At 35.5% G+C, this 58,052-nt stretch overlaps 1 protein-coding gene across 1 annotated transcript; it reads right to left on the minus strand.

Moving 5' to 3' along the window:
- Window positions 1-27,299: 27,299 nt before the first annotated feature.
- Window positions 27,300-56,359, minus strand: AFM (afamin; the record flags this gene model as incomplete). The annotated part of the gene is given in 16 exon segments (XM_074275764.1): window positions 27,300-27,561; window positions 27,928-27,982; window positions 29,699-29,828; window positions 31,468-31,685; window positions 34,163-34,301; window positions 36,765-36,862; window positions 38,181-38,237; window positions 38,239-38,314; window positions 39,514-39,731; window positions 41,925-42,054; window positions 47,202-47,299; window positions 48,087-48,219; window positions 48,997-49,208; window positions 50,656-50,788; window positions 53,062-53,107; window positions 56,227-56,359. Coding segments are annotated over 15 exon segments (1,866 nt in total), but the record flags the coding sequence as incomplete, so codon positions are not given.
- Window positions 56,360-58,052: the final 1,693 nt, after the last annotated feature.

Genomic DNA, 58,052 nt, shown 5'->3' on the forward strand with positions numbered 1-58,052 from the left:
AACGTCCTCACTCCCTCACAACCAATTAGATAAATTAAGCCTCAGAAAAAGCCCTGGACTGATAGATACCACAAGGACTGGAAGCACGACTTACCAGCTGAAGAGAATCTGGAGTTTCAACAGAAAAGGTCAGTTCCCAGGGGAGGAAGAAGAGAGGCCAGCACAGACGGCTGGGTGCTCGCATACTGCGCCGATTGCGCTGGGAAGGGCTCTGGGATCAGAGAAGCCACTGAGATAAAAGAATCTGGCACAGGCTGTTAGCTCTTCTCTGCTTATTATATAGCAGTTCAGAAGAGAAAGCTAAAATACCTTAAAAATTCAGATAGATTAGATTTTCCAGGACCCTGGGGGTGACTCAGCAGATCTCGGCACCAGGGAGCGTGGCCTCAGCTACCTCCTGAGAATAGTTAAGAGATTGACAAGTGGGTGGATACGGCCCAAGGCAACACACACTGCCTAGTTTAGCTGGAGGGAGTGGAACTCAGCTCCAGGAAGTCCCAGAGAAGCGGAACCTTTGAACTAGGGACCGCGGTTTCTGGCAGACACTTCCAGTTTGAGAGCAGGGGCTTTTCACGTCACCTGCTGCAGACATCCACGCCCCACCGGGACTCATAGGCTGGGCTTTGTGCTGACTTTACTGTTCAGTCTCAACCTCAGGGAAGCCGCTAGAACACAGCGCCCTCGGGCACAGCAGTGCTAGTCACCTCTGAGGCACTTCCAGGGAGGGGGTGGGGAACTCTCTCCCAGAGCTCTATCTTAGCTCAGGCGCTAGAACGGCTGCATCCATCCAGTCTGGGAGGAAGCTGGTAAAGAAGTAAATAAATAATTTCCTACCCAAGGGACAGACCCCAAAAGATTTTAAAAATATGAACAAAAAAGCCAGAAAAACCATAGATTCCTTCTATACAGAGAAAGAGCGGGTATCCAACCCTGAGGAAGTTAACAGCAGAGAGTCAGCAGATAACAACCCAAAGGGGAACGATTCCTGCCCCCCATCACATAACTCTCTCCTAGAAGAGACTATTAAAAAATTAAGGGAGTTTGAAGAAAAATGGGGAAAGGAAAGGGAAGCTAGGATAGAGAATAACAACGTCCTGAAATTGGAGTTGGAAAAAATAAAGAATTCACAGGAGATGCAGGGAAACAAAATTTGTGAATTAGAAAAGGTTAAAAAATCACAGGAAAGTAGGATTTCTGAATTGGAAAAGATAAAAAAGTCTCAAGAAAATAAGAATTTCTGAATTGGAAAAAGAAAATAATTCTCAAAAAAAAATTAGGGAAATGGAAAAAAATTCAATAGAGCAAAATAATTCATTTAAAAACGAAATTGGGCATTTACAAAAAGAACTAAAAACTGTGAAAGAAGAAAATAACTCCTTAAAAGTCAGGATGGAACAAATAGAAATGAATGATTCACAGAGAACCCAAGAATCAGTCAAACAAAACAAAAAAAAATGAGAAGCTGGAGAACAACGTCAAATACTTACTGGGAAAAACTATAGACCTGGAAAATAGATCTAGGAGAGATAATCTGCGGATCATTGGACTTCCAGAACACTATGACCAAAAAAAGAGCCTAGATTCTATTTTACAGGAAATTATCAAAGAGAACTGTCCAGAGATAATAGAAACAGAAGGGAAAGTAGATGTGGAAAGAATTCATCGAACTCCTTCTGAAATAGACCCTAAAAAAAGAACACCACGGAATATTGTGGCTAAGCTGCAGAATTACCACACAAAGGAGAAAATCCTGCAAGCAGCTAGAAAAAAACAATTTAAATACCAAGGTGCCACAATAAGGGTCACTCAAGATCTGGCTGCCTCCACATTAAAAGATAGAAGGGCCTGGAACCTGATATTCAGAAAGGCAAAAGATCAAGGACTGCAACCAAGAATGAACTACCCAGCTAAGTTTAGCATCTTTTTCCATGGAAGAAGATGGTCATTCAATGAAATAGAGGAATTCTATATGTTTCTAAGAAAAAAACCAGACTTAAACAAAAAATTTGATCTACATCCACAAGACTGAAGAGAAACAGAAAAAGGTACACAGAACCCTTGAGAACTGTAACTCTGTTGTGGGTATATAAAAAGTACTCAAGGATAATTTGATTTTACTGATATAAAAGAAAAAAAGGGGGGTGTAGTAAAGGGAAGGAGGTCGGTTCAGAAAAAGGGGAAGGAGTGATAAAAAGAGGGAAACTACATCCCAGGAAGAGGCATAGAAAATACACCATATCTGAGGGAACTTAGTGAGGGGGAGAATCATTGTGTGAATCTTACTCTCATCAGAAGAGGCTCAAAGAGTAAATAATTAACATATTTGTTTTTCAGAGAATTTTCTCTCACCTCATTAAAAGGGGGGAGAGGAAAAGGGAAAAGGAAAAGGAGAATAAGGGAAGGGACTTGGAGGGAGGGGGGAGGGATACTAAAAAAAAAAAAAAGGGAGGGTTGCGCGTCACAAGGGGGGGTCTGTAAATTAAATATCGGGGAGGGGGATCAGGGGGGTCAAGGGAAAAAGCATAATCTGGGGATAATATGATGACAGGAAATACAGAATTAGTAATTTTAACTGTAAATGTAAATGGGATGAACGCTCCCATCAAACGGAGATGGGTAGCTGATTGGATCAAAAATCAGAACCCTACAATATGTTGTCTACAGGAAACACACTTAAAGCAGGGAGATACATACAGAGTAAAGGTAAAAGGTTGGAACAGAGCCTATTATGCTTCAGGTAAAGCCAAAAAAGCAGGGGTAGCTATCCTTATCTCAGATCAAGCAAAAGCAGAAGTAGATCTCATTAAAAAAGATAAGGAAGGAAACTATATCCTGCTGAAAGGTAGCATAAATAATGAAGCCATATCAATACTAAACATATATGCACCAAGTGGTATAGCATCTAACTTTCTAAAGGAAAAGTTAAGAGAATTGCAAGAAGAAATAGACAGTAAAACTATAATAGTGGGAGATCTCAACTTTGCACTCTCAGATTTAGACAAATCAAACCACAAAACAAACAAGAAAGAAATTTTTTTTTTAAATTTTTTATTTTATTTTATAATTATGACATTTTTTGACAGTACATATGCATGGGTAATTTTTTACAACATTATCCCTTGCACTTACTTCTATTCAGATTTTTTCCCTTCCTCTCCCAACCCCCTCCCCCAGATGGCAAGCAGTCTTATATATGTTAAATATATTACAGTATAATTTAGATACAATATATGTGTGTAGAACCGAATTTTTTGTTGCACAGGAAGAATTGGATTCAGAAGGTAAAAATAACAGTTTACATTCATTTCCCAGTGTTCCTTTTCTGGATGTAGCTGGTTCTGTCCATCATTAATCAATTGGAATTGGATTAGTTCTTCTCTATGTTGAAGAAATCCACTTCCATCAGCATACATCCTCATACAGTATCATTGTTGAAGTGTATAATGATCTTCTGGTTCTGCTCATTTCACTCAGCATCAGTTGATGTAAGTCTCTCCAAGCCTCTCTGTATTTCTCCTGTTGGTCATTTCTTATAGAACAATAATATTCCATAACATTCATATACCATAGTTTACCCAACCATTCTCCAATTGATGGACATCCATTCATCTTCCAGCTTCTAGCCACTATGAAAAGGGCTGCCACAAACATTTTGGCACATACAGGACCCTTTCCCTTCTCTAGTAGTTCCTTGGGGTATAAGCCCAGTAGTAGTATGGCTGGGTCAAAGGGTATGCACATTTTGATAACTTTTTGGGCATAATTCCAGATTGCTCTCCAGAATGGTTGGATTCTTTCACAACTCCACCAACAATGCATCAGTGTCCCAGTTTTCCCACAGCCCCTCCAACATTCATCGTTATTTGTTCCTGTCATCTTAGCCAATCTGACAGGTGTGTAATGATACCTCAGAGTTGTCTTAATTTGCATTTCTCTGATCAATAGTGATTTGGAACACTCTTTCATATGAGTGGAAATAGTTTTAATTTCATCATCTGAAAATTGTCTGTTCATATCCTTTGACCATTTATCAATTGGAGAATGGCTTGATTTCTTATAAATTAAAGTCAATTCTCTGTATATTTTGGAGATGAGGCCTTTATCAGAACCTTTAACTGTAAAAATGTTTTCCCAATTTGTTACTTCCCTTCTAATCTTGTTTGCATTAGTTTTGTTTGTGCAGAAACTTTTTAATTTGGTGTAATCAAAATGAACAAGAAAGAAATTAAAAAAGTAAATAGAACATTAGAAAAACTAGGTATGATAGACCTATGGAGAAAACTGAATGGCAATAGAAAGGAATATACTTTCTTCTCAGCAGTTCATGGATCCTATACAAAAATAGACCATATATTAGGACATAAAGATCTCAAAATTAAATGTAGGAAGGCAGAAATAATAAATGCCTTCTTCTCAAATCACAATGCAATAAAAGCTACATTCAGTAAAAAGTTAGGGGTAAATAGACCAAAAAGTAATTGGAAACTGAATAATCTCATCTTAAAGAATGACTGGGTGAAAGAGCAAATTATAGAAACAATTAATAATTTCACCCAAGATAATGACAATGATGAGACATCATACCAAAATCTTTGGGATGCAGCTAAAGCAGTAATAAGGGGAAATTTTATATCTTTAGAGGCTTATTTGAAGAAAATAGAGAAAGAGAAGATTAACGAATTGGGCTTACAACTTAAAAGGCTAGAAAAAGACCAAATTATAAACCCCCAACCAAAAATTAAACTTGAAATACAAAAATTAAAAGGAGAAATCAATAATATTGAAAGTAAAAAAACTATTGAATTAATAAATAAAACCAAGAGTTGGTTTTATGAAAAAGCCAATAAAATAGATAAACCTTTGGTAAATTTGATCAGAAAAAAGAAAGAGGAAAATCAAATTGATAGTCTTACAAATGAAAAGGGGGATCTTTCCACCAATGAAGAGGAAATTAGAGAAATAATAAGGAGTTACTTTGCCCAACTTTATGCCAATAAATTTGATAACTTAAGTGAAATGGATGACTTCCTCCAAAAATATAGGCTCCCTAGATTAACAGAGGAGGAGATAAATTGCTTAAATAGTCCCATTTCAGAAAAAGAAATAGAACAAGCTATTAATCAACTCCCCAGGAAAAAATCCCCAGGGCCAGATGGATTCACATGTGAATTCTACCAAACATTTAAAGAACAACTAACTCCAATGCTATATAAACTATTTGAAAAAATAGGGGATGAAGGAGTCCTACCAAACTCCTTTTATGACACAGACATGGTACTGATACCTAAACCAGGTAGATCAAAAACTGAGAAAGAAAATTATAGACCAATCTCCTTAATGAATATTGATGCTAAAATCTTAAATAAGATATTAGCAAAAAGACTTCAGAAAATCATCTCCAGGATAATACACTATGATCAAGTAGGATTTATTCCAGGAATGCAGGGCTGGTTTAATATTAGGAAAACTATTAATATAATTGACCATATTAATAATCAAATTAATAAGAACCATATGATCATCTCAATAGATGCAGAAAAAGCATTTGACAAAATCCAACATCCATTCCTACTAAAAACTCTTGAGAGTATAGGAATAAATGGACTATTCCTTAGAATAATCAGGAGCATATATTTAAGACCTTCAGTAAGCATAATATGCAATAGAAATAAACTGCAACCTTTTCCAGTAAGATCAGGAGTGAAACAAGGTTGCCCACTATCACCATTACTATTCAATATAGTACTAGCAACTCTAGCCTCGGTAATAAGAGCTGAGAAAGAGATTAAAGGTATAAGTGTAGGAAATGAGGAATTCAAATTATTACTCTTTGCAGATAATATGATGGTATACTTAGAGAACCCCAAAGACTCTGCTAAAAAGCTACTAGAAATAATTCAAAATTTCAGCAAAGTGGCAGGATACAAAATAAATCCACATAAATCCTCGGCATTTTTATATATCACTAACAAAATGCAACAGCAAGAGATACAAAGAGAAATTCCATTCCAAACAAATGTTGAGAGTAGAAAGTATTTGGGAATCCATCTACCAAAGAAAAGTCAGGAATTATATGAGAAAAATTACAAAACACTTGCCACAAAAATAAAGTCAGATTTAAATAATTGGAAAGACATTCAGTGCTCTTGGATAGGCCGAGCGAATATAATAAAGATGACACTACTCCCCAAACTAATCTATTTATTTAGTGCTATACCAATCAGACTCCCAAGAAACTATTTCAATGACCTAGAAAAAATAACAACAAAATTCATATGGAAGAATAAAAGGTCGAGAATTGCAAGGAAACTAATGAAAAAAAACTCAGAGGAAGGTGGTCTAAGTGTACCTGATCTAAAGCTATATTATATAGCAGCAGTCACCAAAACCATTTGGTATTGGCTAAGAAATAGACCGGTAGATCAGTGGAACAGATTAGATACAAAGGACAAAAAAGGGTACATCTATAGCAATCTAATCTTTGACAAACCCAAAGATACCAACATTAGGGATAAAAAATTCATTATTCGGAAAAAACTGTTGGGAAAACTGGAAATTAATATGGCAGAAATTAGATATGGATCCACACTTAACACCATATACCAAGATAAGATCAAAATGGGTCCATGATTTAGGCATAAAGAATGAGATCATAAATAGATTAGAGGAACAGGGAATAGTCTACCTCTCAGACCTGTGGAGGAGGAAGGAATTTATTACCAGAGGAGAATTAGAGATCATTATTGATCACAAAATAGAAGATTTTGATTACATCAAACTAAAAAGTTTCTGTACAAACAATACTAATGCAAACAAGATTAGAAGGGAAGTAACAAATTGGGAAAATATTTTTAAAAGGAAAGGTTCTGACAAAGGTCTCATTTCCAAAATATATAGAGAACTGACCCTAATTTATAAGAAACCAAACCATTCTCCAATTGATAAATGGTCAAAGGATATGAACAGACAATTCTCAGATGAAGAAATTGAAACTATATCCACTCACATGAAAGAGTGTTCCAAATCACTACTGATCAGAGAAATGCAAATTAAGACAACTCTGAGATACCACCACACACCTGTAAGATTGGCTAAGATGACAGGAACAAATAATGATGAATGTTGGAGGGGATGTGGGGAAACTGGGACACTAATACATTGCTGGTGGAGTTACGAAAGAATCCAGCCATTCTGGAGAGCAATCTGGAATTATGCCCAAAAAGTTATCAAACTGTGCATACCCTTTGATTCAGCAGCGCTACTACTGGGCTTATATCCCAAAGAAATACTAAAGAGCGGAAAGAGACATATATGTGCCAAAATGTTTGTGGCAGCTCTTTTTGTTGTAGCTAGAAACTGGAAGATGAATGGATGTCCATCAATTGGAGAATGGTTGGGTAAATTATGGTATATGAAGGTTATGGAATATTATTGCTCTGTAAGAAATGACCAGCAGGAGGAATACAGAGAGGCCTGGAGAGACTTAGGTCAACTGATGCTGAGTGAAATGAGCAGAACCAGAAGATCACTGTACACTTCAACAACAATACTGTATGAGGATGTATTCTGATGGAAGTGGAAATCTTCAACATAAAGAAGATCCAACTCACTTCCAGTTGATCAATGATGGACAGAAATAACTATACCCAGAGAAGGAACACTGGGAAGCGAATGTAAATTGTTAGCACTAATATCTGTCTGCCCAGGTTGCATGTACCTTCGGATTCTAATGTTTATTGTGCAACAAGAAAATGATATTCACACACATGTATTGTACCTAGACTATATTGTAACACATGTAAAATGTATGGGATTGCCTGTCATCGGGGGGAGGGAATAGAGGGAGGGAGGGATAATTTGGAAAAATGAATACAAGGGATAATATTATAAAAAATATATATATAAATTCCAGCAGGAAAAAAAAAAAGATGATTGTTAATGACCCAGAATTTAGCAAATGCTCTTGGCATCTTTCTGACCAAGATCTAAGTACTCCACAGAGCCTGCTTCAGCCCAGTGGACTTCATGGCAAATGAAACAAATTATTCTCATCTGCACAGTCCACCAGGGGGAAGTCTTCACATGGTTGGAGTAGACATCCCCTTAACACACTGATAGATTTGAGACCTGTCAACATCAACCTGGGTTATCCCATCTGCCAAGTAAGTAGTCTCTGTGCATGCTGGAGCTTCTTGGAATCATGGATACAAGTTGCATGAAAATGGATAAGCAGCTCTAAAAAGGGCTCAGCAAGTCCTCACACCAGAGGAGTTACCATATACCTCACTTTGTACATATTGCTCTAATAATTATTTTTACCTTGGTAACAAGCAATCCATAATATCCTGGCCATTCCAGAATCTTTTTAGCTCCATACTGCTTATATTCTTTGCAAAAATTCCTCAAATTAGTTACCTAATTTTATTTACTAAAATTGTTTAATTATGTCAACAGCATAATTTTAGATTTCCAAATACAGTTTCCCTTTTTTTTATTTAATTCCCTCTAAGTATTTGGATATTATAATTACAGCCCTAACATTTTATTTCATTTTGCATTTAACCAAATCATTTACTCAGATGGGCTTATATGGGCAAGCGAGATTTTCTTTACCAACATGAAGTGCTGATTTTGAGAGTTATAGACAGTAAAGGCAAGAGCTGAAAAAAGGGAAGAATCCAGCCATTTATCTCTTGGGATGAGAAGGCAGATTCTCTCTTTCCTACCAGATTGGTCATAGTACATGCCAATGATCCAAAAGAAAACACCCAACAGCATAATCTTTTTTTGTATTGAAACCCCGTTCTTTAAAAACTGTCATTGAGAACTAGAGACAGACAGACAGAAGTAGAGACAAAAAAAGAGATTTTAGTCTCACAGTTAAATATAAGGCTATGTATCCACATGATCCTCTCTGCCCATATTTATAGCAAACTTACATGTAATGCAATGGAATCCAGTTTATATTTCTCTGGAAGAAAACTCATTATAAAAATTACAGAAAGCAAATAAACAAAGATAGAGATAGACATATAGAAACAGGGACAGAGAGACAAAAAGAATGTAGGACTTAAGTCTACAATTAAGTCTAGGACTTAGGATTTAAAGGTAAATGATGACAGCTTTGCAGACAGCCCTGAAGAGGGGAGAAAGGAAGAATTGTAAAAGGGGGATAAATTTTACTGACTGTGACAACAGATTCTGTTCAGATAAGCAGATCAGTGAACCACTCCTTTTTCCAACTAATTATATTCAGGTCTGGGTAGTGGCCCACTTTCAAGCTTCAAGTCCCTCCTGAGGGACTCCAAAATTCCCAAATTAGCCCATTCCACTAAGCTTCTGTCTGACTTTTCCCATCCCTTAGCTTTCATCTCAGGTGTGAAAAATTATACTTCTCATTAGTCCCCTTGCTGATAAGAGGCTACACTATGACATAAATAAAAACACAAAGAAACATATGAAAAAGGGAAAAAAGATCAAATTCATGAGGAGTCCTCGTTGGCCCTTGAAAGGAGTTCTATCTGCCTTCAGATAAACACAACAGAGATGAACACTTGGCTTTCCTATCAGTGCTAAAAAAAAAAAAAAAAAAAAAAAAATTTCAGAGTTATTACTTGAATCTGATTTTATATTGTCCAAGGTCACTCTGGATCAGACCTTTCCCTGGGCCAGCCTCCAGAATGCCAAATTGTATCTCAAGCAGAGGATGGAAGCTTTGTAAGATTACTAGCCCTCACAGATGTATTATTAACCTCATGCTGCAGACCTTTCCTGTCCATGACAAATTTGCCCATAGTCATCAGTTCTTTAATTTTTCAGGTAAAAGAACAGAGTAGTCCTGCTCTTCCCAGTGGTCTGAGTTCTTGGATTATTTGGAAACCTATTTTAATCCTATTCAAAACAAGATGAAGATGGCAACTGCTAGTCTGAAAATGAATTGATTTCCCTAAATCTTTTTTAATTTGACAGGATGAAAAGCAGCAAACTCGTGAGAACATTAGGAATGTCAGAATTTTACAACTTAACCTAATCAATACTAACTAGTTTTTATCTCATACACAATGTAAGGGCATTCCTACTATGAAATTTGTATAGGAAATAGTAATTCTTTATGTGCATGTGATTCTTACCAAACCCCTTTATGAATTCTTCTTCCTGAAAGGAAAGGGCAGTGTTATTTATTTGTTATTTATTAAATCCCACCTGTTATGGCCTAAACTAAGTTCACAGTTTTTCATTACAAAAATATAATTGGGGCATGATTGTGAAACCATGTGAATCAACAGATATATCAGATACAAAGTTTATTTATTTTGTAACTGCTGAGTTAAAAGAAAAAAAGGCTACAAGCAACACATGGTCAGGAGTCAGAATGGATGAGCAGATATAGAAGTGTTGTGATCCTTAGAGGGAAAACTTTATCCAATTCCCAATGATACCATTGGTTCTCTCCAAAAATGAAAGACGAACAATAACATTTTTGTTTCTAACATCAGTGAAATCTTGGATCTCAAAAGCTGCAAAACTCTTTTTTAATCAAATAAAAATAGGCATTCTCTTTGAAAAAAATAAATAAAACTGTTAAATATGAAATACACATATTTTATTGGTGACAATGGGGTGGGATGACATACCTCCACTGGTTGATTATCTCCAATTTATCCTGCATATATCTTTGCTGTTACATAGTTATTTATATGTTGTCTCTTCATTAAAATGTAAGCCCCTTGAAAGCAGAAACTTTTTGCCTCTCTTTGCCAGCACATAGAAAGCACTTAATAATGTATACTTACTTTAATAAAGTAATTATTTAATTACTTGATTTATTTATTTACTTAATTATTTTATTACTTAATAATTAAAAATAAAAATAACGAAGGAAGGAAACAAAGAAATTGTTTCTGCTCTATATACATGAGGCTATTATTGTTTTTTAAGTGGGAAGAATACTTAAAATCCAGAATTTCAACTGGAAGAAATTAAACTACCTTTGTCTTCTGCTAACTTCCTTCAGATTAGAAACAAAGACACACAGAAACTTCAATTCCATTCAAAAAGTATTTATTAAGCACTTTTTCTTTGTGTGATAAAAATCTTAAAGCTTAATAGGAAAGTGAGCAAAATTAGAATCCAAGCCTTTTACTTCCTATATCAGTATTTTTTTTTCTATCACACTACTTTAAAAAAAAATAAAAGCCTAGCATTTGTTTGAACCCTTCCAATTCTGCATAGGTAGGTTCCCATGATATGGTCCCTATATCAGCAATAATAATGATAATACTTCATTCTGCAATTTAGAAATCTTTTCCCTAAATAATTACAAATGAGAAAACATTCTGGAAAATGAAATTATTTGTTCACATTATATAGGACTTAAATCTAAATCTTCTAGCTACAAAACCATCATGACCTCAACTAAAAATCACTGGAAGTAAGCACTAGATTTTTGCTTAAGTAAAATCCATGTTATATCTTATGATAGAGATCTTTATTGGAGATAAACCAAAATGACTTCACTCACCAACAGTTCTTTGAGAATTGTCACAAAAAAAGCTCTGGTTCACTCACATTTCCCTGAGTGGAAATCCCCTTGTATTTCTGTTAGAATTTTTTTCTAAATAACAAAAGTGTAAGTATTTTGGTCTCATAATGAGAAGACAGGATTCACTGAAAAGGACCCTGTGATATTGGGTAGGATTAAAGCCAAAAGGAGAAAGGGATAGGAGAGGATGAGATGCCATCGAAGCAATGAACATGAACTTAACAGATTTTGGGAGAGAATGGAGGATACAAAGACCTGACATCCATGAGAACATGAAGAGTTGCACATGACTGAATGACAAAACAACAACCACAAAAGTTTGCTTTCATCTATAGCTGAGTCCAGGAAAATATATGTGGTACCTAGCTCATGGTTGTGTCATGACTATTTCAAAGCATTTTTCTAATAACTTCTGATACATATTACCCACACTTCAGATCCCTAGACTATTTTCTGGAATATTTGTAAAGAAATCCTTGATATGTCAAACAAACTAGCAAATTAATGTTTTCTCAACAAAAGATAGTGTATTTCTTTTGGAAGTTAATTAAATTAATATTAAATGATTTTATCTACATTATTGTATCATTTAATCCTCACAATTTACTAAAGTGAATGAGGGACATATTATTATCCCATTATAAAGAAACAGAAAAAAAAATGTAGCAAAGTTAAATGGTGATCCCATGGCCATATTCATAGAGATTTGTGGCAGAGTAATAAGTAGGACCCAAACTATCCAGAACTAGCACTTCATTGCTACCTTTTAGATTTCATCAAAATACATATCAAGAGCTTGAGGGGCAAGAAGTTTTTCTTTTTTAAAAAATTTTTTTTAATAATAGTATTTTTATTTTCAAAATACAAGCAAAGATAGTTTTCAACAATCACGCTTGCAAAACCTTGTGTTCTAAATTTTTCTCCCTCCCTTTTGCCCACCCCTCCCCTAGACAGAGTAATCCAATATAGGTTAAACATGTGCAATTCTTCTAAACATATAGGAAGAGGTTTTTCTCAACAACTAACCACTAGAGTTTCTTACTAGCCATGATGGAGCTATTATCAATTTCTAAAGAATAAGAACTAGCTCTGGTTTTAATTCCCTTATCCTGAGCAGACCCTCATGCTGGTGTGGAAAGGAAATCTACTCATAAAGCTATATCCAGAAGAAAGTGGAATTTGGAGAAAAGTTCACTGCTTGTCAAATGTAATTTCAGAAGTTTGAAAAGAGCTAAATTTGCTTTTAATCAGTTTTCTACTTCTGGTAATTGTCAATCTACTTTTGAAAGGATGGGACAAATTCTCTGAAAAATAAATTCAAGCAGTCTTTCCTTAGAAGTTTTGGGGAATTATAGATATAATTAAGTCCTATTACCAATGCAGAATGACATCTGTATTATGATTCAGAATTTTAGAGATTAGTGTAAAATACTGGAAAGTTAAATGACTTACCCAGAGTCACACATCAGAGGAATCTAGGAATTCAGGTCTTTCTGACTCTGCAACATATCTCTTCCTACTCTGCTGCCTCTCTTGTTTTTAGAAGTTAGCTATAGAAAATAGCAGGTAGGTGACACACTGAGGACCTGAGTTCAAATCCAGCATCAGAAAATATAGCAATATCAAATTAACCTAGGGATTAACCTGGGTTCCATGGACAAGTTTCAAGGGTTCTATGAATGTAGAGGCGAAAACAATAATATCTTCTCCAACTTCCAGATGAAATTTAACATTTCCTTTAATCATTAAATTTATTTAATTAAATTAACCATTTCCCTTAATTAATTAAATGATTTTTTAAAAATTGTGTTTAGAAAAAGTCCACAGTTTTTCCAGAGTACCGAAAGGGGTGGAAATGTACACATGAAAAAGGTTAAGAACTTTGCTCTAGGTAAAAATCTAAAAAATCTGAGCTCTCTCTCAATCTTTCTTCCAGTATGTCTTTAATCAAAGTCAGAGAATGTGACAAATAAAACTTGTGACTGTTTAACTTTACAAGGTGTAACTCTGGAAATCATTCTTTACAGATTAGAAGTTACTGCATAACTAGCATGTATTTTATATATTTTATTAATAATTGAATGAATCTGTAAATTATCCTTAAAAGAACAACAACAACATCAAATTCTTGTGAATCTGGGTCCTTAGGTCTGGACTTAAGGAAGGCATTTTGTTTGTTTGTTTGTTTCTAACTATGCTGAATTTGGGATACAGATGCCTGGGGCTAGGTGAGACATGTCCCCCTAGTCTCCAGATTGAGACAAAGTGAGGAGAGAATAGAGGCTGGTATGGAAAGGCCAGCTCTATCAGGTGAAGAAAGGCAGTTTGGGATCATCCTGATCTTGTATCTTTCTAGGAAGGAGCAGGAACAAGAAGTGAGCTGCTAGTTGCTAACTTCACTTCCCACAGTGACAACGGATCATTACAAATGTATAAAACAAGCTCATCTCTATAGCTAAAAGACACATAAAAAATTGTATGGAGACTTAGATTCTGGTACAAGATCTACCACTAATTATCTGTGTGATCTGAGGCCTGAGAGAAATTATTTTCTTTTCTATTAATAATTTATTATTAATTAGAATACAGGCTTTTTATTTCCTCATTCAGGGACCACCCCTTTCTGTCAGCAACTCTCTGAAGGAAAAGACTGATAGAAAAGATTGCCCTCCTTTACAATCTAGAGGAGACACTGCCTGACTAGGAGACTTTACTTCTCTTTTTTATTATTAAAGATTTTTTTAATTTTCAAAAGATATGCATGAATAATTTTTCCACATTAACCCTTGCAAAATTTTGTGTTCCAATTCCCTCCTCTCCTCTCCACCGATTCCATAGCAAGTAATACAATATATGTTAAATATGGTAAAAAAAAAAAAAATATATATATATATATATATATATATATATGTTAAATCCAATATATGCATACATATTTATACAATTATCTTGCTGCACAAAACAAATCAAATCAAAAAGAAAAAATGAAAAAGAAAATAAAATGCAAGCAAACAACAAAAAGAGTGAGAATGTTATGTTGTGATCCACATTCAGTTCCCACAGTCCTCTCTCCATCATAAGATCATTGGGACTGGTCTGAATAGAGACTTTACTTCTGTTTAGAGAGTAAATAGAATTTAATCTAGGTGAATTCCAGACCTAAGTGCCGAGTCTGTGCCCTTGCAACCCTTCCAATAGAGTTTAACATTACCCAGTTTGTAAAGGAGAAAACTAACTAGAAAAGTCAGAGTAGAAATGGATTTCTTTTTCCAGATTGCTGGAGGTGGCTGATTCTCATGATCAAGCCACTTAGAAATCAAAAATTTTAGTTCACTTCTTCATTTAAATGATCATATAATTGCTCACCAATCAGGTTTGATTTCTTCTGTCAGGGACATTGCCTTTCAAAAACAAAATTATTTAAGACATTCCTTATCTCCATTAGGTGTCTTTGGTTACTGAGAAAAACCACTCAGCATCAATTTGTTGATTACTAACTAGCCTAATCAATTGATTGATTGACTATTATTAACCAGAAATTCTGTCTCTTGGGGATTTGTTTCTCTTAGGCCAGTCTTTCTCTCTCTGAGTAGCTGTTTTCTTATCTGTAATATAGATTAGATGGCATTGAAGTTCACTTCCAGCTCTAACATCCTAGCATTCTTATGAAATTTTAATTGTGAGATTTCATCCCTTCAGTGATTTCATGTCGTTTCATGAGTGAGCATGGAGAGATAGGGTCAAGAGAGGAGAGGAACTGTTTAGGTAAAAATGATGGAGACTTCTATCTAAAAAATCTAGGATCAAAAATGAAGTACCTCATTATTCGTCATCAAAAATAAATAAGCTTTTCATTTAAAACAGTCAACTCACTTGTAAATTCTACTCCTACTTCAATAATTTTACTGGACATTTCAAATTATATGTCTCAGAGACTATCTAATTCATCATCACCAGAACAGAACTTAGCAGTTTATAGCATTTACCCAATTATCCACCCCTACTCCAAAGTTTATTAATAAAAATCATGTCTATGAGAATCTCTCATACACAGCTTTGGAGTGCTAGGGATCAAGAAACCCTCAGGCTTTAGAGAATATATTTCTGAGCCAGTTAAATTATATATCTTTCCAGATAGCCATTGCACTTTGCCCTTCCCTGGAATAGAATAAACATGTGAATATGTAGAACAAAGTAGTCATGCAATCATGATAAAGCTTGGATTTTGAGTCACTGGAAAGCATTTTCAAAAACATGAATTAAAATAAAAGTTATAGAACAAGAGGAAAAATGACATCAGTAAAATGCTTGTCATTTTCAGGTAAAGACAGAAACAGGAGGAGGGAGATTTGCATCATTTCACTGGTTCCAGCATTAACTCAGGGAAAATATTTCAGTCATATCTTAGTCAGGGGAGATTTGGGAGTGAGATTTGTCTTCCCATTTAAGTCACCTTGACATCATAGTCTTAATTCTTCCCCCTTTATTCTCTATCTATCTGGATAGTTTGCTTTCTCTATCCGAATTCACCTCTGTTCACATCTGCCTGTCAAAACAAGACTATTTGTGCTCTTTCTCCCGGGCAAATTAATTCATATAATTTTGTCTCAATGAAACTTTAAACTTCTTCCTCATAAGGTTCAAAATGTGTAATAATTCAATTTCTCTCAAGGCTGAGAAGGAACACTGTACCTCTGAAACTCCAACTCCCAAGAAACCCAGTGAGGATGCTATAAAATGATTTCTTTTACTCATGGGAAAATTAGTCCAAAATCTGTCTAAATACATAATTATACTTAGAAATGTATGTGTTGACTTTCCTGATGACTGCAAGTTCCTTGAGGACAACTTTTTTTTTCATTTTTAAATTTATTTATGTTGAAATGCTAGGTAGAAATTCCCCAATGATTGTGCATTGGGAAATCAAGAGAAAGGAAAGGATCTGATGCCTGATTATTAATGATCACAATCTTCTGCCTAGTTTCAGATTCAATCTATTCCTGCTCCTATCTTCTCCCCTCTCATTCTATGGTCCTCACACTAATAAATTCACATCTCACTCTTGTTCCTCTGCCTTCCTTATCCCTTGCTTTCAATCTTATACAAAAATGCGAGCGATATAAACCAGAAGAAGATGGAGAAAATATGGAATTAGAGAGAACAAGATTTGGTCATGTCAAAAGCTCAAACAAAATGAAAGACACACAGAGATAGACGGATGGAGACAGAAAGAGAAAAAGAGTGAGTGAGCATTCTCCTGAATACTTATGAGCAATCTTGTCCAAGCTTTCTCTTTCAACATAGTCTTACAGCTTCTTGTGAAATGCACAACCTGTGAAAATGCCAGAAATCAGACCTGCTGTTCTGGCTCTCACAGAGATCATGAAAAGTGAGAGAAAGAAAGACAAAAAGACACTGGTGTTCTTCCAAAGTGAAGTAGCAAAGAAAAGATCTTTATTATTATTAACTCTACTCTTAAGAGCTTTCTAACCACCATGCTGCTAAGGAAACACAAATGAAAACAAAAAGTAGATAAATCAGTGTATGAAGGGACTATATGAAAGTTGGGTTCAAGGAGAAGCTTTAACATTCTCAGACTAACTGTCTTTCCTCCTATCTAGGCAGGTGGCTTATCGCTCCTGCAGATCCGTTCCCATAAGGCTTAATATCTCTGCTCCCAAAGCTTCCTAGCTTCCGCCAGCCAATGAGCAGACTGAAATGGGGACTTATGCCAGGTCAGAATGACATGAACTATTGAAAACTGAGTGCAGATTGAGCAGGCCAGAATGTCTAGGAAAGTATAGCTTGGAAATGTAGCAAGGTATACATAGGCTAGGCAGGTATGATTGCATCACCAAAAGGTGTGATTACCTGAGAGGTCATAGAATCTGATTCCAGGAAAGTCTTGTTGAACTTTTCTTAGATTTCAACAAAGAGGAGCTATAATAAGGATAGAAAAGTTTAACGGCAAAATTCAGATATCTCTCATGAATTTTCTTCAGATAATGTTGAGCAATATGGTGTGTGAGAGTTGAAAAATTAAATGTTTCATGTTATAGGAATACTGAAATATTTTCCAGCATGATTTTCTAAAATTTTTAACTCTTAAATTTTCATTTTGTTTCTTTTTGAAGTTTTTATTAATATATTTTGTTTTTACAGAACTTCAGTTCTGAATATATCTTTTTCTCTTTGTGTCATCCCCTGAAATAAGGGATCAAAAAGATAAAAACAACTTTGTACAACTGATTAATATATCCACTGAGTCTAACAATATAATATGCATAATATTCCACATCTCTAGTCTCTAACTCTACAAACAAATGAGATGCGTGTTTTTATCTCTTTTTTAGGGTCAAATTTATCAGTCATTATAATTACATAGAGGCTTTCTTTTTATTTTGTGTCCTTTCCATTTACATTGTTATAGTCTTTCCCCATCTTCTTGGTATTCATATCTAACAGATTCAAAGAGAAAGCATATTTCTGGCATAAATGTGGCCAGTTCAAGGAATTTCTTTGGTTTTAAAAAAGATTGGATTCCTGGGAATTGCAGCCCTTCACCTTTACATATATACATATAAACCAGAAGAAGATGGAGAAAATATGGAATTAGAGAGTTCAAGATTTGGTCATGTCAAAAGCTCAAACAAAAGAGGGACTCAGGCTAAGAGAAAGTGGCTAGGAGGGAAGAAAGGGCCACAACCAAGGAGATGAGGAAGTAATTTATCAACTACTCAATAATACCCAACATTATCCTTCATGGTAATCAATGGAGACTGCAACAACCCAATGGAAGGAAGGGCTTGAGTAGTTATGGACTTCCTCCACCATAGTTGTAAAGTCAAGTGACCAGAGGATCCTGCCTTTGCCTCTCCACTCTCATTTCTCTATTCATTTGGGTAGAGTAAAAAACAAAAACAAAAACAAAAATAAAATCACAACCTTTCCTATTCTCCTGTTCCACATTGCTGAAGGCAGTTTGTATACCTGATTCTTTTTTTCTTCCCATGAATGAGTATTCCCTGTTTCCAGTGTTGTCATTATTTGAGATCAAAGTGTGTTGAGTGAAGTGGGAGGGCAGGGACAACTCTGAGAAACATTATATTTCACGAAAAATCTTCACTAGGATCCTATAATACTGGTACGGAAGATTAAAAAACCTTTTTGGAAGCTATGAAGTCCCTTCTTAGTTTATGTTTAAGCTAATAACTCTCCCAAGTGTATTATTCAAACTTGAATTGTGGGTTTACTTAGATTTCTACTCCAAGAATGGGTCTTTTAAAGCCATAATGTCATTAAGAGGTAAGAATTCAGAGGCTAAATTTTAAAGAGAAGGGGGAGGTAGGAGAAATTAGAGCAGAATGTCCTGTCTCAGAGTTTGCCCTGGAGTTGTAATCTTTGAAGATTTTAGAGATTAGAAAGTGAGGAAAAGGAAAAGTAAAGATCCCCTGTGCTCCAAGGAGCCACCTAGTTCTATAGCACTATTCTATGTCTAATGACTGGATCGATTTCCTAGCTCCATCAAGATGTATTAATGCTCCTATTTTCCCACAATTTCTACAACATTAATTATTTTTCACCTACTGTTATTTTTGCCACTCTGCTGGATGTGAAGGTGAAATCTTAGACTATTTTGTTTCCTGCATACATCTCATCTAACCTTCTAGACTAAAACAATAGACATAAATTTAAATGCATCCTAAAAGTATATATATATATATATATATATATATATATATATATATATATATATATATATATATATATATATATATATATATATATATATATAGTGTTATTTAAATGATTATTTTCTGTGTATAAGTTTATCCTAGTGATAGGTCTTCATTGTAGCTAATGTCCATACAAAATAAGAAGATTTAGCCTGTGTTGAAATTTCTATACTTGGTCTAATTGTTTGTTGATTTAACTGTACTTGTTAGCATCAAAGAAGAGTTAAAAACATTTTTTAATTATTTGAGGAAAATGAGTTAGCGGATCCACTGGCAAAAGGAACAAAATAGATATAGTATCTGATATTTCCTCCCCTCTGTTATTTAGTGCAGTACCAAGAACACAGGGAGCAACTCAATCACTTCTTATTTTAGATAAAACATAATAGACCATACTCTAACTTCCTATTTTACTTCTATAGCTATCCATTTCAAGTGTGTTTCTTATAAATAACATATTATTAGATTCTTGTATCTAAAATATTCCATTCTCTATAATTTTATGGGTGAATTCATCCTATTAACATTCACAGTTATGAGTTAACTCTGTATTTTCCCCTATTTTATTCTCTTATTCTTATCCTCTTCTTTCTTTTGTTCTGATCCCTCTTTAATAGTTAATTTTGCCTCTAACCATTGCCTCTTTTATTCTATCCTTTGACTCATTTCCTCTTTCTCTTAACCTTTTTTCTCCTAGTTCCCTATTGGGTAAGTTAAGTTTCTGCATCTAATTATGTGTGTTTATTCTTCCATTCTTGAGCTAGTTCAGAGGAAAGAGAGGATCAGGTATTGCCTGCTCCTTCATTACACTACAACATTCCTCCATTGTACAAACTTTCCCTGGTGTGCTACATTTATTTAAGTCCTTTTCTTGGCTTTTCCATTCAAAATTTATTCTGGTGTATTTTCTAGTTTTTTGTGATGAGCTGGGGCACTAAGGCAAAAATGCTTCCTAACACTCAGCTATCTTGAATGACTCAATCAATGCCTACTGGATTAAAAAAAATTGTCTTTAACAGTTCAACTTCCTAGCGATCCCTATTAAAAACAGTGGTCTTGAGAAAACAAATAAACCATTGCCTTTGAAGCAAAAAGTGTTGACATAAACTATTTACTGAGCAATACTACCCAGATAATGAAGATTCCTCTGTGAAGAAGACTTGTAATTCTGTAGCTGTGTTTTATATAAAAATGAATTCAGTCCATCAATAAATATGTAACCCATGAATTCCACAATATCTAAAATTGACTTTTTGAACTCGGACTAAGTAAAATTTCTCAAATCAAATTGTCACATTGCATGCTATAAATGAAGATTGATCAATCTTCAGTAGATTGATACTGCCTTTATTCTATTCACTTTCTAAAATTCAGAAAAATAGGAAGATTTGTATGAGTTGATACAGAGCAAAATAAAAGCAAAATGAATGAATGAGTAAATGAATAAGTAACTGAAAAATTATTTAAGTACTTACTCTATGCCAATGTGCTAAGTATTGGGGATATACATACCAAAAAAAGCAATATTGTCTGTCCCCTGAACAAGCTTAAATTCTAATTGGAAAACAACACATACAAGGGAATGGTATTCATTGAGGGGTGTCTTGGTCTGCAAAGTAACAGGAATTTTGAATGGAGTCATGGGTCAGCTGATTCACATGCTTTTTCTAGGAATAGTTATGTTGATTTTAATGCTTTTCCCAGAAGAGAAGTGGGAAGGGGCTAGGAGATAAGTAAGCAACAGAGAAAGATAAATGGAATGTACCATGATGGGTCTAGGGTCAAACTCTTACCAATCAGAGTACCCAGCCCCACAGCAAGTAGTGGAAAACCTGATTTGGAGAAAGAGAAAGGCAGAAGCATAATAAGAACATAGCTAGTGTGGGATCTCTCCAGAACCAGTACAATATCTAAATATCTAAAATATCTGTAATATCTAAAAGACATTGTATGTTCCTAGTACCTAGGACAGTACAGACACAATACTAATGTTTAATAAATACTTGTTCATTGATTAACTACAAAGATGAAAAAAAAATAAAATGCAATTCAACTCAGATTAATCATAATGACGGTCTATTTTGATATTATGTCTTACAGAAAGCCAGGGGACCACAGGGGCTGAATGCAGCATATAAGATCATGTGTAATAGTTTTATCCGAGGTTTTTGCCTAACTATCTTTCTTTATTATGAGGAAGGGTTCATGGTGGTGTGCGGAATGCAATGGACGTATATCAGGAAATGATGGTATAAATAATAAAAGTCATGAATTGGTTAATTAATTTGTAAAGAAGTAGTCCTCTAGGTTATTAATAGCTACTGATACCCCAATTTTGTTAGTGATAGCACTCTGGGAAAATTTCTTTATACACTTGGGTGATGAATATACTCTGTTCCATGGGAGATCAGATTATATATTGGAAATAGAAGAGATTTCTTACCAGAATCTTGAGAATTACTATGAAAATTTGAAGATCTGGTGAAATTTAAATAAACAAGAAAAGAAATTTTTCTAAGGTATTTCATCTTCTTGAAGTAATTGTACTAAACTGTTAAAATTTTCTGGCGTATATTTTATGTTTGGCCTGTCCTATTGATCCTGAAAACTTTAAGGAAATTCACAACAAACCCTAACTAAAGGAATGATATTGCTGTGTTCTGTTGATTAATGAATGAGATGTTTCAAAGACAACATTGCCAGGTAAATTGCCCTTTCATCATTTCACAACACAGACCTTGATAAATCATCTCAAATCCTGATCAACAAACACTTCTGGTAAACGTTGGCTCTAGATAATTCCTTTAAAGCCTGTTCAAAAGTTCATGACTACAGAGTGGGAAAAGGGAAAGTGCTGGCATGGAGTTGACTACAGATTAAGAAGCATAACCAGAGGCAAATCAAAATTGGTGTCACAAGCAGAAGAGAGGCAGGGACCATGGTGGCAGTAAATTCAAGCAGATTTCAAAGAAAGATACATTGGTAGTCAGTCAATAATCAATCAATTGATCGATATTCATAATAAACTACTATATGCTGAGCACTAAATACTGGGGATACAAAGAAAGGTGAAAGATAGTCTCTGCTCTCAAGGAGCTCAGAATCTAATACCGGAGACAACATGCACTTACCTCCCACCTATCCCTGCCCTTTCACCTCTTGCTCTGGAAATAATAATCAAATCAACTATTCCTAGAAAAAACATGTCAAACAATTGACTTATGATAATTTTTTAAAAACCTGTAGAGAAGAAAGGATCCAGAAAAAAGAATGATCATCAATGTTGAAGATTGTAAGGAAATCAAGAAGTAGGAGAATTGAGAAAAGTTCTTTAGATTTGGAAATTCAGAGATTTTGCATTAATATCTTTGAAGGGAGCAATTTCTGTCAAATGATGGCCTTAGGGCAGCTAGGTGGTATAGTGAATAAAGTGCCCAGAGTCAAGGAAATATCTTCCAGTGTTCAAATCAGGCCTCAAAAATTTGCCTGCTGTGTGACCCTGAACAAATCACTTAACCCTACTTGCCTCAATTTCCTCATCTGTAAAATGACAGTATCTGTCAAGAAAATCCAAAATGGGATCACAGAGTTGGATATAACTCAGAACAAACCAACAACTCGAGCTAAGTCATCCTCATCCAGAGACAGGTCAAACATGGGGAGGAATTCCCTTTGTCCCCTTCCCAACCTTCACTTTGGATGTACTGTATGTCAAAATTCTTGAATGAGACCTGGAGCAATTATTTCAGAATTCACATACACTCTCTTCCTCTCCCCTTGCTAAGGTGTTCTGGGAAAATATTATTTCTATTTTCCCAGAGAAATCCATTAGGAAAAGAAGAAGAAATAAGCAGTGACCTCAGAAAGTGTGAGGGGCTGGGAAAGAGAGGCTGCCCTATAGTCAATCTATAGGGCTTCTACCACTTATGTATGACAGCAGGATGGGAAGAGCCATCTCCTTTACCAAAAACAAAGCTAGTGAAATCCAAACTTTTCCTCTCCCAGGAGAATGGTGCTAAGAGATATCCCTAGTCTTTATTCTTCAAGACATTTTCTGGTTGTTTTTTTTTTTTTTTTTTTTTTTTTTTTTTTTGCCACTGACTCTTTAAAGAAACTGAATTCTTCAAAATTAATGTATTTGTTTATTGTTTTGCTTGCTGACTTATGAGTGTCCTTTGAGGTTGCATTTAGTTAAAGAGGAACTTAACCAGATTGATAAGTGTGATTAAAACCTAGTGGAAAAATATGGGGGATCATAACTAGACTGAAAGAGATATTATTGATTCATATTTTCTTCTTCCCCAAGACAGAAAGGAATTTTGATGAAATAACCAAGGAACACTTGATCCTAAAGCAACCATTTTAGGATGAAGGAAAAGAGAGTTTTGCTGGGAGGTAGTTGCCTTCCCTTTGACCTTTCCAGAGCAAGTTAATGAGACTCCTCAATTTACCCCACACTGAGATTATCAGGAGAAGTTGAAAATACAGGCCATAATCACATGAGTACGGGAGTCAGTAAAAAGACAATAACCAATTTTGTGCAGCAAATTTTCTATTGTTTACCTCATACAACTGCTAGATGTGGGAGCTTTCTGGGACTACTTTCTTTTCTCAATTTTTGTCAACATATTTTGATTTTTTTCTCTGCTTTGTGATCTTGAATACAGTTTTATTTTTTTCCTGAATTTTCCAAAAGCAGAATTTTCCAAATTTGTTGCTATACTCATTATAAACATATGTATTATTAAATATATACATATTTATGTTATTAATTTTTTTATACTCAAGAAGCTACCAGACTTGGAGCCAAGAAGGCCTGAGTTTAAATCTTGCCTTTGCTATTCATTGACTGTGTGATCCAAGTCAAATCGTATAAAATATCATTTAACTGGTAAAGGGAAGAATGATACCTCTTCAAAGTACAAAGGTGACATGAAAGATGTCTCAAAGTTTCCAAAATACAAAAAAAATTCCTTTAACAATCAAGATAACAACAATGTCATATTTACATTGCTGATGACATCCCTAAATATTACCTTTTATCTATTAGCCTCCCAGGGCAAAGTCTCATTTTTCAATTTCTGTCGTGCTGGGGGAAGAGGAAACATTCTCAAAGTTTAACCTTTCTCTGATGTTTGAAATGTAAACTGAGGAAATTTCTCAGTAAACTTGGAGGAGGTAGAAATCATCATATTAGAAGGTCCAAGAACAGTCCAGATTTGGGACATGGAAATTGCAGGTCATACAACACAACTATTACTTGTCTGAGTAGGACTCAACTTCAGCTCTTCTAAATTCCAAGTCTTCCACTCTAATATTACACCACCTAGTCTCTTGTATCCTCATCCAGATTACACTCTCTAATTTTGAATATCCCACAGGACATTCTCTTGTCCCTTTCTACTATTTCTCTTGGTGATCTCATCAGCACTCATGGATCTTCTCTGTTGACCTCCAGGCTCTATTATGTCTATTGGATACCTCCTTCTGGATGTCTAAGGCTTTGGGTGGTCATGTGAAATTATCATGAGGATCCCAGAGATAACAGACCTCGCTCTGTTTGGAGTTAATGTCGGTGAGTTTAAAAGCAAAAGAGCCAATATACTGACTATTGAGCTTCAGAGACAGATGAGAAGAGAGCTAACAATGAAGGAATGAATGAAAAATCATTTATTAAGTATTAAATTATTAATTTATTAATTAATTTATTAAATATTAATTAAGTATTAAATACTCTCTCTGCTCTCAAAGGACTTACATTTTAATAGGAAGAAACATATAAAACAGGGGTTCTCAAACTACTGCCCACAGGCCAGATGTGGCCCACTGAGGATGTTTATGCGGCCCACCGGATAATGGCAGAATGGGCTGAGGGGCGGAGACAGAGTGTGAGGTTTTGTTTTTACTGTAGTCCTGCCCTCCCACAGTCTGAGGGACCGTGAACTGGCCCCCTATTTAAAAAGTTTGTGGAACACTGATATATATGGTCATGGTGACCAGGAATGGGATGTTTGATTTAGTATTATACAAATTCAAGCAGCAATAGTTCACTATAATTGTCCTCTGAATAGGTTTTTTAAGGACATAATCACATTGATTTTTCCAATGAAGATAGTAAATAGAGTCATATAATAATTAATGGACATATCCATTTCAGGAAAGGTAATGTTGGTATGATTAGTGTTCTTAGAACCAAAAGTGGAAATTACCTGATTTCTACGAAACAGAAAAATCAGGCCTTCAGGCAGATAGTGGTCAAGCTAATAGACTAAATATTGATAAATGTCAAATACTGATAAATGTCATCAGCTCAGGTTAAGTAAATGTGTTTATAGCTGGCCAAGGCTCAAGTAAATATGGGCCTTCACATATTATACATGCCATAGGAGAAACACAGAAATAATGAAAATAAAATACAGAAAAAAATTCATATATTCCTAAATTCTTCACCTTTATCTCTCTATTCCACACATTACCTTTTCCCTTACTGCTTAGAAAGTGTGGCAAGAGAGTAAGTAGAGGAAAGAGCTAAAAGCTCCCTGCTTCCTTCATCACTGGTTCTATTCTAGATTGACTTAAATTCAATACCAAAAAGTGTTACTTACTTTATCTTTTTTCTATTTATACTAAGACTAGCCCTACCCAGTGACCATTTTATTGTCTCTGCCAAATCCAGTTTCCGGATCTCTTCCAAGGCACTCAAAATCTAAAAATCCAAAGTCCTTTAAGTTTCGGATCTAAATCATTGAAACATTTTAAATGCATTGGGGATACAGAAGCAGATAACACGGGTGTGGAGTTTGGGGAAAATAGTTGCTTCCAAGGAAAAAAGTGACCTGAGAGGCAAAAGAAATAGAATCATGGGGATGAATAACTGGAGCACTTTGAGCTGACAATGACAAGATGAGCCTGACTGATCCTCATCCATTACCTTGGAAATTTTCTTCCAAAAAGAATTATTTACTACAATGAAAAATCTCTCTGAAACAAACCTGCACTTTGGCAACTCCTGAAACTCCAGGTTTTATTTTATTCATTAGCTTAACACATCATCCCAATCTGGTCCCTATATGCAACCTTCCAAAAAGGGAATGTGGCTCAGCAGCCTGACCTACTAATTTCAGTCCTACTATAATGTTTCCCTAAGGCTATCTAAAATTTTGTGTGCATTTTCCTTTGTTTCATGGGTTGTTATCCATCCATCTGCCTAAAAGTTGAAGCAAATTAAAATTTTTTATCTTCTAGCCTTTATTTATTGACCTTCAGTCAAATAGACTAAGATGGAAAGAATTACTCTCTGAGAGGATCTTAGCATCTCCAGGCTGAGGAATTCCTCAAAAGACAAAAACCAAGAGAAATAGTTTATGCATTTTATAAGAAATCCTCATTTTTTGTATGTGTCTCCCTCTCCCATCTCCTTATTCTACCATTTGATCCTGTGAAAGCTTCCTCTCTTCTATTGCCACCATCTATGTACATAAACCACACATGAGAATTGTCATGATGAAAGGCAAAGTTGATAATACAGATGATGTACAATGATTACTTCTACTAACAATGAGGGGCAGCCAGCTGGCACCGTGGCTAGAGCCTTGGACCTGAAATCAGGAAGAGTCATCTTCATGAGATCAAATCCAGCCTCAGACATTTACTACCTGTGCAACCCTGAGCAAGTCACTTAATGTTATTTACCTCAGTTTCCTCATCTCCAAAATGAGCTGGAGAAGGAGATGGTAAATCACTCCCCCTTCAAAAAAAATGAGGTCACAAAGAGTTGGATGCAACTAAAATAACAACACCAATAATGGAATTGTGTATGGAGCTGCAGTTAACCCAGCAGTAGCAGCAGTGATGCATTGAAAGCCACAACATATATCCTAAGCTCTCACCTCTCTTACCCTTCCCAGTTACAGTGTTAGAGATAAGACTCCAATAAGAGTTTAGCCACTGATTCAGCAATGAAACTCCTTGGTGCAGTATAGTAAAGCTGAGAAGCAAGTTTAAATAAATAGCATATAAAGTATAAGCAATTTTTGTTTTTATTGTCATTGTTGTTCTATAAATATGAAAGCAGACCAATCATAGATATATTTAAATCCTATGATTAAGCAATTAATATTACTGTAAATCATTTGTCAACCACCAACAAGCAGAACTGAGTCATTCTGTGTTTACAGCTTGAAGCACAAGTAAATGTTTCAGATGAATCATCTGTCTTTTTCATAAAATTGTTTCCCTTAAAAAAGCAATGATAGGTAATCTTCATTCCTTTCTTCCAGCAATCTAGGGAAAGAAAATAGTATTTGAAAGTTGCTACTGAGTAAAAACTGTTATTTCTTAAGGAATGGAAGTGAAAATTGCTTTATAAAAATTACATATAAAAATTGTTGCTGAGTAATGATCTATCTTCAATACAAAATACACTTCTCCTCCCACATGTAGGATTCTACCATCTGTGAAATTACTTTATAAATGAACTTAAAGGAGTAGAGATATGAAAGATGAGGAAAGCCCATGAGGTTAAAATTAAAACTGTACTAAAAAGTTCTGTCATTCCTGGATCTGACACTTCTAGTTATCACTCACCAAAAGAAAAAAAAAAAAAAAAAAACAACCTCTAGAAAACTTGATAGAAATAATAAAAATTACCTTTAGTGTTTTATGATCCCAAGACAGCCTCAATTTTATTGTATAATTTTGAATGCTGATAGGAATGAAAAACATTGGAATAAAAATTCAATAATATTGTTAACATTGAGGAATCTCTGAAAAAAATACATTCTCATATTCTCTTTATTTGTCTCCCCCTTCCCTCCCTCTTTCTTCCTCTTTTCTTTCTATATCTCCTTCCCTCTCCTTCCCTCCTCAACTCCCCCCTAATCATTTCTCCACTCTAGCTCTGTAACTCTCTATCTCTGCACATATCTCTCTGTATGCATGTCTCTGCCTTTCTCTGTTTCTGTGTCTCTATTTCTCTCTTTCTCTTTTTCTCTCTGTCTCTTTTTTCTCCTTCCCACTTTTTTACCCCCATAATGGAAATGAAGGGATGAATCCAAAAACTTTTCTTGTCATTATCACTGTTGTTCCTGTAAATTTACTTTTCCATCGTATTCTATATTCTGGTAAATTGCTGCCACATGCTTTTTTGAGTATTTAATAATTTATTTAAAAGGGAGAGGTTTACTGGGACCAAATGGATCCATGGTTTGGTCCCAGGGCTGAATGAGACTATTGACTCAAAGAATCCAGCCTGCCACATGCTTTTTAAATCATTGCTAAAGAAATTAACTAAATCCATAAAAAAATATATCAATTAACTGGCCCAAGAAGCAACAAGGAGGGATCATTGGTGCTACTATGTGGGAGAGGGGAAGAGGAATTGGGAAAGACTGAAATAGCTGAATTGCTAACAAAGATTACAGAATCAGTTCATTGGAACTGAGAGCAAATAAATATATCTCAAAACTTAATGAGTATGGCAAAAGCAATAGAAGTACCATGAAGCCAAGGAGAATGGAATGGACTGGAAGATTCTTGGATATCGAATCAAGATGTAAGCTTTGCCCAAACAATCAATTCACAGTGTCCTTGACGTCTATCTAGCCTTTTTCCCCTATGGTTAAGTAAATCTTCTTTTGTTAACGATAAAATAATTTACAATTTTTTCATTTGGTTTCAATATCAAGCCTAAACTTGTAAGAAATTGACATGATTCTGGTCAGCCAGAATTGTGGAGAGATCTAAAAAATCACAGCTAAGATTTTGTCCTATGACATTTGTGAGTGTTGTCTGTCCCACTCTTCTCCATCTCTTTCCCACATTCACAATTCCTAAGTGAGGGAAGGAAGAAAAAGAAAAAGAGAAGAATATCACACCCCACTAATACAGCTCAGTTTTGATTTAGGAAATCATCTATTTAAAAAAGTAAACATTAATTTGTTTAAAAATCTACAACAAATGAGTAAAAGTAGAAGGAAGGAAGGTATTAAAAAGGGGAGTCTTTCAAAAGATGCTTGTAAAGAGAAGGGATAAGAGCATTGCAGTTAAAAATCTAGAGGTAGAAGGAATATCAGAAACCAACTGATCCCAAACTCTCATTTTACACATGGGGAAACTGAGAACCTGTAAGGTAAGTGAGTCACTGAAGGGCACACAGGTAGGCTTCCCCAGTGGCACGTTTCAAACCCAGGTTCTTTAACCCCATAGCCAGAGAACATTTAAAAATGTATCTCTGGTCAATATTAGGGAGAATTTCCAGGGTAAAAACAGTCATTCTACAGAAGATAGGATAGGAGAGATTTTTAAAGTAAAGAAGTGTCTTTCACTCTAGATTAATTCAAGGTCGTCCAGTGTTCCATATGGGTACCGGCATTTAACATCTAACATTCAATTACTGGAGTGAGGGAAATGGAATCTGTACCTCTTCCTTGAAGCAGGACTCCTTTTCCTCTGTTTCACAGCAATTTATCAGTGTGGAAAAATCTGAAACTACTTGCATCACTTTTTGCATTTCCAAAAGAGGCTTCTGTTGCACAAGGTTCACAATTAGCCTAAAGTTCAAACAGATAATCATCAGATCTCTTTTTTTTTTTTCACTTCTCTTAAGAAGAATGGAGAGAAGAAGCAAGGGAACAGAATGGGCCCTTAAAGCATCATTCATAGGCTTTCTTTCTCCATTTAGGAGGTTCATGCATATGGCTGCACTCTTCAGAAGTCTATGACTTTTTGGCAAAGTGATGTGAGAAACCAAGCATAGGAGGAGGCGCAGGAATATGGACTGTGAAGACTAACTTGATTGTGCTGAGTAATTGAGATGGAATTTATTCCCAAACCTCTTTCCCTTAAAATCAAGGTTCCCTTTCTTTGTCCATAATCTTTCCTATGTTTGTATAAACATAACCTGCTTTATGGAGTTGTCTAGGATTATTTTAGTTATTTTTTAAAGATGACCTTGTCCTAAAAGATAAAAAATAAATTTTATAGGTATTTGTTTGCATGCTGTCTCCTTAGATTGTAAATTCGTTGTAAGAATGAATATCTTTTGCTCTTTTTTTGTATTCTCATCACTTAGCACATAAGCCCTTAACAAATATTTATTGGTAACTTTTTTCCTCTTTCTTAGGTAAACATTCAATTAAACAAACATTTATTGAACTCTTCTCTATTTGAATACTATGTTAGCTTTGGAGTAGATATAAAACATAGATAAGAAAGGTTTCCTACCTTCATGGAATTTCCATTCTAGTAGGGGATAGGACTATAATACATAATAATAGTTACATATATATAATACATAATAATTGACCTCATGATTTTATCAGTATATGGAATTGCCAAAAGAAGATCTTCCATCTACCAATGAAGGTCAGCAACTTTTCTGAAATTTATAGTTTTAGTTGCCTAGATCACTGAGAAATTAAGGGATTTGGACACAGGTTTTCCTGGCTGTGAGGCTGGCCCCTATCCAGTATTCAATGATGCCTCTGTGTTGTTGCTGTTGCTGTTCATCCTTTGTTTTTAGAAAGAACCAATATTATCACAGAGTAATGTCCTGACTCCAGTGTGACTTAGATTCAAGTGAGGTAGAATTGCGCATAGCCTTCCAGAGTCATCAAAGGCGATAAATGATCAATGCATTGGAGACTGATAAAATCTAGTACTATGTGATGCCTGAGATGGAAGAGGCCATTACCGACTTAGGGCTGCAGTTGGGGGATGAGGATTTAAGTGGGCTTCATATCCTACCTAAAAAGAAGTATGAATTGGACAGATAAAAAGAACAAAGTAAAACTTTTAGCCATACTTCCAGTGAATATACCAATGTAGTTCTCCAGGAGAAGAATCAAAGAATAATATTACTAGATGGGAACTCAGCAGTCACTCAGGCCAATTTAATGTCACTAGTTCTTTGGGAGCCTTAATCTAGCACATTTTTTTTTGCTCCTTTTAAACTAATCCTCAGCAATGGGAGAAAACTCAGTTGGCCTTTATAAACCAAAGTTTCGGTGTCTTCTTTGGAAATTGCAAGGACAAATTCATGAAAATAGTTTTCAGAATTTCCTATTTCAACACTGAAAACAGTTTCTTCTCTTTAATATGGTTGGGTTATTTTTTTTTTAAATAAGACATGAATCATCACAAAGTACATGCGAAAGGAATGTGGATAAAAATGAAGAGAATATTACATACTCTCGTCTCTTTCTCTGTTGCTCCATTCCCTGGCACAAAGAGATATTAAAAGTGAACACCTCAACAAGGAATGTTGGAGGAGTGTATGTTTCATCTATTGGCAGATCATTAAAACACAGTGGTCTGAATGCAGGTGAAGATTCACAGCAATTATCCACACTTGGATTTATAGTTTGATTTTTATTTATTCCACAAAGCTCTCCAAGAATTAAGCCTGCCTGTATGAAGAGAAAATGAGAGGTCAAATACAGATGAAAGGGATTTTTTAAAGTACTTATCTTAGCCATTTCAATGGACTTAAGTTTATGGATTTATTCATCCATTTAAAAAGAATTCCCTCCTGTATCCATAACCATAGCCTAGAAACAAGAAGGGAAAAGAGTAATAGTCCTAACAAAGCTTATAATGTTACTATTCAGGTAAAACATACACACATGAAACAGCTGGGAGACAATTGCAATATCAAGGATGTAATTGTAAGAGGCTGATGAAATCTAGTCAGAAAGCTTTGGAGATGAGAGTTCTGAAAGGTCAACCATTTGAAAAGGATCATAAATACCTCCACCCTAGGATGGTATAGTTCAGGCTCAGCCTCTACCCAAGTGATATCCTCTATATTCTTTCCATTCTGACCCCAAACAGACACAAATTTTGAACTAGTCTTGACTGGGGTCCATATCCCACACAAACATGATGTAGGAAAAAAGAGCATTGACTTCTAGATTCTGGTTTAAAGTTCTTTAAAAAAAAATTTAACATTCATTTTTTTAAATTTTGAATTCCAAATCTTCTTCTCCTCTCTCTCTAAAAAAAGTAAGAATTTTAAGTAGGTTATATATGTGAAATCATGTAAAATATGTCTCCATTAACTATGTTCAAAGAGTTATCAAACTGTGCATACTCTTGATTCAGCAGTGTTACTACTGGGCTTATATCCCAAAGAGATTTGAAAGAAGGGAAAGGGACCTGTATGTGCAAGAATGTTTGTGGCAGCCCTCTTTGTGGTGGCCAGAAACTGAAAATTGAGGGGATGTCCATCAATTGGAGAATGGCTGAATAAACTGTGGTATATGAATATTATAGAATATTATTGTTCTGTAAGAAATGACCAACAGGATGATTTCAGAAAGGCCTGGAGAGACTTACATGAACTGATACTGAGTGAAACGAGTAGGGCTAGGAGATCGTTGTATACTTCAACAACAATACTATATGCTGATCAATTCTGATGGATGTGGCCATTTTCAACAATGAAATGAACCAAATCAGTTCCAATAGAGCAGTAATGAACTGAACCAGCAAAAGAACTCTGGGAGATGACTATGAACCACTACATAGAATTCCCAATCCCTCTATTTTTGTCCCCCTGCATTTTTGATTTCCTTCACAGGCTAATTGTACACTGTATCAAAGTTCATTTCTTTTTGTACAGCAAAATAACTGTTTGGACATGTATACATATATTGTATTTAACTTATATTTTCACATATTTAACATGTATTGGTTAACCTGCCATCTGGGGGAGGAGGTGAGGGGAAGGAGGGGAAAAGTTGAAATAAAAGGTTTTGCAATTTCAATGCTGGAAAATTACCTATGTAAAAAATTTTTGTAAAAATAAAAAAATAAAATAAAAAAAAAATAAATGACCTAAGTTTCCCCCCAAAAAAATATACACACACACACACACACATATACATATATATATATATATATATATATATATATATATATATATATATATATATATATATGTCGCTATTTTAGTCTTGTTTTGAAAGAAGAAATAGACTAAAAGGAAAAACTGGCTTAAGGTTCTGAATGCCATTTGCTAGGTGACAGGCAAATTATTTGGGGTTTTGGAGTCTTAGGTTTCTCATCTTTACAAAGGAATCAATTAAGTTGTCTCTAAAGTCCATTTTAGCTCTAACGTGACAATAACTTTCTCCAGAATTTTTTTTTGTTTGGGGGGGTGGGAAGAAGGTAATCATAGTACCATAGATATAGGGATAGAAATGATGCTTTGAAATCATTTAGCCCAATCTCTCTTTTTACACATAAGGCAAATGAGTTCCAGGAAGAAATCACAGGAAGTAGATATTGGAGCAAAAATACCTTGAAGTAATTGTTTTTCATTCCAGAATTACATCACAATTTAGGACTTTAGGGAATTTCTCTCCAAAAATATCTTGTAGATATTTTCTCCATTTTGAGGGGAAGGAAGGAGATATGGCAGAGCAGACTCATAGAAAAACTTCACTTTCTATGATGAAAACAATGATTGGCTCAGAAAAATATATAGAAAGTATCACCTGGAAATGAGCAAAGCTCGCTATTCTTCCACTGAGTTAGACATCTGTTTCAGAGTCTAAATCTTTTTTTGATTCTCATATACTACCGGCTTTCAGTAAACTTTACCAAGTCCCTTGGTCAGTCAAAAAGAAAATAAATTCTAGAGTTTACTATGCACACACACAAAAGAAATAAAATCAAGATATTAATTTTTCTTATCCAAGGGTTTACCAAAAATTTTGCTGCTTGATATTCTTTTCATATCCCTGGGGTCTGTGCACCCCAGTTGGATACTATGGTTTTTCATCTTTCTTCTGCAGGGCAAAAAAATTTCACAAGGAGAGAATTAGATGAGTTCTGACTTTTTATAAATGAAATATTGGTAATGGGACCATGAAGTACTTACCGTATTGTCAACACAAGCAAATTGTTGCTTTTCCTCCAGGGGACAGCACTTAGTGAAAGAGGTAGCAAATTTCTGGCAGTGAGAAATGAGCTCTTGTGATGAGAGTTGTGGTGCTTTTTTGGTGAGGAATATAAGGCACCTAAGGGAATAAGTGGTTATTGATCTCTGGACAAGAAAGATTTGATGTTTTCCCACACTTGACTACTGTGTAACTGACATCTCTCACTTAGCTATAAGTGAAAGTACTTCAGCAAGAGTTTATACCCAGTTCCTTCTTCTTTTCCTACCTGTGTCCATGTCTGTCACTACTCTGCCCTTCTCTCTCCTCTCTCTGACACATTCAAGGTTTATCAGATATTTTTTTCCAGACTCATCTGAGAACAAGTAGCTGCTTAATAGTCTATTGTATCTTTTTTTAGATGTTCTGAACATTCTGTATGTCCTGAGAACAATCAACTCCAAAATAAGAACAGGGTTCTATGTTTAACTATTAGTCATGTCTGACTCTTTGGGATCCCATTGGGATTTTCTTGACAGAGATACCGTAGTGATTTGCTATTTTCTCCTCCAGCTCCTTTTACAATTGAGGAAACTGAGGCATACAAGATTAAGTGACTTGCCCAGGATCATCAAGTTAAGTGTCTGAGGTCAGATTTAAATGCAGATATTTTGTAATTTCCGGATGGGTGTTCTATCCACTGTACCACCAATCTGTTCCTATTCTAAATAGACCCCTTTTGGACCTGCTAAAGCCTTTTTTCATCTTATCTCTTTGCTCCTCTTCAATCACAAACTTCTCAAAAGAAGTTCTATATTCACTACCTCCATTTTCTGTTTGTCCATTCACTCTTTCAGTTTGACTTCCATACTAATCCTTATGTTGCATCTGCTCTCTCCACCATTTTCAATGACCTCTTACTAAATCCAATGACCTTTCCTTCATTCTCATCCTCTTAGTTTTCTATAGCCTTTGACACTTGTCCACATGCTTCTTTTTGTTGCTTCCCCATCCTTGGTTTCCAATCTTCATGTTATACTCTCTATTGATTATCTTTCTCCTTTCTATCTTTAAGTGTGCAAGTCTCCCCAGACTTAAATAGCTTCCATTTAGATTCTTAGCTTCCAGCTTCTTTTACATATCTTCTGTCCAGCCATGAAAATCATCTACTAAAAGCAGAAGAATGCTTTTGGAAGTCACTCCCCTGCCCAAGAACTTCCAAGGGTTCCTCATTCCTGCTAGAGCAAAATACAAACTCTTCTAATTGATATTTAAATCCCCCTTCATGTGGGGGAATCTCCACATTCCAGACAAACTTTCCAAATTTGTGTCCCCAAATTCAAGAGTCTATCTCATGTGCCTCTATCTTTCTAGAGGCTATCCTCTGTGCCTGAAATGCAAATCTTCACCTTCATTTCTTAGAAACTATGCTTTTCTTCTAGGTTCAACTCATGAACACGCTTCTACAGTCTTTCCTGGTCCCTCTATCAATATTTTCTCCTTCCTTAAATAATTGTGTATGTATTTATATGCATATTTATTATAAATATAATACATTTCACATATATTTCTGTGTATATGTATGGAAGGATATACAACATCTCTTTAAACTGTTGTATTCTACTACTCTTCACCCAACAGAAAGGAAGCTCCTTGAGGGCAGGTATGGCTTTATCTTTGTATGACCTTATACCCTACCACAATGCCTACATTATAACAGGTACTTAACAAACATCACCCAAATAGGATGAAATGAAATTGCATTGATATTCTTCTAATCATTACATAATACATTGAAATAAATGATATTTAAATTTTTTATCTACAAATTTGAAAAGGAAAAGGAAGGGAAAGGGAAATAGAATAAGATTGGATTAAATGCTTACTATGTGCCACATACTGTGCTAAGAGCTTTACATATATATATATATATATGTATATATATTTCTCATTTTACAATTATAGTATTTCTGATTTTTTAAATAAAATAATATTAAAGAAAAGGATAGGGAACAGTTTTCCTTATTTAATGAATTTTGGGTTCCCTTTTTTCATTCTCTACAATTATGAGAGACCGACCTATGAAGCAACAATTTAGTTTTTGGATAGCATGCTTTCTATCTGTTTTTGACAGAGAGAGAAAGAGAGAGACAGAGACAGAGAGAGAGAAGGGAGCCTTTGGAATTTATTGAATAGGAGGATTTCCACTTTAGGAAGATCAGTGTGTATAATGGGAAAAGATTGGGGATAGGGAGACTGACCAACAAGTTTCTGCAACAATCCAGGCACAAGAAGATGAGGACTGGCCCCATAGAGAAGAGGAGAGAAGAGGAACCCAATGGTAAAGTGGAAAGTGGACTGGATTTGGAGTCAGGACTGAAGGTTAAATCCTGTCTCTCACCTTTGCCAAATCCCTACACTTTTTTGAATCTCATTTTCCTCACCTGTAAGACAAATGGGTTAAATTAGATTAACTAGCGAGGTGATCTATGACCTAAGGTTCTACCTAGCTGTAAATCTGCTAAACTTAATTTTTGGTCCCCATTCTCAGGTTCATCAGATCAACTGATCAAGAATTAAATTGGTTAAGTCAAAAACACCTACTGCCTGAGGATGCCTTCTTCACCTTGTTTCTGGAAATAGTTGCATTGCTCTTTTGTAATGGCCTGGGTTTTCACTGTTATATTTAGGAATTCTTCTTCCTGAAAAATAAATAGGATTATTTTTGTGAATATTTAATTTAGCTCTATAATAGGTTAGCAAAATAGCTTCATAAACTTCACTAAAAAAAAAAAAAAAAAAAAAAAAAAAAAGTCCTAGAGGATGTCTTACTCAAATTGACATCGATTGAACAATGATCAAAATGTTTATCCCTGGCTTTAGCCTGAAATAATATTTACATAAGATACTCATTGGTGGAGAGTGATGATTCAATATCACATTCCTCCCTGAGAGTCTGGGTAACATTACCATGTAAGTTTGGGAGAGGAGAAACTAAATTCTTTCTTCATTAAGAGAAAAAAAAAAACATGATTCCATTCTCTCTCTCTCTCTCTCTCTCTCTCTCTCTCTCTCTCTCTCTCTCTCTCTCTCTCTCTCTCTCTCTCTCTCTCTGTCTCTCTCTCTCTCTCTCTCTGTCTCTCTCTCTCTCTCTCTCTCTCTCTCTCTCTCTCTCTCTCTCTGTCTCTCTCTGTCTCTCTCTGTCTCTCTCTGTCTCTCTCTCTATCTTTCTCTCTCTCTCTGTCTCTCTCTCTCTGTCTCTGTCTCTCTCTGTCTCTGTCTCTGTCTCTCTCTCTCTCTCTCTCTCTCTTCTCTCTCTTCTCTCTCTCTCTCTCTCTCTCTCTCTCTCTCTCTCTCTCTCTCTCTCTCTCTCTCTCTGTCTCTCTCTCTCTCCCTCTAGTCAGGGTTAAGTGACTTGCCCAGGATCTCACAGGTATTAGATACCTAAGGCTGAATTTGAACTCAGGTTCTCCTAAGTCTAGAGCCAGTACTCTATCCATGCTACCACCTAGTTGCCCTTTCCTACTTTCTGAAAGGAAAGAGAAAGAGAACAGACTTTGAATGGCAGATCACTGATTTCCAAAATCTATTTTCTCCATGGGTCTTTCTCATGAGACAATCTAGAATCACATGTGCACTCTCTTTTCTGAAGCTCAGATGCCAACTTATTATTGAGTCTTCATTCTCTCCATTGATGAAGAGATGAAGAGAATCTAATGCAAATGCAACAGGTTTGAAGCCAAGGTTACAAATGCATTTTTTCTATTATAATTTTGTTTTTATTTCTTCATCTAAATTCTAAGTCAAAGGAAGAAATCTCAGAAAAGTTCATCAGGTCAATTCTGATACCTTCCCCTGACCCTATGTTGTTTCCATAAATATAGATATATGATAGTAGTGGCTTAGAAAGTGAGTCTTGTTGGCAAAGAAAGCAAATCAATAAAGTCAATAAAGATTATCATTTAAATTTTGATGTCTCCATCATTTCCATTGATTTGCTGATTTTTCTGTGGTACCTACCTCATGGTCATAGCATTCCTTGGGATTCTCAGTTTTACAGCATTTTTCCAGCATTTTTTTCATATATCACAGGTATCCTTAACAGCACTGAATGAGGAAACTCTGGATGTCGTCTTGAATATTCATAGAGAATCCTGTGACATATTTTTATTACATTAAATTATATGAATGAGGTAGCAGAAGGTCCATTTCTATGCTTTACCAATGAACATAAGTCCACTAATAATTGTTATTGAACCCTGGTCAAGTCATTTCACCTTTTGGAGAATTAGGCAATTCTAAAACTAAATGTGGTAGAAAAAAGTGTCAAGACCTGCATTGGTGAAGAGAGTATCCCCATCTGGGAATCTTATTTCTATCCCTACTCCTGTCATTGTAATGGCTCAATTCCTCCTCTGATTTGGATACTCAAGAAGATGCAAGGTGACCACTGCATGATACTTCAAGCATGCACATTTTCATCAGCATATCTGCTCCACTAATGTTGATCACAACACAGTAGCTTGCCTTTGTGAACCATTGTGGTAGTACATTTTAGTACCATAAGTCCAGTCTGTAATTAAACCTCTATAAACTCATCCAGTAGGTTCATCAGAAAACATGCCCCCTACTTAAAGACTTTCTAGGTTGATGAAATGGACCTGATGAGGTACTCCTCAGCTCAGAGCTTAAACAGCTCTCAAGATCCTAAGGTTCCAATTATGCCATGATGAAGTATAGTTCAGATTAGAATTTCAGGGAAGGTGGCTGACTGGAGAAAAAGGAAAGGAAGGTTAACAGGTGTTGGTAACTAATTGAATAAACAAGGGAAGATTATTCATTAGGGAGACAAGAAAAACAATGTTGGAGCATTTCTTTGAACTATTTTGAAATCCAATCCAATAAATGTTCTAGGTACTGTGCTAAGCACTGGGGATAAAATCAATAAAAACAAAGACAGTTCCTGATCTCAAGTTACTTACAAAGGGGATGCATGTGTATGTCCAATAAAGCTTCATTTTGGCCATTTGGAGGGGAAGGAGTTAGTTGTTTGAAATTGTTTTGCATGCAGGAAAGCAATATAGGATCATAATTCTAGAGGACAGTCTCAGATACCATCTAGTCCAACATCCATGATCACACAGTAGGATTCACATTCATATTCATCTAACTCCTGAGTTAATGATTTTTCTATTATACCATGTTGTTCATCCCAACATAATTTGACTTTTTTTAAAAAATTTCCATATTTTAGACTGATTCCCATAAATTCTCATCCAATTTAATCCAAGCTGGTAGGATTTTCTTGTATCCCTCTCTATGTTCATTGTAAGGGTTAATAAAGTTACATTACTCAATCAGGAAGTTTTCTTTGTTTTCATGCAGACGTTGGCAAACATCATCCCCTACTGTAAATCTCTCTGGTCTTGGAGATAAATCCTTGGGTTTATCATCATTTTCTGAGTGAATGATGATGCATTCTCCCCTTTCAGGTATTGTGAGTTGACAACAGTCTCTAATTTTGCTGGAGATGGAGTCTGGTCTTGAACAGATATAGTCTATAATCTTGGCCTATATAAGGTCAAACAGAAGTTACTTTTTGTCAGGAACCTTCCCCAATCTTTCCCCTTGCTCTTCCCCCCTCTTGAACAAACCCAGGTCACCACGGCCCTGAGGCTGATGATTTCTGAGGAATGTCAAGACCACAGTTCCCAGAACTGATATGGAATAGACAAAACTACGTTGTTCCACCCCGTCCTTGGGCCCCTAACCGTCTCATAATCTGCACCTGGTAAATGTTACAAAAATATTTGACTCATCTATCATGCTACCCAATCCTTATGCATACATGGCATTGCGGTTTTTCTGCCTATAAATTCTGTAACTGTAAGCCAATAAACGAGACATGCTTGACCATTGCTTTGAGTAGTCTCCCCTCTCTCTCTCTCTAGATCCTGTTCCCGGGCTGTCTTAGCCCCCGCAGGCTTTTGCCTTAATTTCGGTCTATGTCCTTCTTTTTTGACCCACGTTGAAGACCTGCTGGACAGGTCAACTTTTCACATTTGTCTCATTTGTTTGGTTTCCTTTTATAACCTATAGCCTATAACTATCATCTAGAAATCATTTATTTAATGGGTCTCCTATTTACTATCTATAGAAGTTATGGTATTAACTTCATAATAAGAGAATTCTTGATTTGAGGAAGGCTTTATTCCCCAGAACTCATGATGGCACAATTTAAGAAGAAATACATCTCCTAAATTTCCATCAATTCTGAATTACGGGGAAAGCTAATTTATTATTCTTTTCAATTCTGTCCTCCTAAGCCTCAGAGATGCTATAATTTTGTGACATCAATGAAGGTCCATTTCCACAACAATATATTGCTCTGATGTTCCTATCATTTACAAAATATTTCACATAATCCATCCAGGAGTCAAGACATCACTCCATGATACCATCGATTCTCTTTGAAAATGAAGGACAAACAACAATTCTCCACTGAAGATACAACTAGTGTTACCCTCAGTTGATAGGTAATTTTATTATCTAGGGTTCAAAGAGATTTCTTTCACATGGAGTGATTCTATGTGAGCTTGGATAAATATAACATAGCTGTTTCAGACTTACAAAAAACAAGAGGATAAATAGTAAAAGAATTAAGATCCTTATGTTCTAGCTGAGGGAACTGAGTTGCAGAAAAAAAAAAAAAATAAAGTGACAAAGGCACATGGCTAACAAGGGGTAGAATTGAGATTTGAAGTCAGACCTTCTTTCCCTAAAGACTAGTGGTCATTCCAACATAGCATGCTATCTCTTTGGAGCTAAGGCATTTCAATATAGCTATCCAATGAAAAACCATCAGAGAAAGAGCTTACATATTTAAACTTTCTGAATGCAAGCTGTTCAATAAACATTCTTCTTGAATGCACAAAATTGGGTTGGGGGGAGATTAAATTATTTAAAAAGTCCAAATTATAGACAATTTTTGAAAAAAATTCAGATTTCTGACTTTCAGAACAGCTTTTCAGAGAGCAAGTCCAATGAAGCTAACAAAATGTTACCTAGGAAATTTCATTCCCCAAAAAAGAATAATTTGTAACAGTATTTAAATTGAAAGTCTTTTTAAAAAAATTTAAGAACAATATTTTTATAAATTAATATGATAATTTTAAAATAAATGCTCCAAATTCAATCCTTTTTTTTTCTTTTCTAGGACTTTGGGGGTATGATTTGTTAACTAAAGGGAAACTGTTACCCCAGCTTATTGTAATTTGCCTAAATTCCAAATAATAGAGTCTGATTTAATGTTTTAATTATATATAAAATCCAACCAGTGGAGACAATATAATAGATAATGTTGGACTTGAAGTCACAGTGACCTGGCTTTGAATCTTGTCTCTGCCATTTACTAGCTGTGTGGCCCTGAATAAGTCACTTAACTTTCCTGAACTTCAGGTAACTCCCAAAGATTTCTTTACCAAGTCATGAAGGGGTTGCTATCTGCCCCTGGGTGAAATCATTTTCTTGGAAGAGGGCATTCTCACCAACAGGGCCCATGAGACATCCTAAAACACCAGCTGGTGCAAAGTATGGAAGGGCATGAAGAGGAAAAAAAAACAAATCCAAAAAGCAATAAGCATCCCATTGTTGTCACAGGCCACAACAGACCACCAACGTTTCCCTTACCTGGCAAAAGATGGCTGCCTCAAAGCAAGGAGAACATTGTTCTCCAAAATACATGTGTTGTTAGTGACAATTTACCTTGCTTCGGAAACAGTAAACTACATCTCCTTCACAACACCCATCAAGCATGTTAGGAATATCTTCCAGGAGTTTGTTAAGAACATTAAAGTCAATCTTGGGAAATTTTTGGCTGATTTCCACAGCTTTCCTGGGAAGATAATCAATAAATATTGGTTGAAACAACAACAAAATTCGGTTCACATATATATTGTATCTAGGATATACTATAAAATATTTAATATGTATGGGAATGCCTGCCATCTACGGGAGGGGGTGGAGGGAAGGAGGGGAAAAATTTGGAACAGAAGGGAGTACAACGGATAATGTTGTTAAAAAAAAATTACCTATGAATATGTACTGTCAAAGAAAGTGTTATAATTATAAAAATTAATAAAAATAAAAAAATAAATAAATATTGGTTGATTGGTCAGTTGATTAAGAAAAATTAAAATTATTTAAAATTATTTGAAACAATAGGCAGTAAAATCTACATTGTTCTATTAACAGTTCTTGGTCAATAATAAGAAGGATGAAAACAACAATGGCAATGGCAACTAGGTGGAGAGAACACTTCTCCTACAGTTGGTCAGATTATTATTATTGTTCAAAGTAAAATGATGACTCCAGGCCCAGAACTTTAACCTCTCAAAGGCCAACCCATCATCTTTATCATGGAAAAGAATGCAAAATGATGATATATAGCAGAGACTCTGTACCCTGAGATCACTAAGATCACTAATGGAGATCTGGCAGGAACCCTTAAAGGTTGAACAATTGGACCCAGGCCATACCACTGATTGGATTAGTGTGATGCAATTGCTCTAAGAAGGAAAGGAGATGGAGCAGGCCTTCAGGTTGGCTCTTCTCCAAACTATCATGATAATCAGTTTTTCATGGAAGACACAGAGTATTACTCCTTTCTGTTCTGGTATTAAAAAAAGGCAAGACCCAACAGTATCAAACATCACTGACAATATCTGTCCCACTTTACAGGAAATGCTTCAGTATATATCTACTAAAAGCAGGCAAGCCATGAATGCTCATGAAATGGACTAAAGATATGAATACTTTTATTATGCTGTACTATTAGAGCAGAACAAAACTGGAATCCAATCTCAGCATATTACTTTTATTAAAGGCACCTTTGGGTTCAAATCACACAACACCAAATTGTTGATCAGTGCAAGGCAAAAAAAAAACAAAAAAAACCCTTTCTTCCTCAACCTAGATTTGATTAAATAAGAAAGAATCAAAGCCTAATTAAAATCTGAATGAAGAGAAAAGCTGAAGACCACAAGTAAGGAAAAATCTTGCTTTAACACAAAATCCACTGCTGATAATAAACATTTAGCACTTACCAACTGCTTAGCAAAAAAAGCAAGACATTGTTATCTGCAACAACTCTGATTTAAATAGAGATTTTAAAATTAAACTCACGATCTCATGGGCATGGCCCTCACATTACAAGTAGAGACCACAACCTATCCAGCTGAACTCTATTAATAAATTGTGCTGGGCGCTACTACTGGGATTATATCCCAAAGAAATACTAAAGAGCAGAAAGAGACATATATGTGCCAAAATGTTTGTGGCAGCTCTTTTTGTTGTAGCTAGAAACTGGAAGATGAATGGATGTCCATCAGTTGGAGAATGGTTGGGTAAATTGTGGTATATGAAGGTTATGGAATATTATTGCTCGGTAAGAAATGACCAGCAGGAGGAATATAGAGAGGCCTGGAGAGACTTAAATCAACTGATGCTGAGTGAAATGAGCAGAACCAGAAGATCGCTGTACACTTCAACAATACTGTATGAGGATGTATTCTGATGGAAGTGGAAATCTTCAACATAAAGAAGATCCAACTCACTTCCAGTTGATCAATGATGGACAGAGGTAGCTACACCCAGAGAAGAAACACTGGGAGGGGAATGAAAATTGTTAGCACTAATATCTGTCTGCCCAGGTTGCATGTACCTTCGGATTCTAATGTTTATTGTGCAACAAGAAAATGATATTCGCACACATGTATTGTACCTAGACTATATTGTAACACATGTAAAATGTATGGTATTGCCTGTCGTCGGGGGGAGGGAATAGAGGGAGGGGGGGTAATTTGGAAAAATGAATACAAAAAAAAAAAAAATAATTAAAAAAATAAATAAATAAAAAAATAAATTGTGCTGGAAGAAAACCATTAGCATAACTTGCCTTCACTTGGTTGGACATAAAATAGGTCCATTCACTTAAAAACAACCATATTTTTAAGAGATGTCATCGTACCAAATATTCATAATCTTCATGCTACATTTTAAAACAAGAAGTGTTAAAAATCTAGAAATCTAAGCCATATATAACCTCTAAAAAATCTTACTCTTTTAGGGTGAGAGGGAGGGAAGAAGAGAAGAAATTTTGGAAATTAAAAAAAAATTAATGAATACTAAAAATTGTCTTTACATATAATTGGGGAAATTTTTAAAAAAAGAAATCTGGCTAAAATCTGTCTCCTCTCTACTTCTGTATTATGCACGTCTTTACCTCTCTCTCTAGCTTCTCATTCCCAAGAATGAAAATATATCTATGAAAAACTCTTGGGATTGAACGCACTTGTCATAAAGTGGCACTCAGTGCTATCTAAACAGAACTGTAAACAAACTTTAAAGGACAGAAATAAGCTTTGGATTTAGCAAGCACTCTCCAAGTGAGAGAAAGTGCAGTTTGGGCAGGCAAATATCATCATCTGCATCGGTCATTTCACAGAGACAGCAACTATCCATTCATCCTTATCTCTGTTCCATTGGGTTGATGCAGGCAAACAGGGTTAAGTGTATTGTCCAGGGTCACACAGCCAGTAAGTGTCTGAATTCAGAAACTCAAGAATTTTCCTGACTCCAGGCCCAATACTCTATCCATGGGCCACCTAACTGCCAAGTCATCTTTACTTTACCAAGTGCCTTTTTCACAATAACCCTGTGAGGCAGACAGTGTGAGTGCCCCTTTGCTCTTAGGTAACTTCTAGGGGGATGTGTGTGTGTGTGTGTGTGGTGATACCTAGACCAGGGCCCTAATTCTCTAGCCCTTAGGGCTGCATAACAAGATAACAAGAATCTTGCTTAATCAAGTCTATCAGTGTATCAGTTGTTCCTCTGAGCCATAGTCACTCTGCTGAGGAAAGGAGATTCATTTTTTCTTATCTCTTTTGGGAACCAAACTCAATCATTATAATTACATGGCATTCAGTTTCTTTTTTTTTTTTCCTTTTCATTTATATTGTTATAGGTACAATGGATAAAGTGCCAGAAAAGCTTATTTCCCTCAGTTCAAATCCAACCACAGTCACTAACTGTAAGACCCTGGATAAGTCACACTCCTATCTGCCTCCGTTTTCTCAGCTGTAAAATGAAAGAAGCAAAAAAGCAAATCATTCCAGTATCTTTTTCCAAAAAAACCCAAATAGATTTATAAAGAGTAAGACATGACTGGAAAACAAGTGAACAACAAGCCATTATGGATAATGGTTTCTACTTCTTCTTTCTTTACTTTGCATCATTTCATATAATTCTTTCCATTTATCTCTGTATCTTCATAGTCATAGTTTCTTACAATGCAATAACATCCCATTCCATTCACGGACCACAATATATTTTACCATTCTCCAAATAGGCATCTAAAGAACTTTGTTTCAAATCCTTTGCTACTACAAAAAGTGTGGCTATATATGTATATGTATGTATATACATACATAGATATGTGTGCATATGTGGTATGTGGTTTTTCTGTCTTTAACCTGTGTAATATTAGGATCTCACATCAAAGGGCATGAACACTTTAGTCACATTTTAAAAAATAATTACAATTTGTTTTGCAGAATTCACAGGTCTCCTAATAATGTACAAGTGTGCCTTTCCACTCGCACACCCCAATATTAATTATTATCCATCCTTCTGGGTCTGTTGTAAAGCCTCAGATTTGATTTGTATTTCTCAATTTATTAGTTACTTGGAGCATAATCTGCAATTCTTCCTCTGGAAAATATTTATTTCTATTCTAAACCATTATCTATGATGCAATGGATTTTTAGGACTGGCTCCTTTCTTGCATTTGAACTGCAAAGTATCTTTATTGATAGTCTTTTTTTTTTTTTTTTTTTCTTTGTTAGTGCTCTTCCTGGAAGCTAATTAAGTGGTTTACCAATCTTAATTCTAATCTTAATCTAATCACATGTAATTACTTTTCTCCTCCTTATCCTAGTTCAGTTTAGACTGAATCTTCCAATTTAAAGCCTTTTAATTGACTTGTGAAAGTTCTGTCAAATCCATTCTCACCAGCCCAGTTTGGGCATAATCCATTCCTATATTTTAAACCATAGCATAAAAATCCAGATCTCATTAATAGACATCATCTTTTTAGCTAGATGCTCAATGTGCATTTGAAGTCATGGAAAGCACTTACTTTTCATCAGCAGCTCAAATTAAAACAACTCCTGATTCTTAAGGGCTAGTACTTTTTGTCCAAAACATTATAATCTTTGTCAAAGGTCCGTTTGGTCAGCATTTTTGTTTTTGGTGGGAAGAGAATTAGATCTCTAATTTTACTGGTCTTGGGCCTTCCTGTTGGGGGAATCCCCCTTATCAATGCTGCTAGATACAAGATCTACAATTTATAACCCTGAAGGGTTACCTAAGAGGTTAAGTGACTTCTCCAGAGTTGCACAACTAGTATGTCTGGGAAACAAAAACTTGATATCAGGCCTTCTTGACTTCAAGACCTATTCTATCTACTCCACCATGCTGCCCATTCTTGATATCTTTTGGAACCACAAAAATCCACAGAAATGAATGGTTGCTATCTAGTTGCCAAATCTCATATATAAGATATAAGCCAAGAAAAGACAATGGATTTATCTATTGTCAGAACAGAAACTTTTCTTTCTCCAATTCTTACTGGTTATCTCTCACTGAATGGTATTTATAGATTCTTATCATCATTCTTTGGGGAACAAACAGCTACCTCCGCTTCAGAGTCTAGCTCCCCTCTCTTCTAAAAGATCCTCATATCAGAGATGGCACATTGGTCAGAGGGAACCCATTGTCTCTCCTCTGATGCCAGCTGCATTCCGTTATGTCTACCATCTCTAGTCCATACTTTCCATTATAGTCTTTTCTCTCCCTCTTTATCCCTGTGTACTAAAACTCTTTAGTTCTACTTTACTTTCTCTCTGTTAAAGAGAAGAAATCAAGAAATGGGAGAATGTTAGCTTTATGTACAAATACCAGAGACATAAGCAAAAAACTCACTGAAATTTCACGTCTTTGAATCCAAATTTTCTCAATATCCCACAGTAGTTTTGCTGCTTAGCAGAGATTTCTTTTAAATCATTTGTGATGGGTATCGCCTGGAGGAAGAAGAGGAAAATAGACCAAAAGACCAAAAACATTTTTTAAAAATCTATACTTGAAATTTTTACCTATTACTTCCTGTGCAAAGTAAGATTTTTCTATAAACTCTCACATGAAAAAGAAATAAGCACATTCTAGTTACGACTAGAATCACAGAAAATGCTTAGAATTTAGCCTTGGAAAAATGGCACATAAAAAGATATGTGAATTGTAGTATATGATCAACGTCTGGCTCACCATCTCCACTGCAGGGCCTGGCCATTTCTCTTAATCATATAGGAAGGGCAGCTGAGGACTGACGATATAATAATCACCTTTCCTTCCAATTAATCACTTCCTGGAGTTTGATTCAATTTTAGAGGAACATAGAAGCCAGAAAATGTCAATGAAAATGGGTGTCTGTGACACACAGAGCTCATTTCAAGCCGTGAGAAGATATGACCAGCAGCTGGCAGCCAATAGATTCATTGACTAATGAAACAAGCCATCAGGATCATAGAATCATAAATATAGAACTTTGGCAGTCAGGGAGGCCAATGAGCTCATTTTCTATATAGAGAAACTTAAATCTAAAGAGGAAAGATGACTTGTCCAAGGAGAAGTAGGCAGTAAATAGCAAAAAAGGAATTTGACTCCAAACTCACTGGACCAGGATGCATTAGCAAGAAAAGTAATATCATAAATGAGAAATAAATAAAGAAATGAGAAGTAATTTAACAGTTATCATTTTAAACTAAAGAGTTGGGAGAGCTGTTGATTTTAACTAAAAAGAAAATACTATACCTTTATGCGAAAGCATTCATGTTTGTTTTCTTCTTGGCAACAGCTAGTGCTGACTTCTTTGTAGCGAGCAGCCAGAGCCAAGAGTGTTGGGGCAAAAATAAATGGGTTCCGTCTGGCTATTTCATAGATATAGCTGGAGAAGAAAAAGAAGAAAGAAAAGGAAAGAAGGAAGGAAGGAAGGAAGGAAGGAAGGAAGGAAGGAAGGAAGGAAGGAAGGAAGGAAGGAAGGAAGGAAGGAAGGAAGGAAGGAAGGAAGGAAGGAAGAGGATGAGGGGAGGGAGGAAAGGGAAAGAAAGCAAGAGAGAGGGAGGAAGGGAAGAAAAAAAAAAGGAAGAAAAGGAAGAAAATTTCCAGTTTTAATAAACACTAAAGCTGAATAATACCATTTTTAAAATTTTATAATACCAATTTTAAAATCCCATTGTATTGGTTCCAGGTAATTGGTTTTTAAAATATACAGTCCAATGCTTTTAGTAACTGATTTACTTTTAAGACTAAGACCCACAGGTACTGTTGTTAATATCATCTCTTTCGTTCACCATACTTCCAGGTTATATACATTTCACTAAGCATTTTATCTTCTTTGCACAACTAAGACAAAGCTGATGCTGTCTCCTCCTTAAGCAGATGGGGAGGGTAGAATTCAATCATCTTGAAAGGAACCTTCTTTATGTTAAATGTGGCTTGCAGTTAAATGGCCTTTCTGTGTTCCCAGACATACTTTCCCCTGTGCAAATTTTATCATCATTACCATGTCACTGGGAACAAATCATACTTTCCACACCTAGTAACACAACCTTTTCCCATTTCAAAACCTATAGACTACCTAATCATTGTGAGTGTTCTTGAATATCCCAGCAGGGCTAAGACCCCTTCTCCTGGGAAGTTTTCTAGTGACAATGTTCCTTACTGATTTAGAAAAGCCTCTTGGTCTGCTTCATACTCCTGGCACCCCTTCTCTGGGTCTGGCATTTGGAAAGGAGTCAGAAAACTGACATCAGTCTTTTTGCGTTCAAAGAAACACAGTCGTCTCTTGGAAGGATCTTCCGTACAACACTCTGAAAGTCTGTATTTGTCGGAAAGTTCCTTTACCCCACATATTTTGTCCTGAATTACATAGATCTAAACAAGAGAAAGAAAAACAGATTAATCATAAGGCCCAGTTTTACCTGGATGATGAGGAATCAATTCAATGAATAATTAGGATATTAGTGGGGCAAATCCCACCATCATTACCATCATCATCATTATCATCATAATAGCTAATATTTCTATTGCACTTCTTTGTTACAAGCACTGTGCTAAACACTTGACAATTATTGTCTCATTTGATTTTCACAACCTTGAGAAATGCTTTCATTATCCCCACTTTACAGATGAGGAAATCAAGACAGAGGTTTAGAGACTTATCTAAGGTCATACAGCTAGTAAACATCTTAAGCTAGATCTGAACTCTGATCTTCCTCACCCTGGCCCCCGTGCTCTATCCACAATGCCAGCTAACCACTATATTTCTACTTTATTAGACAATAATCCATACTTCTGGTTGGGCCTAAGCAAAATGGTTATTTTTTTCACCTGCATCAGTGGACATTGGTTTCCTCCTTTGAGAACTTCTATCCCCAGGATTCATGTGCTCAAAGGTCTCATGCTGCTTTCTCACTATTGCCAGGGGCTCTCACTTTGATGACATCCTTATTTCCCTATTCCTTATCTTTTATTTCATTGCATCAGTGCTTTTACAAGGCAGTTTCTTCTAAGGAAAAGTTTAATAGAGATCTTCTAGAAGCACAATATTGTGGAAGTCAACATTAACTTCTTAGCCTCAGTTTCCTCATCCACAAAATGAGGGAGTTGGTCTAGTTGACTCTTCACCTCTCAAGCTATAATCCTTTGATTTTGCCTGCCATGCAGGCTTGTTGAAAGTAATAAAATAATATTATTTAATAATAATAAATAATAAGATTATTTTTCTAGCAATAAAGTGACAACTAGGTGGGGCTATAGGCAGAGTGCTGAGTCTTCCTGAATTCAAATCTGTCCTCTGGCACTTCCCAGCTGTATAAACCTTGGGGATATAGGTCATTTAAACCCTGTTAAATGCCTCACCTGTAAAATGAACTGAAGAAGGAAATGGCAAGCCATTCCAGTATCTTTTCTAAGAAAACTGCAAATGGAGTCACAAAGAGTATTACACAACTAAAATGACAGCACAATAACAACAAAGCAAGAAAGTGCTTTAAAAAAAAAAAAAAAGCTATTTTATAAGGCTGAGAGGCATATTGTCAAGTCATTTGAAAAGAAACTGTTTTGCCAAATATCCCTTACATCCCTTACTATATCCATAGGGATTTCAAGATTCAGATTCATAGAAAAGAGTTGCTCCTGAGGCATCCCTAAATGGAACAGAACTTTCTTGGGGAAAGTGCCTTTTCAACTATAAATACAGAAGTAATGTATATAAAACAGCAAAGTAATATACTGGAGACATCCTAAAAGATATTTGCTCTTGTGATAGCTTCCTCTAGGTGGAAAACAGGCAAGCAAAAGAAATCCTTTATTCACTTACTGCTAACCGTGAACACTCAGGTAGCTGCATGTTGGCCATGCATTTGTCACTGTACTGGATCATCTGTTTGACCAATTCAGTGATTTCTTCATATGTGGCTTCTTGAACAAATTGAGCAAATGCAATAGTGGTCCTGGAACAGAAGTCATAGCAAGAAAGATCTTTAAGGCTTTCGATCTCAAGCTTTTTTCTTCAAGTCAATCACTGACATCATCCTTATTGCTAGGCCCTGGAAAATCTCAAAGTAATGATCATGAGCAAACAAACTTCAGCCAATTTTAATATGATTTGAAATGGAAAAAGTTGTAAGTTCTAGCTCCAAGTATAACAAAAATAAGACATAAGCTTCTGAAGAGCAAGAACTAATTCATCTTTGACTTTGTATCCTGAGCTCTTAATATAGTCTCTGGTAAATATAGTACCTGGTAAATAATAATAATAGCTAGCATGTATATATTATATATGTGTATATATATGTATATATGTGTGTGATGTGTATATGTGTCTGTAGCTACAATGTGCCAGACATAGTGCTAAGAACTTTGAAAATATCATCTCTTTATCTTCATAACAACCTTTGGAGGTAGATGTTATTATTGCCCCTACTTTACAACTGAGGAAGCTGAAGTGAGCAAAGATATATAACTTGCCCAGAGTCACACAACTCATGAATTTCTGGGGTAGGATTTGAACTCAGGTCTTCCTAAGTCTGGGCCTATGACTCTTGCTATTTTATTACCTTCTATGATAGCTGCCTACTCCTTGTAGCTTCCTAAATGTGTGATGAACAAATGAATGAATGAACTGACATAACTTATTAGCTGTACAATTTCTTCATTTGAAAGATTTAGTTTGATTTAAGACATTTAACAAGCATTTATTAAGCACTTACTATGTGTCAGTCACAGGACTAGGAATACACAGAAAAATGTTTTAATGAAGAAGACAAGTAAATAAACTAGGTATATACGGTATAAATGAAAGAGAATCTCATGAAAGACATAAGCATTTATTAACCACCTGTTGGAAGCAAGACATCAATACAGTATGGAAAAATTGTAGTCAAAGGAGCCAAGGAGATCTTGCTTTCTAGGATTTAATCCATACAATCTATGTGACTCTGGTCAAGTCATTTGACTTCTGATTGTTCTAGGACCTCTCTAAGACTAGTTGTATAGAAGATTCCAAGAAGGAAAAAAGGGGGAAAAAGGAAGGAAGGAAGGAAGGAAGGAAGGAAGGAAGGAAGGAAGGAAGGAAGGAAGGAAGGAAGGAAGGAAGGAAGGAAGGAAGGAAGGAAGGAAGGAAGGAAGGAAGGAAGGAAGGAAGGATTCCTGGAAGGAAAGAAGGAAGGAAGGAAGGAAGGAAGGAAGGAAGGAAGGAAGGAAGGAAGGAAGGAAGGAAGGAAGGAAGGAAGGAAAGGAGGTAGGGAGAGAAGGAGGGAGGGAGAAAATAAGATGGGACTTAAATGTAGAGACTTGGAAGAAGCTGAACATCATGTGTTCAAGGTCATTAACTTCAAAAGGAAGCAATGAAAGAAAAATCAATGAAACAGAACAGACTCTCTTGACTAAGTTTACAGAGAGCACTGTTTATGGTCTCCATTGAGAATTAATATTCTTGGTACTAAGTTCTAGACTAGAGTATCTAAGAAAAGGAAATGAGTAAGAAAGAAAGTCAAAACATTTCCTGGAAGGGAATATTACAAACTAATATCATTGAGATAAAAGAATGAATCAAGTTGGGGCAAAGAGTGCAAGAAGGATTTAGGTACCACATCTACACTCCGAAATGGAAGACTAAAATAAAACAGAATGAAAAGTAATAAAATAAACTCCAAAAAATGGGATAAGGAGTAGAAGACAGAAGGAAGAAGAGACTGAAGAAGTCAGAATCAGATTAGTGTAAGAAAAAATTACAGCGTCTAAATGAAAATTTGAAGGAGGATTAAAAAAATATATATAGAGATACACATGCATATCTACATATAGATACATAGCTAGGGAAAAAAAATAGAAACTTAACAATTATAACCATAAAAGAAAGAGAATAGAAGAATGAATTACAAATATAAAATGCAATAATTTTCTGCATAAAAGAAATACATTAAAAACCTATAGATAAAATAGAGAATAAAATTTTTTGTTGTTCAATTCTGTCAAACTTTTCATGATCCTATTTCGGGCAAGTAGAAGTGACTTGACCAAGGTCATATACCTACATGTGTCAGAGTAAATACAACAGGAGGGATTTGCAACTTAGTCTGTCTGACTTCAAGCCAGGAATACTCTCCAAAAGGCAAAATCTCCTTTATAATGCAATAATAATGCGTGAATTAAAATCCTGTTGAAAGCATTAAATGGTTTGGTGATAATATATTAGCTGAGCTTATATTAAAAGTCGACTCACACGTCTCTAATGTTGTTCTCCAAAAATTTCTGTGTGGCATTTTTGTCTGAAAACAAAGAACATTTAGTCTTTATGAAAACATGTTATTTATCAAAGCAAATAAACATTTATCAAAAAAGAAATATAAGTGACCTAATACCAGCATCCAAAACAAATAATGGAAAATTAATGATGGAAGAAAGATCCCTAGTCTCAGTAGTAAGGAAAAAGAAGGAAAATCAGTGGATCAAACATGATTCTTGATATGATGTTTCCTGGTCATAGCCCGCCATTTTGTCCTAGCAAGTATAGAATTTAAACTGATGCACTGAAGAGAGGGATCTGGCTTCATTTCATTTTTTTTTTAAATCTCCCCTCACTATGACCCCAAACCACCCTCTCCCTCCATTCCTCTGTCCCAGAACTAAAGATGCCAGACTCAAGCCAGAACCTAATTTCTTTGTCTAAGTTTCTCCATTACTAAAATGACGTGATAGTTATAATTTCTATAAAATATGGCCATCCCAATACTAAATGAAATGTGTTGGCTCAATAAAATAGCTCAATAATTAACATTGGATTTTAACACAGAAAATTTGGCTTTGAATTCAGGCTCTACTGCTTCCTCTAAGTGTGACTGTGGGCAAGTCACTTCATTTTTCCAAATCTTAACTTTCTGATCTGTAATAATAACAATAATAATAATGAGGACTATCATTTATATAGCACTTAGTGCCAGCTACTAAGCTAATAATTTTACAACTATCATCTCATTTGATCTTCACAACAAACATCATTTTCCCAGGGTGGGAGGGGGGAGTAAGTACTACTATTATCCTTAGTTTACAGATGAGGAAATGAGGCAAACTGAGATTAAGTAACTTATCCAAGGTCAAACAGCTAGTATTTGTCCTGGGCTAAATTTAAACTAAGGTCTTCCCAGCCCCAAGGCCCAGTACTCTATATACTGTGGTACCCTCTTGCTGCTCCAGAATACTGTTCTAAATAGCCTTTGAAGATCTTTCCAGTCTAAGGTAAGAATCTCTAAGATACCTGAGTCAATGATATAACAGGATATGGGAAAGGGTATAATTATATTGCCTCTTTTCCACTCCCACTCCCACCTGTTCAGAGCATCATCATCATTTCTTGCCTAGAGTGTTATAATGGCTTTCTTGCCTGTTTCTGGTCTCTTCTCTCTACCTATTTCCCATTTTCCTTCATTCAGCTGTCAAAATAATTTCACAAAATATAAGTCTGTCTATATCTTCCCATTGACCATAGGATAGAATATGAACTTTGTAACCTGGTATATGAGTCTTTCTGATCAACCTTCCCAGGGCTATTGCATTATTACCTCCTCTAAACACTCTATGTTCCCTCTAATCTACTCCTTGATCTTAACCTATAGACTCCAAGCCTTGTGAAGCTTCCTCTTCTCAAAAAAGAGATGCTGGGACTCAATGACCTTTAAGCTCCCTCTTATCTCTTGGTCTATGAAGGAATATTTATATCAGTCCTTTTATGCCAGGCATACACTCCCTTTTCATATTTGTCTATTAAAATAATTCTCTTCCTTCAAGGCACAGCTCAGATGCCACCTCCTCCATGAAACTTTCCCTGATCATCCCAGTTAAAATGTTTTTTAATTTTTAATTTGAATTTAATTAATTTGTAATTTAATGAAAATTCTTCAAAATTCCCAAAGACTTGGGCTACATTTTCTCCTTTGCACCTAAACACAATTTAATTTCCTTTATTCTTATTAGTTGTTCTTCCCTCTCTCCATTTAATCTAAGTTTTTAGTGGTCAACCCTTCCAAATTCTGCAGGCCAGCAAACTTAGTCCTGAAATGTGACAGTCTTAGAGCAGCCCAATTTAAGTCTCTGCCTTTCCTAACTATACCAAGTTCTGAACTTAATGCAATGGTGATAACTGTTTTTGACAAGGTCAGAAAAAATCCTCTGTAGCAAACACCCTTTGTGTTTTCTGGGAGCCAATCAGCTTTCCAATGGGTTTTCCTTTCCCTTAGGAAAACTTCCCTCTACCAGTGATTGCCAAGTGTTGTTCTTATTATTATTCAACAGTTTCTCAAGAGAAGAGATTGAGATGTACAATTTTTGAAAAGAAACTCTGAAAACACAAAAAACCTGAGGTCGGGAACGATTGAAGACAAAAGAAAAAAGGAACAGCAGAGGATAAGAGGGACAATAAGAGGGACACAGAGAGGCAATGAACATGAGCTTGGACAGAATTTGGAAGATAGAAGAAAAGACAAAAAACTGGAGCACTATGGTCCATAGGGTCCAAGAAGTCAAACATGAGTGATCAACTGAACAATAATAAAAAAGAAACTGGAGAGAAGAAATGGAGAGAATTCAAAGATAAAGGATAAGCTATATTTTCATACTTGATTTGTAAAATAAGAATTACACTATCTCAGAGGCTAAAGAGACCTCAAAGGCCATCTACTCCATCCCCTATTTGAAATAGAATCCACTTTATGAGTTCCCAAAAGTGATCATTCTAGAAAACTTCTAGCAAGAGGTAGAGTCCCCACATCCCAAGAGAGCCCATTCCATTTTGGGGGTATTTCTAATTGTTAAGTTAAAGTTTTGTTTGTTTTTTCTTATATCAAATCTAATTCTGTTGCACATGTTTAAACTACACCAGAATGTTTGCTGTCTTGGGGAAGAGGGACAGAGAGAGAAAAATTTGGGACACAAGATTTTGCAAAAGTGAGTATTGACAACTATCCACATGGATTTGAAAAATAAAATACTATTTTTAAAAAATTTACATCTAATTCTGACTCTCCTACAACTTTTGTCCACCAGTCCTGAGTCTCACCTCTGGAACCAAAAAAACACAAACTTGTCCTTCTTCCATATGACAGCCCTTCAGATACCTGATGACAAGTGCTATTCCCTCATATACTTCTCTAAGTTTTGTCTTTCCTCAAACTAATCAAACCCATTACAATCTTCACCATTCCGAATTCTCTCTATTTTATGAATGTTCCTCCAAATTCATGGCTCCACCCAATACACTTTGCCATCTGCCAAAGGATGGGCAATGTCCTGAACACTGCCTTTCTTACTGTTGTCCAAAGTCACATTCGTATATTTATCTGTCATACCTTTTGTACATTCATACCATAACTAGTTTGTAATAGTGTTGTCTTACCTTCCTGCTGAGATGCTTTGGGCAGTGTTAGAGATTGTGCCAAAGAGAAGAACAAAATGATGGGACCAATAGACTTTATTGACAGCATGGTTCTGATGTTGACTTTCACAAGAGAAAGAAATACAGTGAGGAACAAGGAAGTTTTTTACCTATTTAAAAACTTGTGCCTGTTAAAAAATAACCTGTTTCCAGTATATCGTATTATTTCCATCAGATCCACCAATAAAAATAAAAGAATTAGAAAATCATTTTGTTAATTATTAACTATTATCTCTAAATTCTGTTAAAGAAATCAACATTGATTTATGCAAAATATCACAGGTTAATAGCGTACAATGTTTAAACCAAATAGACTTTGTTTTAAAAAACACTAAAAACACAAGTTTAAAAAAAAACTACACAGTCTCACTAGTTTAAGGTCCAAGCACTATATTGAAAATGTATTCCAATATAGTAAAAGATACATGATTCACCCAATTTAATTGCCTACTCTGTGCACGGTATTGGGTTGTGACTGTACAGATTTGAAGTGACACATCTTCTGCTTCAAGGAAGGGGAAAGGAATTGAACATGCACAGATAATATGGGAAAAGACAATATATTATCATCCTGGAAAAAAATCCATGAAAATGTAGGGAATTGCAAGATAAGATTGGGCATATCTAATAGTTTGTTGGATATAGAATGAATGAAGAGAAGTAATGTGAAGTGAGCATAATGTTGAGTAAATGAAGCCAGAACATTCTCATTATATAAGCTCAGAAAGACAGTTTGGATTGAGGGTATGGATGATCTCAAGTGTCATGCTATGTAATACACATTCTTCATTTTCATGTCGAAGGGCTACTGGAAAACATTGAAAATTGGGTTTTCTTTGTCTTCTTTCCCCACAAGGATGTGCTCTGGTGAGGCTTTTGCATTAGGAAAATGCTTACCAGATTTGTAAATGGTACCACTCAACTATAGAGAGATGATTGACACATAGGATGGAAAAGTTGGGATCCAAAATTATCTTAGCAGGGTAATAAATGGCATAATGAATAGAGCACAAGCCCTGAAGACAGGAGGAACTGAGTTCAGTCCAACTCCAGACACTAGCTGTCTGGAACAAGTCACTTGATCCTGATTTTCTGCAGAAAAAAAAAATTATCTTGATAGTTTAGAACAATTATTGTCATTGTTCAGTCATTCAGTCATGTCCAACTCTTCATGAGTATGTGGACCACAGTATACCAGCCATTCTATTCTCTACTATCTCCTAAAGTCTGCCCAAGCTTATATTCATCACTTTCATGTCACTATCTATCCATCTCATCCTTTGCTGCTTCTTTTTCCTTTTGCCTTCAATCTTTCCCAACATCAGGTCTTTTCCAATGAGTCATGTCTTCTCACTATGTGACCATAATATTTAAGTTTCAGCTTTGACATTTGACCTCCAATTAATGACCTGAATTAATTTCTTTAGGTATTGACTATTTGATTTCCTGGCTATCCAAGGGGCTCTCAATTGTCTTCTTCAGCACCACAACTCGAAAATTGAATCTACAGTACTCTGATTTTTTTGTAATCCAACTCTCATAGTCATGCATTACCACTGCAATTAATTATATGGGCCTTGGTCAGCAAGGTGATATCTTTGTTTTTAGAATATGCTGTCTAGATTTGCTATAACCTTCCTTCCAAAAGGCAAATATCTTAATTTCATAATTGCAGTCGGCAGTGATCTTTGAGTCCAAGAAATCTGACACGGCTTCCATTTCTTCTCTCTCTATTTGCTAGTAAGTTTATGGGACCAGTTGTGAAGATGTTTTTGTTTTTGTTTTAT

The sequence above is a fragment of the Sminthopsis crassicaudata genome, chromosome 6 (genome assembly GCF_048593235.1).
Source record: "Sminthopsis crassicaudata isolate SCR6 chromosome 6, ASM4859323v1, whole genome shotgun sequence".
In the NCBI taxonomy this organism is placed as follows: Eukaryota; Metazoa; Chordata; class Mammalia; order Dasyuromorphia; family Dasyuridae; genus Sminthopsis; species Sminthopsis crassicaudata.